This window comes from Amia ocellicauda, chromosome 12, assembly GCF_036373705.1.
Source record: "Amia ocellicauda isolate fAmiCal2 chromosome 12, fAmiCal2.hap1, whole genome shotgun sequence".
Taxonomy (NCBI): Eukaryota; Metazoa; Chordata; class Actinopteri; order Amiiformes; family Amiidae; genus Amia; species Amia ocellicauda.
The window spans coordinates 35,050,536-35,122,624 of record NC_089861.1 but is presented as its reverse complement, the minus strand read 5'-3'; the positions used below and the strand labels follow the sequence as shown (position 1 = coordinate 35,122,624).

General features: G+C 41.6%; 1 protein-coding gene across 1 annotated transcript; it reads left to right on the top strand.

Annotated features, from left to right (window-relative positions):
• Positions 1–61,903: 61,903 nt before the first annotated feature.
• On the top strand, positions 61,904–66,736 carry LOC136764987 (chymotrypsin-like protease CTRL-1). The gene is made up of 8 exons (XM_066719400.1): positions 61,904–61,956; positions 63,322–63,434; positions 63,746–63,852; positions 64,105–64,184; positions 64,738–64,819; positions 65,345–65,525; positions 65,668–65,795; positions 66,038–66,736. The coding sequence occupies exons 2-8, from the start codon at positions 63,389–63,391 to the stop codon at positions 66,197–66,199; spliced, it is 786 nt and encodes a 261-aa protein (XP_066575497.1). The 5' UTR covers positions 61,904–61,956; positions 63,322–63,388; the 3' UTR covers positions 66,200–66,736.
• Positions 66,737–72,089: the final 5,353 nt, after the last annotated feature.

Genomic DNA, 72,089 nt, shown 5'->3' with positions numbered 1-72,089 from the left:
AGGAGGTAGAGAGGTGGTGTGCTGCCTGTCCGGAGTGCCAGAAGACCAATGCCAGTGCAGTACTGCGGGCTCCGCTGGTACCACTGCCTCTCATGGAGATACCATTTGAGCGCATTGGGATGGGTCCGTTAGAGAGCTCCGCCGGGTATCGATTTGTGCTGGTCATAGTGGATTATGCCAGGCGATTCTTCAATGGACAATGTCAGCGACTAGGATCGCCAAGGAGCTGTTTAGGGTCTTCACACGGGTGGGGATCCCAAACGACATCCTGACAGATCAGGGCACTCCCTTCATGTCACGCGAGATGCGAGACCTGTATAGGCTGCTGGGGATAAAGTCCATTAGAACCCCAATCTATCATCCCCAGACAGACGGCCTAGTGGAGCGCTTTAATAAAACACTTAAAAACATGATCTGTAAGTTTGTGAGCACAGACACTCAGGACTGAGACAAGTTGTTGCCGCCCCTGCTGTTAGCTGTACACGAGGTGCCCCAGGCGTCCACCGGCTTCTCTCCCTTCGAGCTGCTGTATGGGAGGCGGCCGAGGGGCATCCTCGACTTAATAAAGGAGGACTGGGAGGCGACCGCCCCCTCCCGGACCTCTATGGTACAGCACGTCCTGGACCTGAGAGATCAGCTATCGGCACTGGGGAAACTTGCACAGTTGAATCTCTTACAGGCCCAGGAGTGACAACAGCGCTTGTACAACAGAGGAGCCCGGTTACGATCGTTCACATCGGGGGACAAGGTACTGGTGTTACTCCCAACTTCAACATCTAAACTGCTGGCTAAGTGGCAGGGACCATTTGTGGTCACACGCCGCTTAGGGGATGTTGATTATGAGGTGTGTCATCCGGGCCGTCGGAGGGAAAAGCAGATATACCATCTGAACATGCTGAAGAAGTGGCGAGAGGAGGAAGCATTGTGTGCTCCTAGTTCCTCCCAAAATGAAGAATCTGAAGCCGCTGTTTCTGAGGTTCGCATTGAACCCAATTTAACAAACACCCAGAAACAGCAGGTTCACTCTTTATTACGCTGCTTCCAGCATGTCTTTTCTCACCGACCCGGGCTCACACCTCTCATTGAACACCATATTCACACAGCACCGGACACCTGCATGTCAAACCCTATTGCACCCCCTATTACAAAAAGCAGGCTGTCAATGAGGAAGTGCAGAAGATGTTGGAGCTGGGAGTCATTGAGAAGTCACAGTCGTAGTGGTGTAGCCCTATAATTTTGGTCCCTAAGCCTGACGGCAGCACTAGATTCTGCGTTGATTATAGGGAGCTCAATGTGGTGTCTAGGTTTGATGCCTATCCGATGCCCCGTGTGGACGAGTTGCTGGACCGGCTGGGCGCTGCTCACTTTTTCACGACACTGGACTTAACCAAGGGATACTGGCAGATCCCCCTCAGTCCAGTGTCCCGAGAGGAAAACGCTTTCTCCACTCCTCTGGGTTTGTACCAATTCCGCACTATGCCTTTCGGGCTGCACGGAGCCCCGGCCACTTTCCAACGGCTGATGGACTGTGTGCTCCGGCCCCACCAACAATATGCCTCTGCATACTTGGATGATGTGGTGATTTTCAGTGAGGATTGGAATAGCCACCTCGTCCATGTAGCAGCTGTGCTCTGGTCCCTTCAGCAGGCGGGGCTCACGGCAAAACCGGGCAAGTGCACAGTTGGGAGGAGGGAGACTAAGTATCTGGGGTACCTCTTAGGAGGGGGGCGGGTATGGCCAGTTGTTGACAAGGTGACCGTTATTGCCTCCTGTCCGCCTCCTAAGTCGAAAAAGGAAGTTCGGCAGTTTCTGGGGTTTGTCGGGTATTATCGCCAGTTTCGACCGGACTTTGCCACCCTGGCTTACCCCCTGACCGAACTGACACGAAAAGGTGCTCCAGATACGGTCCTGTGGACGGAGCAGTGCCAGGTGGCTTTCCTGGCGATTAAAGACCGCCTCTGCCAAAATCCTGTCTTGAAATGCCCTGATTTTTCTCTTCCGTTTATCTTGCAGACTGATGCCTCGGAAGTTGGAGTGGGCGCGGTCCTGTCCCAGAGTGTTGGGGGTCAGGAACACCCGATCATCTATTTGAGTAAAAAACTGTCGCCCCAGGAGCGTAAGTATAGCACCATCGAAAAGGAGTGTCTCGCCACCAAGTGGGCTGTGGAGACACTCCGCTACTCCCTCCTGGGGCGCCCCTTCACCCTGGAGACGGACCACGCCCCCCTGCAGTAGCTGCACCGCATGAAGGACTCCAATCATCGCATCACGCGGTGGTATCTTGCCCTGCAGGACTTCAACTTCCGAGTCCGTCACCGCCCCGGGCCCCAGCACCTCAACACTGACTTCCTCTCCCGTCCTTTTTCCTCCCCTTCCCTTGTCCCATCTTCTTCTTCCTCCCTTTTCTCTAGGCCCGCCTATCGGGCGGTCCTTTTCTAGAGGGGGTGGTGTGTGACAGCCGTGTTGTCGGCTGGAGGCAATGAGCACTGAAGCGATTGTGATGTCAGCAGCAGCTGAGCTTCGTCTATTTATTCTCTCTCTCGTCTCCCTAGTAGGAGGAGGTTGTCCGGAGAATGAAGGACAGAAGTCCAGTCAGTACGGCTGCCCTGAGCTCCCATTTGTTTGTTTTCTTTGTTTATTTACATCCTGTAATTTTCGTTGAGTTGTTTTTGTTGTGGCAAGAAGCCGATTTGTGTTATCCGAACCCTCATTAAAGCCCTGACAACGACGGCAACCCAAAGACTCCCTCTATTTTTTCGCCGGCATTCACAATAATTTATTCGAGTTCCAGAGCACCACATAATTCTGGAACTCGAATAAATTATTGTGAACGCCGGCGAATGCAGATATGGAGTAACAAACACAAAATCATTAGTGTGCAGAACAGCACTGTTTCAAATCCAAATTGTTGACAGTGTGGAGTGTGTGAGATGATCAATGCATTGGACTGGATTCTCAGTGCAGGACAATAACTAATGGAAGGATCCCCGACTCCTGTGCTGCTGTGCTGACATGTCACATTCTGTACTGATAATTATGTTTCTCTCTCTTTTCTGGGGTAGGGAGGTGTCCAGAAGTTTCACCTGGTTTTATTTTTTGGTTTGAACATCGGTTTGGTATGAAGATTATCTCTCTTTAGTCAATGATTGCAAGGAAAAATGTAAGAAAAATAATACAAAAAAACTACCTTTTGGATTAGTGAATTAGTGAATTTAATTCCATATCACAGTGGTTTAACTGGTTCTACACCTCTGTATACTAGACTTCAGAAGCCTTGCTTTAATTAATACAGTAGCATTTCAATATAATAATTGATCTATCAGGAAAATGTAACAATACAAAACAGAGCATATACATAGAGGTTGACATGGCCGATTCTATAAAATGTTTGGAAAAATTTGCTTTGGAAAATACTACTATGAAAACAGGACAGCTGCAGAGTAACAATATCGGCTAAGATACAGACAAGTTGTTGTTCTTGATATGGACTAAGCTGCTGTGCCTGCAGTGTCAATTAATCAATGTAATAGTTGCAGAAATTCCACAGTTCCTACTACACATGAGCCACAAGGTCATAAAGCAACAGCAGCTCCAAAGAAGTATTGAAGGAAATGGAAGAAGTGCTGAGGAAATGCTGAGAAAGTGCTGAGGAAAGCCTCCCCCCTCCTCCTCCTGCTCTCCTGCTGTTTCAGATTAACAGTTCTTTACCTTCATAATACTACCGAACAGACTCTCCACCTAGGTCTCAATTAAAGTAAAACCCTCCTACTTGCTACTCTTTTATAGCTGTGGATATGCCCAACTTCCCCCCAGCTAAACCATTAATCAGATCTAGTTAGACCGTTGCATAATTATTCATTCAAATATAAAAACGTTCAGTTGTATTATTGCACTTGAACCCATAAATAAATAACTCAATAAACAAATACATATATATGGAAACAAAGTATCAAATAACCTTATCAAAAGCAGCATATACACAAATAATCAGTCTGTTTTAACACCTCCCGCCACCAGAATGGGCTCTTTCAGCCCATATATGCGTGGGTGAGAGCCGCCCCCGTGCCCATCACAACAGAGTGCTAGAGACACAAAGTTGCGTACATCGACAGTTGCCTGTTGAGGTAAGTTTTTACATAGTAATTAAATGAGATACTTTATATTAAATGAACAAACAATGCAATGCAGTCAATAAACCCTTTTCTGTAATTATATGAAACTTGCATAAATGCAGGTGTGCACCTCATACATCCCACTGGTATTCACATCAAAACAATAACAAGACAATTACAATGCGTTCATCACCACCCTCGATCACTTCCTCTTATGTAAACATTAACTCTATTGCAAATGGAAATTAGGTAAATTCATGTAAATATTGTTAATACATGTGACATCTCCCTTTGCCCGGTTTGTATAGTTTTATACACAGACATGTATGTAATCATACAGTACAGAAAGCATCTATTAATATTAAACTCTGTGACGATACAGTGAGGGAGCGCAGACTAAAGCTGCTGCGTAACACTACTACACAACACACTTCAGCTCAGAAGGGAAGTGATTTGGCTAAATTGCTGCTGGTGTGTCTGAGAGAGATCCCGAGGAAACAAGTTATTTATTTAACTGCTGGTGAAATGTAATTGCTTTAGTTAAATGCAGCAGTAAAATAAATAACTTTTCACACAATGGAGTAAATAGTAATTTTGAAAAAAGCTCAGGAGGTTCATTTTACTTGCATTATTATCTACTTATAAGTAATTAGCAGGGTGTAGTATTACCAAATAGCTCCAATACATCCATAAAGCTGACTGGTAAATACAAATCAAGACTGCAGAAACAGAGGAACTAGTGTTGAAAACATCTAAAAAAAAAATCAAATACAGCAAGGATTTTTTGTTTTAAGATCATTTCTGAATTATTATTAATATTTTTTAAATGGAGTGTAAATGGAGGTTCACATATCCAAACACACAAAGGGTGCCTTTACAACTAACAAATATGCATTAAGCCCAAAATAAGGGACAAATTCCGTAACAAAATAATGAATGCCCACCCAACCTGTGACAAAACTGATAAAAAAGAAAAACAGTCAGTCCTCCTAGGGAAGGGACACACAGTCCCCCTGGCTGCCCAATAAGTCAGCGCCTAGCATAGCCTGAGGGGCACAGTGACACACGAGCACCGGCTCTAAATAAAATGTAAATACTCGTTTGTAATGCATGTCATTGTATTTCAAAAAAGGAATCTGGAAATAGTAAACCTATTTTCTTTATTTGTATGTATTAAAGATCACATTTTATTACATTTTCTTTTTCTGTACTTCATTACATCTTATTGTGATTCATAATTCTATTTTTTTTTTCGTATGTATGTATGCATGTATGTATGTATGTATGTATGTGTGGAAGGAAAGTTAGAAATTATTTTCTCACACCTGTTTTTCTCTCTTGTATACTTAAGAAAGATAAGGTCAAGTTAGAAGGTCAGGAGGCCATAAGGTAGTTTGATTTCTCTTTGTTATTTACGATGAGAACCTTGGAGACAATGTCAAACGGTATGACCTACGTGCCTGTTCCCTAAAACCATGTGTAGACCTATGAACTCTGTTCTATAATGATATATGATCTGCTTAGTTAGCCTTTAAGATAACATAGTAATGACTTTCTAGCATGTATGTATGTATGTATGTATATGTATATAAATATATGTAGCGTAAGGTACACTTATACATTTCAATTTAAGAAGTGAATTTATAGTATCACCTTATCACGAATCCTGGAATCTCGTAGAACTCAATTTCTGTAATAATTGGATGCAGACACCAATTCCAAAGATATAAATTGACAAGTTTATTCAAAAACAAAGACTAAATGTAGAACTACACTAATTATACAAAAGGGAAAAATTAATTAAAATTCAACTCTAGATCAACAAATGAAAGACAAATCACTTCCGTGACCAAATCAAAGACCATGGAATCGCATATGATAACACACAAATCGTTAAACAAAAAAGGTTATAAACACATTGACTACAATACCGGTTAGTAAGACGAAGGTGAGTCTCTCGTTAGTATTGTTAGTCAGACATTAAATAACTACGCAGGTTAGTATTTATGTCAGGTAACTTCTCGTTATATATATATCAGTCTCATTTACGTTTAGGTGCCGAGAAAGATCCTATCATTACTTGTTACCACAATTTCCCTTAACTGATTATTATTCAATGATTAAGGATAGGCAGGGCCACCAATAATCTAATGTCTATTAACTTGTGTCAATTTCAGACTAAACAGTTAAACAGGAATGAGAAGATATTTCTCGGCGTTGACAGATTTTATTTCTAAAATTATCAACAAAACAGTTTAATGCAACACACATTCATATTTAAGAAAACTAAATGATATTACACATTCTAGAGTTATGAATCACAGATTAACATTTCTAATTGATTTCTCAAATGTCATGAATCATGAACTCCAAACTGTTAAACTTCCAGATGATCATCCCTTGAAACATGCTACCTTACTACAGCATATTTGGTCTTCTATTCAGTCGAGACCAGGCAAAATTGCTGTTTTGAAAGTTAAGGCCCATGTGAGAAAGGATCGTAGAGGTGAACATCATATCAGAAATGATAAAGCTGATCGGTGTGCTAAATTTGCTGCTAGACACTGTGGTCCGTGGCATTTGCCAGACCCATTGCCTACCAATGAAAATGTCTCAACCTTGGCTAACTCAGTCTCTTTTTGAGATTCAAAAATTAGATTCAGACATCCAGACTAATATTCACTGGCATTTGCAGGAGAAACCGCTTCCACAACCTACGTTTTGGTCTCACAAAACTACTCTGGTGGGTGCGGGTGATTCTGACAAGGTCCTCATGGTAAACATTCCACAATCTGAATACCCTGTAGTCTGTGTTCCCTCACAATTAGCTCCAGATATTTTTGACCTAATTCACAACTCACCAGTAGGAGGTAATTTTTCTGTAGAAAAGACACTAGAGAAGATTACACAGTACTACTGGTGGCCGACTATGAAAGCTGACATGACCACTGCATGTAACCACTGTCTTGTCTGCTTACAGGTGAATCCTGCACCTTTCACACACAAATCCAATCTCAGACTATCAACTCCGCCGGAAGGTCCCTGGATTCATACTCAAATTGATTTAATTGGTCCTTCAGCCAAAACATCACAGGGAAACCAGTATGTTTTGGTTATCCTTAACAAATTCACAAAGTGGATTGAAGCTTTTCCTTGCAGGCGTGCCACTGCTGCCACTGTAGCGAAAACTCTCATACAAAATGTGTTCACTAGGTGGGGACTACCGAAGGTGATTGATAGTGATCGAGGAACACATTTCACAAGCAGTGTAGTGAAAGTTATGTGTCAAGCATTAGGCATCACCCAGAAATTACATATTCCATTCCACCCTCAATCGTCAGGAGTAGTCGAGCGTGGAAACCGCACTCTAAAAACACTTTTGAAAAAAATGTGTCAAGACAATCCAAAAAGGTGGGCTGAGGAATTACCTCTGTGCCTAATGGCAATGCGGTCAACACCACACTCCACTACCAGAATTACACCACATCAAGCGATGACTGGACGTCTTATGCATGTCCCAGGACATTGTTTGCTTCCTTTAGAAGAACAACCTGTTCTTTTGCAAGCTGCTAATGTGACTTGGTTACAAAATTGCCTAGCGTCTGTAGATCAAATGCAACGCTTTGTAGCTAAACAATTAGGCCACAAACAGAGACAAATTAAGAAATATTTTGACACCAAAGATCATGAAGAAGAACTGCAGATTGGTGACAGATGTATGGTTCGAAATTACAAACACAAACGCCATACCTTAGAAGCCGATTGGTATGGACCATTCCTCATTGTGGACAAATTAAGTCCAGCATTGTACAAAGTCAAAATTCAGGAAAAAGGCAAAGATACTCTTAAATGGTTTCACATCAATCAGATAAAAACTGTTAAGTGATCACTGCTACCCTTGATCTTTCAGGTGATCCTGAGAGAAAATGGAGACCATGATGCTATTCCTCGTTGGTTTCCTGGGGGTTGTCATTGATGCTGCAATAGTTTACAAACAACCATGAGACTCCATAACCATTATGGGAATTGCAAGCCTAAAATTTGTTCTGAATATTGATAATCTGACTTAGATGTAGAAATTGCTTTAATAGTATCCATGTGTGTTATCCTCATTTAAACTATAATATGTGTTACTGGATCTGTAGTTAGTAGACACTTGGTTTGTGATGTATATGATGCACAAACTTGTCAATCCCTGTCACTTGAATTTCCATAACTGATGAAAACTGTTAGTGTTACCAATTGAAACCACATATAGACACTAAGACTATAGGTTTTGTTTTTATTTTGTATACAGCTGAAAATGTGATGAAGTTCCTGCATAATATGTATGATTTAGGTATTATTGCACATGGATAAGTATTAACTCTACGACAATTACCTCCATTTGTAGATCAAATGAGAACCTCATGGAATGTTGTTGATCATACTGAATGTTGAATCACCTATCGCTCTACTATGTTGTGTACATGTTACGTTACTGGAGACTCATTACAGTTTAGGGTTAATGACATAACCAAGTTATCAACCTTACCTGCTGTACCTGTGGATAAAATAGGATATTTGCAAGCACGACTAGTAGGCAATCACAAGTAGTGCATTACAACAAACTATTATTTGTACAATAATTTGGAATGTCAAATAACTAACTCCGCTTTCTGTGTTCAAACCAGAAGTGCAATTAAGATTGGTGATTTGACCTTGCCTTATATTCTGCAAGACTTAAATTTTGCACCCACGTTGCCAGCTATGTTTGCAGAGATCCTGAAACCTGTTGATGCAAAGGTTTTATAGAATATGGAGCCTTTGTTGTAACTTTCTAGTATAAAAATCAATCACAAAACAGTTCAACAGGGGGCACAACATTTGATTTCTGATGGAAATATGGAGATCACTTACAAGCATTCTTGGTGGGATTTTGCTTTTAAAGGTGCTACTTTCTTATCTGTGTTAATTGTTACTATGTGTATGTTTTATTACCTATGTCCTCTAATATGTACTTATTATAGTGATGTTATCACCATTCGGCGTGAGACATTAGTTTCACGTAATAAGCTTGGTAAATCCAATCTACCTCACAACTACATATAACAGGCTCATTGACTAAATGTTTATTTGTATTTTGTAATTCCTGTTTTAATTTGTTTTGTTTTGTTTTGTTCTGCATTCTTTTTATATTATTGTATTATTTACTGAAAGGTCAAACATCTGTTGAATGTTTTTCCCTCCCAAGGTGGCGACTGTAAGATATTATTTGTTAGAATATATTTTTCTATGGGAAATTCTATACCATCTGGTTTGGTAGAGGAAACAGACCTCCTCCCTTTTATCTAAGTTCCCTGGTAGCCCTGGTAGCCCTATCTTTATGACCAGAGACCAAAAAGGGACCTGTCCTCTGATTGGCTCCTTGCCAAATTCAAAATGACCCCCACTTCTAAATTACTTTAGCATATGGCACCCAAGACATGGTGGTGGCAAAATGCTATTGGTTGGAAGGAAACCTTATAAAAGGGAAAACAAAGAGAATTTGAGTTTCTCTTAACTTCTTCATCCTGCAACGAGACACAAGACAGAGCTGGAGAGGAGAGACAGAGAGAGACACACCGCTTCCTGCCTGACCAGACTGGCCTATAAGCTGTACTGTGAGGAGAAAGACGAAAATGGGTATTATCTGTTTCTTACTGTAATCCATCAGAAGCTTAATATTACTTATTTTCAGTAATATAATTGAATGATATTAGTTTACTATTTTTGTCAAAATAAATTATTATTGCACATCTGTGACTTGACCGCATCTTCCCTCTAAAAAGAATCTTAAAAAAGAAACCAATTGACCTATGAGTTTTCAGTTCAACTATTTATTTAGATTGACTGGAAAACCAAGCATTTCCAAATTATCTTACATAGCTGTACATCTACATCACTAGATCCCAATGCTTTACCATCACTGTCAGTTTCTGAATCCTCTGCATGAGTACTACTCTCTGGATCAGGTATAGGCTCTTCATCATCAGATACTGGAGCCTGAGCATCACCAACACCTAGATTAGGTATGTCAGCCATTTCAACATCATCTGCTTCTACTGACACATTTGGTGTCAAGCTGATTGAAGGAATAGGGACTTCTACTACAATCAAATTAGGCTCAAAAGACTCAGGAATGTCTTCTGCAGTAGACTCTGACTGACTACTAGTAGCTAACTCAGCTCTCCGAGTTATTGGTGTAGGAATGGGTGGATCACAAGGACGCAACTCTGACCTGTGGTCTCTCTTCAAGGGCCCTCCTTCTAAAGGCTCAACAGTGTGAGTTGTACCCTGGATATCCACTACCTTGTAGACTGTAGGGCTCCAAGCATCCTGAATCTTATTCCTCCCCAAAGGTCTATGACAGAGATACACCAGTTGACCGATGTCTACAGATGGACAGAAAACCTTCTCATTCTGAAAAGCAACCCTTTCTGCTGCTTTCTGTTCTGAATAATCCCTAGCCTTTTCATGTGCATGCCTTAGTCTCTCCTGATGCACAGCTAGCCATGTTCCCCATCTGTGACATTCTCCTTCCCTAGTAATGCATCTACCGGCAAATGAGGCTGTACTCCAAAAAGCAAGTAATACGGTGAATACCCTGTGGTGGAATGTGGAGTTACATTATAGGCATAAACTAACTCTGGTAAGTACTCAGGCCACCGCCTTTTCATTTCCTGGGGAAGAGTGCGTAGCAAGTGATGAAGTCCTATTGTACCTCTCACATTGGGCATTTCCCTGAGGCCTATAGGGAGTTGTACGTGTCTTTTTGACACCATAAAGCTTGCACAATTCAAAAATTATTTCACTTTCAAAATTTCTACCCTGATCAGAGTGCAACCTTTCTGGGACCCCATACTTCATGAACCACTCTCTCAGTAAAACTTTTGCTGTTGTGTCAGCTTTCTGATCTTTGGTGGGGTATGCCTGTGTGAATTTAGTGAACACATCTGTGACCACCAAGACATTTTCACGACCATCTGACGCTGGCTCTAGCACTGTGAAGTCTACCGCTACAACCTCCAGAGGCCTGGAGGATAAGAATGCTTTAACTGGAGCATGGATCTTAGGCTGAGGCATTTTGGTAAGTATGCATCTCTGGCACTTCTTAACCCAGTTTTCTACATCTTCATACATGCCTACCCAAAAACACCTTTGTCTGAGCAGGCTGACAGTACGTTCAATTCCTTGATGCCCCATACTATCGTGTACGCTCTCCAACACTTGCTCTCTCAAGCATGCAGGTAAAAGTAACTGCCAGCTCTGCCCAAGACGTGGATTGTCTACAACACTGTAAAGTAACCCTTCTCTCTGTTGTATGTAGCCCCACTGTTTCAGAAGGCGCTTGACTGGTTTAGACAAAGCTAGTCTCTCTCTGTGACTTGGCTTCTTGTTTCTATTCCAACATGTTCTAAAATCTCTTAAGGTAGGATCATTGCTCTGGAACTCTACCAACTGCTCTTTGGTATAGCCGGGAAGAGTATGAGTATTCCCCTGTGACTGATCAGTTTCACTGGCACCTGACTCTAGGGCACGGATTTGTCTCACTCTACCGCATTGAAGACCAGTAGTGACAAGCTCAGGATCTAATGTCATTCCCCTACTCAAAAGGTTACAAATTGCCACACAGTCATTAAAGTCTGTATCTAAGTCTGGCTCAGGCTCCCCTGCAAACTCCTGCCTAGAGAGGGCGTCAGCAGCAGCATTACTACGGCCTGGTCTGTACTTTACATCAAAGTCAAAAACAGACAGCTGGGCAACCCATCTCTGTTCTATTGCACCTAGTTTAGCTGTCTTTAAGTGACAGAGGGGATTGTTGTCAGTTAGGACAACAAACTTTGAACCAAGTAAGTAACCTCTGAATTTTTCCACTACAGCCCATTTGAGAGCGAGTAACTCTAGCTTCATGCTACTGTAGTTGCGATCGTTTTTCTCAGCATTACGTAGTCTCCTACTAGCGTAAGCTATTACTCTCTTAGTGTCACCTTGCTGTTGATACAAATCTGCACATAACCCAGTCTGGCTGGCATCAGTCTCAACTATAAGTGGGCGAGTGAAGTCTGCAAAACCTAATATAGGAGCAGAGGTGAGTTTTCTCTTAAGATGCTCAAAAGCGTCTTGACACTCACTAGTCCACAACGAACTAACCATCTGACTCATTTTGGCAGGCTTCCTCTTACCTAAACAATGGTTCACCAAGTCATGTAGTGGTCCAGCTATTTTAGAAAAACCCTCAATGAATTTTCTGTAATAGCTACAGAAACCTAGGAATGACCTAAGTTCTATGACACTGCCTGGAACCTTCCACTCTCGGACAGCAGAAACCTTGCTAGGGTCTGTACCAATACCTTCATCCGAAATCTGATGACCTAGGAACTTTACTTTCTGCTGTAGAAAATCACACTTCTGCAGCTTTATCTTCAGTCCTGTCTCAGCTAGACGCCTGAATACTGTTTCTAGTCTCTCTAGGTGTTCCTCGAAAGTACATGAGAAAACCAAAATATCATCCAGATAGACTAGGATAATTTGGAAGATCAGGTCACTCATAGTAGACTGCATTAGTCTCTGAAATGTGGATGGTCCATTACAGACCCCCATCGGCATCCGTAAGTATTCGTATAGACCAAAAGGCGTAGTAAATGCTGTCTTTGGTCTGTCTCTCTCATGCATAGCAACTTGGTGATAACCGCTAGCTAAATCAACTGTTGAAAAGAGCTTGGCTCCTCTCAGAGCATCAAAGCTCTCATCAATTCTTGGTAAAGGAAATGCATCACATTTTGTCTTGGAATTGAGCTTCCTGTAATCAACACATAGTCGTAAAGTACCATCAGACTTGCGTACCAACACTACAGGTCAGGCATAGGCACTCAAGCTCTCTTGAATTACACCTTTTTTCAACAGCTTGGTAATATGCTCCCTGACTTCTTTATATTGAGTGGGAGGGATTCTTCTGTAAGGTTGTGCTACTGGAACATCATCTGTCAAATGTATTTCATGCTGTACTTTATCAGTATAGCCTAAATCCTCATCTTCAGCTGCAAATACACTTGAGTACTTCTCCAGTAACACACCTAGCTGAGCCTTTTGTTCAGGTGTACCACCCACATTGACTTTGTCAAGAATTGACTGGGTATTAGCTGGCTGACTTACACTTGCGCCAACTGTGATCTGATCAACATCTGCTGAAATTCTCAGAAATTTCACTTCACAAGGCTCATTTGTCTTTACATGGTCTACATGAGAAAGTACACCTAGCCTAGTCTTAGGCTGAAGCCACACATCTTCCTGAGACAGGTTAATCACTTGCACTGTAAATACATGACTGTCAGAAGTCACTAGAGTAGGCACCACTACAAGACCACCTGGTAGAGGAGTGCTCAAAGGCTCTAGAAGCCGAGACAAACCATTAGCTTTTACAGTCTGGAGACCTCTCGCCATGACAGTAGCTAAAGACGAGGCTGGTACATGGACAAGATCTTTCCCTGCAACACGAGCAAAGGTAGCCTGATCAACAACATTCACTGATTGCATCTGCTGGAAAGCTCCTCTCCAGTCTGAATCCAGCTGACCACCAAAAGTAGTCTCAAACTCAGCATGAACTATTTGTCTGCATCTACTGATGATATTCATCCCTATAAGACCAGGTACAGAAGATGAGTTGGGCGTCTCTGACTACAAGGAACCCAAACTGAGGTAAAGTCATCCCCATAGTCTCTACATCTAATTCCAGATGGCTGCCAGTGTCAAGTAAGCATGATGCTGTTACACCCCTGATTCTCAATTCAACAACTGGACAATTGCCAACTGCCCGCTCAAGAAGTCTAACTCTAATAGCTCTGCCTGTAGAACAGCCAACTACTTCCCCTCGCATTGCCTGGCTAATAGCAACCGAGGGCACTCGTTTCCAAGCTGGAGAAGACTTGGGGCTAGCTTTGTTTTGACCACTACTGTTCGGAGTACACTTCTTGGCAATATGACCCACTCCATGGCATCTAAAGCATATAGGCTGGCCATCATCTGTGTACTTGGGCTGCATTCTAGGTCGACGATCAGGCTTTTGTGCTTTATGAGTACTCAGGTCTTTAACTGCTTTGATGAGCTCAGAGATAGTTTGATCTTGTTCAGTTAATCGCTTATCCTGTCTGGCTATCACTCTGAGGATATCATCTAGAGCAGCAGGCTGATCAGTTAGAGCAGTTGCGGCTGAACACTGTGTGTGAACACTTGCCTATTTTTCACTATTCTAGAACCGGAGGATTTAGTGTCCTCCATTCACTACAGGACTGCTTCATTACGGACCTCAAGCAGACTAGATTCAGGCCGGTCTCTGACAAATTTGCGGAGCTCTCGTCTAAGAGCAGAATCTCTCAATCCCTCAATAAACTGGTCTCTAAGTACGATCTTTTCATTAGGCAGTGTGCGTCTGGATTGCTTCACAATAGTGCCTAAAATCTGTGATACGGTATGGGAGTAATCACGGAGCTTTTCACCTTCTGCCTGGTTGCGGTTATAAAAGGCCTGTAGAAGTTGTGTGGCACTACGTTTCTCACCAAACGCGTCTCTCAAGAAGCTGAAAACATCACTAGGCTGGCTAGTGTCATCACCCATACACAACTTTACTTCTTCTAAGGCAGAACCTCTAAGGAGAGAGATCACAAAGTCAAGCTGTTCATCTTGAGATTGCTCTCTAGACCTCAGGACTCTTTCAACCTCCTCAATGAATTCCTCTACTGACTTCCCATCCTTACTGAACTCTCCACTAAAGGCTTGAATATGACGCTCACATGGTACATGGATGTATGAACAGTTAGCCCCATTACTGGCTGTAGCCCTATTTGCTACAGTTTCATCTCTAAACCTGTTAAGCTCTCGAATTTGATTCTGTAGCTCTACCATAACGTCCTGATCAACACCTGGACACTCAACTGCCACCAGATGCTCAGAATCATTAACCACTTCTTCATCACCAGACATTTTTAATGTACTGATTAACTCTAATATACAAAAATTTAAATTACTAAAGTGAAATGTGTCAACTCAGTCCAACGGTTTTTGATTAACCAAGGATACAGAGTGCTGGAAACAGTCTCTTAAGATGAATTCTGCAGGCCGTCTTGAAGCAGAAACCGCCGGAGCAGGAACCACTCGCAGGAGACAGTCAATTCTCCCTCACAGGTGCAGCTGTTGTTACTCTGGGACACCGCCAAACATCTGGACCCTGCGCCGGTAACTGGAACCGTCTCACTCCGACAAACAGCTGCTCACTGGACTCGCCTCTCACCAACAGGATGACCACAGGACTGGATTCACTGCTCTCAATTCTTCACCACTGCCGTATTATCTAATCACCTATACAGCCAATTTGAATATTTTTAACCCCACATCTGGAACCAAAAATGTGTAGCCCGTGAAATTGATACACTACACAGGACACATTAACTTCTTTGGGGGTTCTTTATTTTCGTTATATGTTGCTGAGAGAGTGTGCAACTGGCCTTTCTAAATTGGCATGAAATGAATTTACTATAAGACATACAAGGTACAGGATAAAAATAAAAACAATACAAGATAATACACAACAATACTAAACAATACTAAACAGTACTAAACAATACGGCAGTGGGCTTACAGCTTCGCTAACCACGGGGAGACATCAGGTTACTTAATTAACTCAAGGCATCCGTCACGATAAACACCTAAAACACGTAATATGTTCACATATCAAAGACTATAAATATATAAACCTGTATACATTTACATTTCAACAAGGTGTCATAACTAAATTGGAGATTTACCCGCGATTAGCTCCGATACACCACAGCATCCATCTTGCATCACTCTTCCCATTCAACTCTACACGGAAACGCCATGAAAAAGGAAGTGCTTAACTTAACCTAATTAACTTCTACGGAACAGCGGCCCCTAGTGGTGGGAGGTGAGAAGGACCTTAGAGATGTCACCATTTAGATTAATCTCTGTATTCGTTTCTCTGCGGTCCACAAATTAGTTTTAACACTTTCCTTTTCTACCCTTTTAAATGACCAATCAGTGGGTTTGCAACCTTCAAACTCTATAGAGCTTAATAAGTTTGTACATAAATTAATTAAGTCTAAATACAACACAAGGAAACTAAACTACAAGGAAATAAAATCTATATCCAAATTTACCACCTGGCTACATGTACTTCATTACATCTTATTGTGATTCATAATTCTATTTTTTTTTCCGTATGTATGTATGTATGTATGTATGTATGTATGTATGTATGTATGTATGTATGTGTGGAAGGAAAGTTAGAAATTATTTTCTCACACCTGTTTTTCTCTCTTGTATACTTAAGAAAGATAAGGTCAAGCTAGAAGGTCAGGAGGCCATAAGGTAGTTTGATTTCTCTTTGTTATTTACGATGAGAACCTTGGAGACAATGTCAAACGGTATGACCTATGTGTCTGTTCCCTAAAACCATGTGTAGACATATGAACTCTGTTCTATAATGATATCTGTTCTACTTAGTTAGCCTTTAAGATAACATAGTAATGACTTTCTAGCATGTATGTATGTATGTATGTATATGTATATATATATATATATATATATATATATATATATATATGTATGTATGTATGTCCAATTGCTTTGACAAATGAAATGAATTGAATTGAGAGGGAAAGAGAGAGAGAGAGAGAGAGAGAGAGAGAGAGAGACAGACAGACAGACAGACAGACTGACAAACAGACACACACACAAACACACAGAGCCAGCCAGCCAGCTCAGCGATGACATCACGAGCCTCTCTCAGCTGACTGCTATGACATCACAGAGCACGTACATTCCATTGCTTGCCATCTGTCAACCACTCAGTCACTGCCAGCCAGACTGGCTGGCTGACTGGATGGGGCGGCTGCTTGCTGCTGCTGCGTACCTTAGCAAGCTTATTTGCTTGACCGGCCTTCCTACTCCTCTGCCCACATGCCCACCTATGCCCGATCTGCTGTTCACCTGGATCACAGCCTTTAAGATATCATAGTAATGACTTTCTAGCATGTATGTATGTATGTATGTATGTATGTATGTATATGTATATGTATATATATATATATATATATATATATATATATATATATATATATATATATATGTGCAGTGTTATGTTGGGTGTATTTTGATACGAGCATTTTAGCTCTGAGCTGATGCACTGATCTAAAGAAGACCTCTCTCCCTCAAAGTTATCAGAGTTCCTTAACTCATCAGCTTGGAACTGGTTTACATCAAAGTGACAGTTTTGGGGAGGATGGCACCGAGAATAGGCCAAATAGTTTGGAATCCAGCTATGAGATGTCTGGAGAAAGGGGCTTGTAGGTAATAAAAAACTCTTTGAAGTGGACGAGAGCCAAAATCCAGACACAGAGCTACGAACCTGAGCCAACCGGCATTTCCAAAAGATGGCATGGATTGACATCAGTCATAAATCAAGCCCACCTCCAATACGACACTGGGGGCTGAAACCGAAATCCAATCTCAAAAACTCAAGAACCGTACGAAGAATTATTTTAAAGGACTTTATTAAATAAAGAACTTTACAGACTGCGCTGCCCACCTGTGCCCACCTGATCAGTGGAGTTTTACAGCTGGACAATTGACTAAGTCGACTGTATACGAAAGTGTTCAGTCATTTAAATAGCTATTTGAATCTTAAGAAACATGACCCTTGGAACGAACAGGGCCCTGCTTTCCTCAAAGACTTTGTCTTCAAGTAACTACGGTGGAAACCCTGCTTACAAAGAAGATTTTGTGCACAACCTTGGAGCCTTCAAACCAGTGGAAAATCTGCTTGGAAAAGACTCTACATTCGCGAAACCCCAAATTCCAGGTGCATCGACTGAGTGGAAGTTCTTGGACAAAGCCGAACCGGACTGCCTTTGTTCCAAACCACACGGACCTCGTGCCGTGTGCTATTATCTGAGCCCGAAGCCAGAGAGGCCTCTCTGCGACGAAGTTCAGATAAGTTGAACAGTTTGGAGTTTGTGATTCATGACATTTGAGAAATCAATTAGAAATGTTAATCTGTGATTCATAACTCTAGAATGTGTAATATCATTTAGTTTTCTTAAAAATAAATGTGTGTTGCATTAAACTGTTTTGTTGATAATTTTAGAAATAAAATCTGTCAACGCCGAGAAATATCTTCTCATTCCTGTTTAACCGCTTAGTGTGAAATTGACACAAGTTAATAGACACCAGATTATAGGTGGCCCTGCCTATCCTTAATCATTGAATAATAATCAGTTAAGGGAAATTGTGGTAACAAGTAATGATAGGATCTTTCTCGGCACCTAAACGTAAATGAGACTGATATATATATAACGAGAAGTTACCTGACATAAATACTAACCTGCGTAGTTATTTAATGTCTGACTAACAATACTAATGAGACACCTTCATCTTATTAACTGGTATTGTAGTCAATGTATTTATAACCTTTTTTGTTTAAAGATTTGTGTGTTATCATATGTGATCCCATGATCTTTGATTTGGTCACGGAAGTGATTTGTCTTTGATTTGTTGATCTAGAGTTTAATTTTAATTAGTTTTTCCCTTTTGTATAATTAGTGTAGTGCTATATTTAGTATTTGTTTTTGAATAAATTTATATCTTTGGAATTGGTGTCTGCGTCCAATTATTACAGAAATTGAGTTCTACAATATTCCAGGATTCGTGATAAGGTGAAACTATAAATTCACTTCTTTAATTGAAATTTATAAGTGTACCTTACGCTACATATGTATGTATGTATGTATGTATGTATGTGTGGAAGGAAAGTTAGAAATTCTTTGCTCACACCTGTTTTTCTCTCTTGTGTACTTAAGAAAGATCAAGCTAGAAGGTCAGGAGGCCATAAGGTAGTTTGATTTCTCTTTGTTACGATGAGAACCTTGGAGACAATGTCAAACGGTATGACCTACGTGCCTGTTCCCTAAAACCATGTGTAGACCTATGAACTCTGTTCTATAATGATATATGTTCTGCTTAGTTAGCCTTTAAGATAACATAGTAATGACTTTCTAGCATGTATGTATGTATGTATGTATGTATGTATGTATGTATGTCCAATTGCTTTGACAATACAAATGAATTGAATTGAGAGGGAGAGGGAGAGAGAGAGAGAGTCACTGAAAGTATGAGCTCCTAAAATTATTAAAATATATATTGTTTCTTGATGGAATAAAATACTAAAAATCAACAATACAGATAAATGAAGTAATAATTAATACCAAATACAAATAAAACCTTGGTGAAATATTACAAAAACATTTAAAAAAGAAGAAAGAAATCCCGAAGATAAGGATCAGAAGCATAAAACAAAGAAAGGAAAGATTGAAGAAACTAAATAAGAAGGAAGAAAGAAAACAACTGAAGAAGAGGTAAATCATCAATTACTCTATATAATATAAAATAATAGTATAATATCAAAGTAAAGTTATAGTTTAGGAGTTTGTGTATATTCAAAAAGTGGCAGTTGGAAACTCAGTTGGAAACGGCAACATTGTATTTAAATCGCCTGGTTGCCATGGAGACTGCTCATCATGCAGAGAGCAGGGAGATGCAGTACCCTCCCGAGGCCAGCAATGCGAAGACCAGGAAAGAGCACAGACTGGAGGTGCTGAAGAGCAACCCTGAGTGTCTGTACACAGACTTTGCTGGAGCAGGAGACAAGAGGATGAGATGCAACCTCATTTTCTTCACGGAGTACACCCAGGCCTGGCACACTACTGTGTGCAGGACATACAGCAACATTAAGAAAAGGGGAATCAGCTACGGCAGGCAGGTTCTCATTGGGGAGGACTTGGACCCGGACGGCACAGTGCTCAGTGTCAACATCTACCACAGCGGGACTGTGCTAATCCAGGGCAGCGAGGCAAGCCTGACCGCCTTTGAAAACTCTTTCAACAAACTGAAAGAAGAGGCAGAGAAGGAGAAATCATTCCCAATGCCTGCCCCCCCCAAGAGCACAGTCGATGAGGATCCAACTCCAAGTCAAGAGAGCATGACACTGGACCCCATCCAGCCCCTCCCTACCACCACCACCACACCCAGCAGCATCGAGCACGTGCGGGAGTGCCTGGCAATGCTGGAGTTGGAGTTTGTGGAGTTCAGGGAACTCACATTGTCCCGTCCCACAGAGAGCAGACTCACCCAGCAGCTCCGAGACGAGGTGACTCAGCTCAAGAAAGAGAGCTGGATGGCCATCAAGGAGCTGAAGAGTGAGATGAGCACCCTGCAGCAGGAAAACGACAACCTGAGGACCCAGCTGGGCTGCGTCAGGGAGGAGATGCAGCACAGAGAGAGAACCATCAGGACAGAGCTACAGGGACTGAGGGAACAGCTCCACCGACATGCTGCCACAACCACCGCCGCTGCCCAGGCTGCCCCTACCACCGCCACTGCCATAACTACTGTCACTGCCACGACCACCACAGCTGTCGCAGATGCCCCGACCACCACATCTGCCATGACCACCACCGCTGCTGCAGATGCCCCGACCACCACCGCTGCCACGACCACCACCGCAGCCGCAGATGCCACGACCACCGCAGATGCTGCGACCACCCCGACAATCCCCACCACCACTCAGGCTCCATTAACCCCCCTGGCACCCACTCCTTCCACCCCTGCTACCACATCCACCCCCAACATGTCAACCAACAGGCAGTCGGATGCTGAGGTGGTGCTGCTCATCGACAGCAACGGGAAATACCTCGACCTGCAGAGGCTGTTTCCCAAGCGGCGCGTCAGCAGTCTCCGCTGCAGGGACACGGAGCGGGCCCTGCAGCTGCTGCGCCGCCACACACTGGGGAACCCAGCCTGCATCATCATCCACACCGGCACCAACGACCCGGGCTCCCTGCAGCAGGGCACCGCCGGGGCTGTGAGGAGGGTGGCAGAGAGAGCCACACAGGAGTTTCCCGACTCCAAAATAATAATCTCCACACTGCTGCCTCGAGCCGACACCCCTCCACACATCATCAGTGCTCTCAACACTGAGATCACCCGAGGCTGCGCCGCCCTGCCCAATGTACACCTGGCACACCACCCCTCTTTGCGCCCCTGGCACCTCCATGACAGGGTGCATCTAAATCAGGAGGGGGTCAGAGTCTTAGCGAAGACTCTGAAAGATGCAGCCCTGGGCCGCAGCCCAGCCAGCCCACCCCCACACAGCAATACCAACAGAGGCCAGCCAAACATACAACCCCCCCACACTGGAGCACACATACCACGACGCCGCAGCACCGGCCAGCCCCCCATCACCCAGCCTCCCACCCGCCCCACGAGCGCCAGGCACAGCGCCCATCAGAAACCGCTCAGCTACGCCGCAGCCCTGACCCAGGCCACCCCTCCGGCCCCCACCGAGCTGGGGGAGATCAAGCAGCTGCTCAGCCTCCTCTGCTCCAGACTGCTGAGCTGAGCCAGAGCACTCGGGTAGGGACGGACAACCCCACTTGTAAATAATTAAAAATAAATACCTGTGTACATACAATGTAACCATACTTTACATAAAACTAATAATTATTATATTTGAAATTCTAGTTTAAACAAAACCTTAGATTAAAAAGTTGTATTGTTGATAGGCATTTTTTTCCACTAAGTACAATGTTAGATAAAATGAGCTCATTTACAGTAAGCTGCTGGAACATTCAGGGCCTGAACTCCTCGGCTTTCGGGCTAAAGAGCACAGACCCTGAATTCATTAAAAGCATTAAGAAATTAGATATCATAGTTCTGTTGGAGACATGGTGCAGTGCAGAGGTGCCCACACACTGCCCCCTGGGCTACAGGGAGGTTATTGTGCCCTCAATTAAACTGAACACAGTGCGGCGTGGCAGGGACTCTGGGGGGATCATAGTGTGGTACAAAGAGGAGCTGGCCAACGCATACATGGCTTCAAATTAAGAAGGGAATAGCCCAGTGTGAGAACTATATATACCTGTGTGCAGCGTATACCCCCCCCTCTGAATCCCCCTATTACAATGAGGAATTTTTTAACACCCTCCACACAGAGATCAGCCATTTCCAGGCCCAGGGGAATGTGCTGCTCTGTAGGGACTTCAATGCCCGGACAGGCACCGAGCCCGACTGCATCGGCACACAGGGAAACAGCCACGTGTTTGGCCAGGCTCCTCTGTACCTCACCCCCACCACAACCCAGAGGAACAACCCCGACGGGGCGGTGAACAAGAATGGGAGAGAGTTAGTGCATCTCTGCCAAGCCTTGGGCCTGTACATCCTTAATGGCAGGATCAGAGGGGACTCTTTAGGGAGGTTCACGTATTGCTCAGCTCTTGGGACTAGTGTAGTCGACTACGCCCTCACTGACATGGACCCCTCCTTCATCAGTGCATTCACTGTCAGGCAGCAAACCCCCCTGTCAGACCACAACCAAATCACAGTGTTCCTGAAAAGAAGAAGTCAGGCCAGCAACACACAGACACAGCCCAGTAAGCTGTACAACCTTAATCAAACATACAGATGGGCTCCAAACAGCACAGAGGAATTTAACAAAGCAATCAGTTCTACAGAAATAACAGACATCATCAACACTTTCCTCAGCTCACAGTACCAGCCTGACGTCACAGGACTAAATCTGGCCATAAATGATATCAATCAAATATATCAAATTGCAGCCACAATGGCAAATCTTAAAAAGGCAAAGAAAAAGACCAACCAGAATCACACACACACAGAGACATGGTTTGATGATGAGTGTAAATCAATACGAACAAATTTAAGGCACCTATCCAATCAAAAACATCATCAACCACAAGACACAGAACTACGCCAGCAGTACTGTGAGACCCTAAAACACTACAAACACACCCTTAAAAATAAAAAACAGAAACACACAAACAAAACACTCACAGACATAGAGAAATCTGTAGACCAAAACCAGTTCTGGGAAATGTGGAACAATTTAAATTCAACAAAACAACAAGAATTGGCAATACAAAACGGAACCATTTGGAAAAAATACTTTGATAACCTTTATAAAGATATCCAACAAAATGATCTGACACACAAACAAATTGAAACCAGGGAAAAACTGAAATCACTCGAACAATCAATTAAAAATAATCAAAACCCAATTGACTCTCCAATCACCCTACAGGAACTATCTAAAAAGCTACAGGCACTTCCACCCAGAAAAGCCTGCGGCCCGGACAGCATCAGCACTGAGATGCTCAAACACAGCAGCACACAACTGCAGGAGGCTGTGCTTAAATTGTTCAACATGGTCCTCAGTACTGGTTACTTCCCTGACATCTGGAACCAGGGGCTGATCACCCCAATCTATAAGAGTGGAGACAAATTCGACCCTAACAACTACCGGGGCATCTGTGTGAGCAGTAACCTGGGGAAGGTGTTCTGCAGTATCATCAAAGCCCGGATACTGGCCTTCCTTACCAAGCACAGTGTCCTGAGTAAGAGTCAGATTGGCTTCCTCCCAAATCACCGCACTACAGATCATATTTACACCCTACACACCCTCATAGACAAACACGTCCACCAAAAAAGAAAAGGCAAAATCTTTGCCTGTTTCATTGATTTCAAAAAGGCATTCGACTCCATTTGGCACGAGGGACTTTATTACAGAATTCTTCAAAGCGGTGTAGGGGGTAAAGTCTATGATATTATAAAATCAATGTACACCGAAAACAAATGTGCAGTAAAAATTGGCAACAAAAGAACAGAATTCTTCACTCAGGGGCGGGGAGTGAGGCAGGGCTGCAGTCTGAGCCCAACACTGTTCAACATCTACATCAATGAGTTGGCAACGGTGTTGGAGCAGTCTGATGCCCCTGGCCTCACCCTAAATGACACAGAAGTCAAATTCCTGCTCTATGCAGATGACCTAGTCTTGCTGTCGCCCACAGAGCAAGGGCTTCAGCAAAACCTGGCACTACTAGAGCAGTACTGTCAGTCCTGGGCCCTGGCAGTAAACATGAAGAAGACAAAGATCATGATTTTCCAAAAAAAGGCCAGACCTCAGGGAAACAAATACCACTTCACGCTAGATAACACTACCCTAGAACACACCTCACACTACACCTACCTGGGCCTGACTATTAGTGTGTCAGGGGGCTTTGACCTGGCAGTGAAGACACTCAAAGACAAAGCAAGAAGAGCATTCTATGTAATCAGAAGAAGATTCTATAAAATTAATATTCCAGTCAAAATCTGGCTCAAACTAATTGACAGTGTGATCCAGCACACTGCGCTGTACGGTTGTGAAGTATGGGGTCCACTCAGTCAACAGGACTACACTAGGTGGGACAAACATCCAATAGAGACCCTGCATGCTGAACTCTATAAAAACATACTGCAGGTGCACAGGAACACACCAAACCACGCATGCAGGGCAGAATTAGGCCGCTTCCCAACCCTCATTAATATAAAGAAAAGAGCACTGAAATTCTGGATGCACCTGAAGAAAAGTGAGTCAGATTCACTCCAGTACAAGGCCCTCCAAACCCAAGAGCTCAGCCCTGAAAAGAGTACCCTGAGACAGCTGGCCCTGAAACTCACGGCACTGACCCCCGCTAATACTGCGAACAGAGACCAGCTTCAGGTCAGCACTGCTTACCAGCCCCCAATTAGAGTCAACCAAATCATAAAGATAACCAAAACCTCCTATCTGGAACATTGGAACAATGAAACCAAATCCCAAAGTAAACTGGATTGCTATCGGGCCCTAAACAGAGAATACACCCTGGCAGAGTATGTCTTCACTGTCAGAGATACGAAGCAGAGACGGATCCTGACCAAGTACAGGCTCAGTGACCACAGCCTGGCCATAGAGACGGGCCGACACAGGCAGAGCTGGCTGCCCAGAGAGGAGCGGCGCTGTGGTCACTGCGAGACAGGAGAGGTCGAGACAGAGATGCACTTCCTCCTCCACTGCAATAAATATGCCAAATTAAGGGACACATTCTTTAATAAATTCATAAATATTACAAAATCATTCTCTGAATTGATAAATGAAAAAAAAAAGCTATCCTCCTGGGGGAGGGACATACAGCCCCCCTGGCCGCCCAATATGTAGCCGCCTGCCACAGCCTGAGGGGCTCACTGTGAAAACATACATGAGCACCAGCTGTAACCTGATATCTATAAATAAAGTAAATGTACATGTCTATTAAGATTTTATTTATAAATTATAATGTTACTGTTTCTTTTTTTTTTTTTCTTACCTTTTATTATTTTTCAATGTATGTATATAATATCAACTGCTTTGGCAACACTATGAAACTGTTTGTCATGCCAATAAAGCACCCTTGAATTGAATTGAATTGAATTGAGAGAGAGAGAGAGAGAGAGAGAGAGAGAGAGAGAGACAGACAGACAGCCAGTTGTCTTGTCTTCGCCTTTAACACAAAGAGTTCTGTAATCATCTGCTTCAATGTTTAAAGTGGTTGAATAAAGCGATGCCACTGTGGTTGTGAAGTCGACCTCAAATGGTTGGTTGCAAATATATGCATTGCATAGGGCCCTATGATTTCCGCAACGTGGAAAACGCGGACGGAATCGCGGAATTTGGTAATAAAAATTGAATCAACTGTAAAACATGGAATATTGCAGAATTTTCCATAATTTGGCTGAAATTGATACAAAATTTGATACAAAATGATTTAGACGGATCCGCCCAAAAGTGGGGCATCAATTACAAAGTATTAATTATCTGAGAAACTATTTGTTTTTAGCTGCATATCTTAGATTCTGCTGAAAAGAACCATGTGTGGTTTGTTTACATTGCATACTTCCTGGTTTTAGAAATTCAATGCGCAATGCAGCACATGGGTCCTTTCGCAAAGCCCCGTCCCCAAAACGGTCCTTGTCCAATCCTACTTTAGCAACCGGTCACTACTTGAAGAAGGTCCTTCAAGCTTTCGTCGTTAAGGCTCACAATGGTGAAACGCTGTGCCTACAGTACCTGCAAATCTGACAGCAGGGACCCCAAAGGTTTAGAGGGGGGATATTTTAGTTTTTGTCAATTTATACATAATTATTCCTTGGACAACAATGTTATCTACCGCTGACGATATAGTTATTTGTGCTAATGTGACCATTAATACGACTAACTTGCTACTATGGATGTTAGCTATAGCGAGCTACCTCTAATATTAGCTTGTTACGTAGGCACTCGTAGGCTTAACTTTAACAGGTAACTTTCTGCTGAAGTTGATAGGATGATGTTTACTGATAAAAGATTTCAATAATTGCTGTATAAAACAGAACTGATGCGGCAGTACAAGAGCATGACGGCTCCACAAGGCTGTGCTCCCCGCAAGCCCAGGTTTGACATAGGTATAAAACCGGGGTTGACGAAAAAAAAAAAACAAAAAAAAAAAACAGATTGTGTCACCTACGCCACCCCCGGTTAATTTATAGTGAGGAGGGGGACCTCACACCTTCCTTTTCCCCACACAGGCTTGGCTCATATCTCGGGCACACAAACCAATAGCAGCAAGTGGTTCACAAATAAGCAATGTATTACAAAAACATTGCACATGTATTTCAAAAGGGCCCAAAGTTCAAAAAGAGCTAAGCTAAAAAAAACAAATGTATAAACTATTAAAAAATGCCTTTAATCTAGGGGCAAATAATGAAACAAAATATTAAGGAAACGGGCAATTAATTATTCTAATAAAAAGTATTTCTAAAATCAGCCCAACTAAATATAACAATAAAACAACCACCCTAGCCCAAGCTCTGATACCCAATACCAAAGTCGATTGTTCACTCCAAATTCTCCTCAGTCTTTCCTTGGCCAAGAGACAGTCACGCACCACTCCGTGTTCTGCATTTCCTCCCTCCTGATACCGTCACGGTCAGTGTCCTCCGGAGGCCACTGGTGAGGGAAACTCAAACCAGGGCTAACTATACGGCGCCCCGTGTTGTCTTCGCCGCTCCAGCCGCTGCCGCCAGACGGGGATGGGGAGAGAGAAAGAAAGCAAGAATCGAAAGCACAGAAAACACGGGAAGTTATTTTAAATCACTTTGGCACGCAGGATGAGAACTACTTTCTCCTTTAGTCTACTTCCCTTCCTATTTTTCTTTGATCACGTTGTCTCTCCATACAGGCCGACAGTTGTCTATCTTCCGAGGGATCCCAAGTTCGCTGGCCCTACACAAGATCGAGACGATCATGCAGGTCACTGTTGAGGAGCACATTATTTTCAGACCCAGGCATGAAAAGAGTGGGGGAGGCGTCGGGCAACGAGGGCAGGTCCACAACAGCAACAGCTTCCAACTAAATCAACACATATATTCTTAATGAGAGTATAAATTCCCACACTTCGCTTCTCCCGGTCGGAAATCCTCACGACCACCGCAGCTTTTCACTTTTCCAACCATCCACCGCCAGTGGGCCCTGGTGTGCTGTTTCTGTGCTGCTTCAGCCCGGCTCAGAGGCGATTCTAGGGTATGGCCCCAGGCTAAACGGTGATGCCGCAGGGGGGGGGATTGCTGCGGAGTTTTCTCCCATGAGAGTGGGGGGGGGGATTCCCATTTGGGGGCCCCCCCTCAGCCCGGGGCCCCAGGCAATTGCCTAGGATGCCTACCCCCTTGCAGCTCCCCAGCTCCCTGGCTCCCCAGCTCCCCAGTGCCAGACCGCATTTTAACGTGGTGGGGGGGAATTTGCCGCGGACCCCCTAGCACCCCCTCAATTGCTTTCTCTATGGCATTGCTGTGCTGCTCATATTTGCATCTGTTTTCAATTACAATTTCATACACCCGCTGAAGTGTCTTTGTTCCTGGCAGTTTAACAAAGGCCAAGGCATAGAAAACTTCATGTGTGTCGTAGCGTTTCCATTTTACCTGTGACTCAGAGCGGTATGTGAGGTAGAGTTTCAGTAATGTACGGTAGAATTTATCTGGTTGCTTGACTTGTGAGAACCGTGCATACCTTATCACAGCAGGTTTTCCTCTGGTTCTTTTCTGAATATATCCAATGTTGTTTTGGAGAGGAATTTAATTTGTATTGCTTCCATACACCATCCTGTATGTAGAGTCTAGGGATGGAAAATTGAAATAATTTTCTATTCGAATACTCGTAATCCAAACTTTTTGTGTATTCGATTAACCTAATTAGATTAATTAGTGAAAATAAAATTCACATACAGGCCTACTATAAATTTACACAACATGATAGTTTAACATTACTAGCATACTATATACATTAAGTACTGGCATCAGATTAATTTAAGATTAATTAAAAATAAAATAATACCAGCATGTACAAAACAAAAAAACAATGCCAATTTTCACTTGACATTAATTGTACATATCCAAATAAAACTTTGTTTGCATGAAATAAAAAATGTAGCACATTAACCCTTAACCTTTAGTTTAAGTTTTAAGTAATTTTCTTTTCTTAAAAAAATCCCAATACATAGCAAATGTATTTATTATTTAGCGTTAAACCAGAAAAAAAAAAAATGCTGCTCATTAATGCTGCTCAAAAAATACCAAAAGTTAAAAACACAGCATGGCAGGTTGAACCAAAACTACCCCTGTGTTTCCTATATTTGTATTTGATTTATATATTTTTGTTTAAGAATATTAACATATTTACAGGTTCAGACGAGAGACGATGGCGTAGCCTGTCTGGCAGTTGAAAAGATTCTCTTTGCTGTGACCATAGTTGTAGGAATGCATACATTTCTTCTCCAAGCCTTATGAATCGAAATGTGTTTATCCACCACCTTGAAAGTGCACCCTCATCCAGTAAAATGCAAGACTCACTGTCAAAATGCGGATTCATTTCATCCTTCGCTGAGGTTTCTTCTTGCAGGTAATAATCCTCTCCAAGAAACGTCGCCATGGCCATATTTTTTTGCGATCAGCAGAGGGCTGCTCACCTGACCTGGTGCTTCTGAAATGTCTCTGTTTGTTGATCGGCTGGAAACAAGTTCACCTAACTTGGCTTCTTAAAGCCATCTGTATATTGGAATTAACACATTTTTTGTATTTATGTCTTGGGTCCAAGGCTAGTGTCTTGTATGTCTTGGGTCCAATTAGTGCTACTTTTTTGCTGTTTTTAAGCTTGACACTGCCATTTGTATTTGACTGTGTAACTGTTGTTTTGAACTGCATCACCCTGTGGGATTCACCGGCCACACTGTGCTTGGACAGCATTGTGGTATTAATAGGGTACACCATTGAGTTTAAACATCTGATTCCCTTTGCACATGTATTTGTTTTAGCCAACAGCTGTACCCGTTTTTTGTTTGTTTTTTTTAGCTCAGGAATAACAGCTCTCTCCTCAATTTCTACCGATACTGTTAATAATCGTCAATCGTATTTGAATAGTTAACTCGTTTTCGTGTAGTCCAGTAATCGACTCTGCCATACACATGTTATCGAATTCAGGTGTGGTAGGTCTGGATTTGTATTTTTCAGGTAGTCCACACATCCAGACATCCTCTGAATCTGGCAGTTTGTTTTGCAGAGACAGTATTGGTAAACTCATTCTAATGCTATTGTCATCTGTTGGAATGAATCAGGGCCGGCGGTACCTATAGGCAGAGTAGGCAATTGCCTAGGGCCTCGGGCTTGGAGGCGGGGCCTCCATAACCGTAACATCCCTATACGCTAGTCCACCAATCAAGACGGGCAGCAGAAGACTAGGCTCTTTGTCCATTGGATATAGATGAATTGTCACTCACCTGTAGTGAAACCAATGAATGTCACCGTTTCAAAGTGGGTCCCACCCTCTGAATGTATGAAGAGATAGGGTACAAAGAACAAAATGCAAAAATGCAACTTTTCTGCAGCTGACTGACTTTAAGTCAGTGACTTATGATGGCACCGAAGTGAACACATCCTTCGTTGGCTGCTGAGCGAAAGGCTAAACAGACAAGCTAAGAAAGTGCAGATCGTGATGCAGGTATGTGAGTCATCTATTTTAGAGTGATTATAATGTATTCTAAAAATAAACTGGGCCTTGTTCTGTCGATCGGCGTCATTTCAGGAGAGATTATTTGCCGGTTTATTCTGAGTTCAAAAGAGCGCGAGCGCCGTCGACAATCGAGACTGTCAGACACTTTGAATTCCCGACATTGCGTCGGGAGCTGACTAGCAAAATACTAAGGTAAAAGTAAAGAAGTTCGCATTCAAAGTCAAAGAGCAAACACACTAGAGCATTTTTTAATGTTTCAAAAAAGTACCTCAACTGTCTGTATATCTTCTAAATTCCGCTGATGTCATGTACTGCTCTAACATAATACTTCATTTTAGTTTTCAAATCATAAATACTGTTGTTTAGGTATGGGCCGGTTACCGGTTTCAAGGTATACCGCGGTTTGAAAAAGTCACGGTTTCAAAACCACTACAATTTTCCGTTATACCGTTTCTGTGGTATGAGCTGTTTTTTTATGTCTCGTCAAAGATGGAAACTGCAGGAATCCCTCAGGTTGTGTCGTGTGCAGTGTAGAGAGTAACACGACCCCTCCCCTCCGGTTGGTGCGAGCAGTCAGTCACCTGTGTGTAGGATGGCCGAAGGAGCTGAACCCCTGGAACTTTTTCCCCGTCGAAAAAGACGGAATCTGCTGTATGGGAAGTTTTCGTGTACTGATAACATTTAGTCGGCCACGGCTTGGAGGAGGGAGGACATCCAACTTGTATGACGCGTTTAAGAAGAGCGGCTGCTAGAGGAGGCAATACGATATGATATCCCATCTACGGGAGCACCACCCGTCACTCTTCGCTAAATTCAAGTTAACACTGTCTTGAAATGAACATTTGCAACAAGTTAAGAGAGTTAGTGTGTTCAGCACTGCTGAAATAAAAACTATTGGCTTGCTACCGAGGCAGATAACATGGCTAATTAACTATCTAACATCAGCTGGTTTTCCCCTCACATTACTTCACAGCGGGGAAGAGCAGAGTACTGCGTTTCTGCGATTTAGTACAATAATTACATTTAGCTGGTATCACGTCTATACTTTAGTTTAAGTCTTCCACCATTGTGTACATCTGTTTAAAATCACGACATTAAAAAAACAACAACAAAAAAAAAAAAACTGCTGTCTCTCTGGAGTCTTTGCCGCTGTTTGTGTGTTGTACAGAGAGAGAGACCACATGTGTGTGTGTGTGGCAACGTAGCAAGAAAATGTCTCTGCATCCCAGACACCAGTGTGCTTTCAGAGAGTTCTAGTGGACACAGCCTCGTACCTCACAACTCCAAACTTAATCCAGGAAAGGTGAACATGCTCACATTCCTGCATCATAACTTGCACTGAAAGAGAAATGTGTAGAAAGTGAGCATGTCTCCGAAAAACTTGTTGAGCTGCAGGCTTAGGCTCACTTAAATGACTTTTTTTTTTTTTTTTTAGAAGTTTTTTTTTTTTTTTTACAGAAAATAATTCAATTATTTATGTTCTAATTATTGTTGAGCTGCAGGTTTAGGCTCACTTAAGTGACTGCATTTATTTTAATTGAATTTAAGAATTCAATTATGTATTTTATTTATTTAATTATTTAACCTGACATACATGTTTACTACTGTTCCAAATATTCTATATGTTGCTTAAAAATAAAATATATTGTGTTCAATGAAAAAAAAGTTGTTTTTTACCCAGACACTTAAAAATAACACATTTTAGAGCTGTAATCACAATACCGTGATACTGTGAAACCGTGATATTTTTGCTTAAGGTTATCATACCGTCAAAATGTCATACTGGCCCATGCCTACTGAAAAATAAGCATACAATTTTATGAAGAAATTAACTATTCTTTCTGCTTAGTAGTTTGTCTCTTTCACTTCCACTAGCAGTTGATTTGTGTTGACTGTACTTATGTAAGTAGATGGATTATTAACTGGTTGATGTATAGGAAACAGAGGGTGTCGATTAGAGGAGTTGCTTCTAACTGGAGTGAGGTTGTTAGTGGAGTTCCACAGGGATCAGTACTAGGGCCTTTGATTTTTATAATCTGTGTTAATGATCTGGACTCTGGGATAGTTAGCAAACTTGTCAAATTTGCAGATGATACAAAAATAGGTGGCTCAGCAGATACACTCTTGGCAGCACAGGCTATTCAGAGGGACTTAGATAATATTCAGTTTTGGGCCGACACCTGGCAATTGAAATTCAATGTGGACAAGTGCAAGGCAATACATGCAGGTAACAAAAATGTCCACTATAATTACACTATGGGAGGTACAGATCTAGATGATGTAACGCATGAGGAAGACCAGGAGTCTATGTGGACTCCTCACTTTCTCCATCCAAACAATGTGGGGAAGCAATAAAAAAGGCAAACAGGATGCTAGGGTATATTGTCAAAGTTGTAGAATTTAAAACAAGGGAAGTAATGTTCAGACTGTACAATGCACTAGTTAGAGCTCATCTGGATACTGTGGACAGTTCTGGGCTCCACACTTCAAGAAGGATATTGCTGCTCTAGAGGCAGTTCAGAGGAGAGCAACCAGACTTATTCCAGGTCTGAAGGGAAAGTCCTACTGAGAGACTGAGGGAACTGAACCTTTTCACCCTGGATCAGAGGAGACTACGTGGGGACTTGATCCAAGTCTTCAAAATCATGAAAGGCATCGACCACATTAAACCAGAGGAGCTTTTCCAGATCAGCAGAGACACACGCACCCGGGTACACAAATGGAAATTGGGCTTCAAGGCATTCAAAACGGAAAACAGGAGACACTTCTTCACACAGAGAGTAGTCACAATCTGGAACAAACTCCCCAGCGATGTGGTAGAAGCTGAAATTTTGGGAACATTTAAAATAGACTGGATAGGATCCTGAGATATTAATGGACACCAAACGAGCACGATGGGTCGAATGGCCTCCTCTCGTTTGTAAACTTTCTTATGTTCTTATGTTCTTATATTGCACTGCAATACATAATATTACTATATCTATAGTCTATATTGGTTCAACAGGAGGGGGACATCCTGTCCATACTCAGCTAGGAACGGTGAAGCACTGATGTTCATTTACTGAAGTGGTGTCCAAGAAGTGTTCATCTGTAATTATTTTTTGGCAGTGTTATGTTGTCTTGTATTTTTAATTTTTTTTTATTTATTGTATAGAGTAGACAAAACTGTTCGTTACTGGATGGGTGTGTTACTGTAAATAAAGTAGTGAACAAATTACTGCAAAATAACAAAAAAACAATCCAGGCTGCCGTAAATGTTTATTCAGTGGCTTTATGAGTAATTTCTAATTAAATTATAATAAACTGACTTAAAAAGTTTAATCAAGTTAAGTTAACATTTTAAAGTAATGGGGAAAAAACATCGTCATAACTTACTGAACACATTATTTTTTACAGTGTAGAATCTAATGACATGACTTGTTTTAAACACTACCTGTTGTAGGATCAATTATGAGGTTTTTAAAGACCAGTGGTGAGTCAGAAGAACTACAGGGCAAAAAGAGAGAGGAGCAAGAGAGCGGCCTTGAGGCAGAACATCAACTCAGCAAAGAGACTGAAGGGCCAGAGAGTAGCCATGAGGTCGAAGGCAACAGTAGTGAGAGACTGGAAGTCATTGAGTCTGGAGGAGACAATGCCACACCTGGACCATCAACAAAAAGTGAAATATGAAGCACAGTACCCGAAGCTCAAGCTATTGCCTTGTGGCCTGACACAATTTCGCTTCAAAATTGAAGCTTGTGAAAAATTACCTGTGCTCCACAATGAATCAGGAACGGCTTAGTGGACTTGTTCTAATCAGCATTAACAGAGAACTCGCCCAGCAGATTTCTTATGAAGCAGTTATTGATGACTTTGCTTAAAAAAAAAGCAGAAGAGTGCCTCTGTAGGTGGCCATGGCCATGATAGCATCCTTAACAAAGGAATAAGATGGTCTAGATGACCTTTCATTTTTTCATATTTTTTTAGTGTTTACCTTAGTTAAAGTTGAATTAATATGGACATATAAGAAAAAATATACAAATATTAGCAGATGCCCATAACCAGGGCGACTTACAAAACATAAGATATGTATGACAGGATGTAGATGACGCAGCAGTAGGGATTCAGTATGTACTGAATGTCCATATTGGCATTCCAGGCCTTTAACAGGTGTTTGTTGTATCCGTCAACCCAACAATCCTTTGGCTCATGTCATTTGTGGGTGCATGTGTGCTGGAGAAGCCTCAGCGTCACTGTAATGTTCACCTTCCATGGGATTTTCTTCCTCATTTTCAAAGTCAGACTTCTTGATGGTTGTGATGTATGTCTCTTTGATGGGTGGCTTAGGAAAGCCAAATCTGCAGTGTTTGTTGCCCTTCTTGCATGATTTGGAGTGATTCCTGCTGTGAGTCTGGACCTCAGTCACAATCTGGTGAAGTTTTGGATCTGTACTTGGGTCAGGTAATTGACATGTTATGTACTGATCAACAAACACATATATTTTTTCATTTGAGTCATTTTCAAACTCTGGGGCATCTTTGACCCAAAACAGACAGTCGCTGCTGGAACTCCACGTGGTAAAATAAGCCAATCACTTCACCAATCGGTTTAGTGGGCGACATAATCAGGGGAGTCATTAATGAGTTTGTCAAACATTTGCATCACTGTAACAGGATTACTTCTCAATATTTAAGTTTTAGCTGTCCAGTCAAGTGTGGAAAAGTCTATGATTTCACCCGGTTGTGCTTTTATGGCAGTTATAGCTTCGGGCCATCTCATTTGTGCAGCGCTGAATGTACAGAAAAACATAGGCGTTCCTAGCTGTTGGTGCATTGCAAAGAGGTCACGCAATGTTTTCTCCCAATATGCTGGAGTTCCTCTGAGAGGCTGCATGAACCTGGTCCCTTCATTTCTCTGCACCAGTTTGTCTATTTCATGTCTGTGTTGAAGCATGGAAGTGTTGATTCTACGGCCATCCTTGGTAGTTGGCTTGCCTTTACGGAGCTGGATTCTGTTTTCTGCATATTGTCTCTGCTTTTGTTTTTTGTGGTGATATTTAATTTTATTGACTGAAAGGCTTGCCATTGAACTATGAATTTTGACATTTTGGATACATTGCAACATGTACTCAGTATCAAATTGGTACTTGCAACGCCAACACTAATTTTTCTTCATTCTGTGTAACACTTCTCTGGCTGTTGTGTTATTGTAATGTTTCATCCTTTTTTGATGAATGTATTCCCTGCTTTTCTGTTGTTTATTTAGTTTTTGGATTGTTTTTGTAACTCGCTCATTGGTGCCGGGCACTGATGTCATGCATGCGACATTCACATTGGTAGACTGACTGAAAGTCATATTGGTGATTATCTGGTAATGTCTGAAAAAGCATGTGCAGCCTCTCAACCAAATCAATCAAATGTGTGAATGTAATCATTACTGCACAGCCATTCCTTGTAGGATCCATTAGTCCATCAGGGTTTCTGGAGTGTGGATCAAAAAAGCCGTATCTCCCTGCTGTGTTCCTAAAGACTGAAATGCAAAATACACCTACGATCAGCAATGCCTGTTGCACATCTGATGACAAACACTGAAGTACAGTTTCAAGGTTTGCATACTCTGGATCCATCTCTGATCCCCCTGCTTTCAGTAAACCATGTCGTGGTGGAGATTTCAACACTGTGTAACTAATCCCGCACAGATGCTTTCTGGAAGCTCGTCAAAATTAAGAAAATTACTCACAAAGTTATTTATTTTCTGTTATTAGTTACTCCACTGTACAGTGTATTGCCACAGTTTAATATTTTGTCAAGGTCAGTAGATTGCAGATTGTTGTTTTCATTGTGAAAGGCAGGAAACATGAGCGCATTACAGGTACACTGGGTGCCTCTGGAGAAGGCATGGTATTTTGTGTTACCTTTGTGGTAGGATGTGGAGATGGATGTCACACCTGGAAATGTTTGCATTACCTGAGAACTGGACGCGTCCTCTCTTTTGATGGAGTTTTGTTAGCTGGTAACCTCTTTTCTCTGTTCTCTGCATTTTGCTGCTTGTACTTTTCCCCCTTTTTTGGCATACTGATACCAACAGTACTTTTTAATGTTTTTAAAATGGTTCTTGTGAAAACTGTTGCCCAGGGTAACATGGTGTCTGCTAAGACATTACTAATATTCATAATAATAGTCATAATAACTGATATTTATAACATCTCAATAATTTCAATAATGACAGGGTACAAATCAATTGTCTGTTCAATGCAAGGGAAAAAGCTTTCATGTAGTGTGTTTCTTAATCACAATATATGCATTGGTAATCCTTACAATTATTGTATTTGGTCAGGTATCAACAGCTCAATGTAAAATATCCTTAAGTTTATCAGAGGTTTATGAATTATGGCTTTATGAAAGATGCAAGATGTGCAATTAATTCATACATTTGCATTAAATGGTTCAATGGATTTCTCACAGGGTTATGGTTGTGCAGCCGCTTGCTTGCATGGTTAGCTTGTTATGGTGTGCTTATTAGTCACAGAGAGCAGGTAGAGAGCAGGTTGAGGATGTGCTTATTAGGAACAAAAAGCAGGTAGAAAGCAGGTAGAGGATGTGTTTATTAGGCACAGAGAGCAGGTAGAGAGCAGGTAGAGGACATGCTTATTAGGCACAGAGAGCAGGTAGAGGTAGGGCTGGGCAATATATCTTTTTTGCAATATATTCAAATATATTATTTTGGGGGAAATATAAAACACTTGTATCGCAAGTATCGAGTGTTTGGAATGTGGGAGGAGTAACTGTCAATGTTTTTATGTAGCCAATTACCGCAGAAGAGGATGGAGCAAATGTGTCTCGTTGTGTTGCTATCGAATAATTTGTGTTGATTTTAGTAAATGAGTAGTTTTGAGGTCTTTAATCAGGAAATGCAACTGCTTGTTTGTTTTACAATCATGGATTCGTGGGATTACGATCTTGATTGTTACACTCGCTATAGTAACATTTTTTTTTAAAGCATTGGAAGCGAATGAACAAAGTAATGAAGTTACCTGGTGTTAATTAAATGTTTGAATTACACACTAAAAACAGAAGCAAATACTTTTTTATATATACAGCAAAAAGAAACCGCTCTCATTCACTTGGCTACACCCGAAGCACCCCGAAAATCACAGTATTGTTTACTGTCACATAACACATAATGCCTGTACATCTCAGCATTGAAGAGACCATTCATTCTGATCAAGTTCTCAACTCCATAAGCAGAGCCCCAAGCTTGCAAGGAACCTCCACCATGCTTCACTGTGGCCTGCAGACACTCATTCGTGTACCGCTCTTCAGCCCTTAGGCGAACAAACTGCCTTCTGCTACAACCAAATAATTCAAATTTTGACTCATCAGTCCAGAGCACCTGCTGCCATTTTTCTGCACCCCAGTCCCAGTGTTTTCGTGCATAGTTGAGTCGCTTGGCCTTGTTGCCATGTCAGAAGTATGGCTTTTTGGCCGCAAGTCTTCCATGAAGGCCACTTATGACCAGACTTGTCCAGACAGTAGATGGGTGTACCAGGGTCCCACTGTTTTCTGCATATTCTGAGCTGATGGCACTGCTGGACATCTTCCGATTGCGAAGGGAAGTAAGCATGATGTGTCTTTCATCTGCTGCAGTAAGTTTCCTTGGCCGACCACTGCGTTTACGGTCCTCAACGTTGCCCGTTTCTTTGTTTTCTTCAAAAGAGCTTGGACAGCACATCTGGAAACCCTGTCTGCCTTGAAATTCCTGCCTGGGAGAGACCTTGCTGATGCAATAGAACTATCTTGTGTCTTGTTACTGTGCTCAGTCATGCCATGATGTATGACTTTTGACAGTAAACTGTCTTCAGCAAGCACACCTTGTTAGCCGAGTTCTTCCGTATGCGTTGCGGTAAATGCTATGGATTTAATATTGTTGCCCCTTGAGGGCCCCTTCAGTCTTCTGCCTGGCTTGCCTTGCTGTAAGCTGCGCCTCTGGCGGCCAACGATAAAGTCGTCTATACTCCCAAATGCATCCCACACAGTCCTGCCTTGGAAACGATCAAAGTGCTTCAGCCATTACGTTTTTCCCTTGATCCATTCTTTATTTGAGAAATGATGATGGACTTTTACAAGTGTGTTGATGTCTGAATCTTTAGCATTCACATCATCAAGCTCTTTAAAAATCCAATCATGCTGCTGCATTGTTAAATGAGTGACACACAGCATATTGTCAACAGTACAGAGGTTACACAATGTGATATTCCTTCTTCCAAGTTTGCCTCTACCAGACCATGGTGGGCAAGTGGATGCAGTGCTCTGTCTTCCAGATTGTGATTTTGAAGGTTGGCAGTATTTCCCCTGTTTTATTTTACTTTTGGGCCTTCTCTTCTGCCACGTCTCTTCTTGACTGAGAGGTTCATTCAGAGCTGTGCTAGCCTGCAAGGTCACCATCAGGTGTCATTGTGAAACTTGTGCATTTTATTTTGGTGCCTCGTAAAGCATTTAAAACAATTCTTCTCATTCTTCCTTGCACAAACTCATGCATTACTTGCAAAAAATCCCCTGGTCTTTGGTGCAGTTTGTCATTTAGTGTAACCTTCTTGGTTGTCCTGAACCAGTTTTCAACTGTAGCATTTGTGTCACATGCTTTCTTTAGGTTTAGGTCCTTCAGCATTACTCCAGTCCACAGGGGTATTGTTGCAGAAAAGGACTCCCAACAAATCAACAAACTGTGGGAAGCAGAGAAGATTTGGTGTTGCAGAAATTAGGTCATCATTGTCAAGTTCAACTTTTCTCTTTGTTTCCGCAAAAAGTTTGGCCAAATATTTTGAGAATGGTGAAAAAAAAAATTATGCTTCGTTCTTGTATATTGAAATCTTCTAACAAGACATTGACCGTCTCCTCTTCGAAATGGTCAATCGGGATTTCTATTTTCTGAACTGAAATCGACTTTTTCACTGCCATCAAATGATCTTTGTAAGTATTGTTTTCAGTTTTGAGAGAAAAGCTTTACTATTGTGTTTTCTGGCGATTTTTTTTTCAGAAAAAAATGCCCAAGACATTTACAGAAATTTGGCAAAAACGTTAAAAACTATAAAAACACATAGATAACATTGTCGGATTATATTTTACACACTTTTGACACTTTCAAAAAATCTTAAAGTTTATCTTAATATAAGACAAACTGAAAACAAAAATTGTATAGGCTTCTGAGAAATTATTAATTAAAAATAATGGTATATACAAACGTTAGGATTTTTCTTTGTAACAAATCATCTGTGGTTGATCAATTTTGCAGGATTTAGTGGGACACACTGATGGAAACAGAGAGACGGCATTATAAAAACTGCTCTGAAGTGCATTGTATGAGGGCCCGTTTAGGAATTAATACCTTTGGTTCACACACACATGAAAAGCTGAAACACACACAAATGAAACGCTTACACACACATATGAAATGTGAGAAATTATCATACGGATGAGCGAGAGATTTTTCATACGTATGTGTGCAAGAGCTTTCATATGTAAAAGCGTGAGGCAATTTCAGTATATTCAGAAGTCATTAGAATATATAAATAATTCCAGGATGGCCCCTCATAATATGGACTTCATGGATGAGTAGACAAAAACAAGAGGTGATGTATTAAATGTTCATTTTTGTGACCAGATGTTTTTATTGAGGGAAATCAGCACAAATAACAGAATTAAAAGCAACAATTCAAGCGTTTCCCCCTTAAGTATCCCAACGCCAAGACAAACATGAACCCCCCCTCCCCACACCCCTAGAAAGACCACAAAGAAGTAAAAAGTACAAATGGCATTACAAAATAAAATAAAATCAAAATCAAATCAAAGACAAAACAGAAGCAACATTAAGTTATCATGAATACAGCAACCTAAAATAAAGGGAAAGGCATTTGTGTCATGTTTCCCTGCCATTTTCCCTTCATCAGGGAAACAAAGAAATAAGTGGCCTTAAGTGATTTAACCCCTTAATTTCATTGCTAAATATTCTACTTGTATAAATACATTTGCAATTAGACTGAATTGGAAGTTGCACAAATAAGAAGCTGTGAATAACGAGCCAACTTCAGCCTCGTTCCAGAAGCTACGTTTGCAGCATTTTAAATTCAAATTAGCAGTTTAATACCTGATGATTCCATAAAGAAATAAAAGGTGGTGTTTAATGTCATTTTGCTGACTTGGGTGCTTTTTCAATGCAGTGTATAGACAGGGTTTCCTTTCTAATAATTTTCTCCTCCACACACCTGTGGTATACTTCACTTTTTGCTTAAAACTTTATGATTCAGTACATTATGAGTGCTGCCATTTTCAGCTGATTGCAGTGGTTCAAATGGGGCTTTGAAAAGCGCATCTAGCACTAAATCAAGGCACCACGCAGGGAATGAAAGGGTTCGAAGAGGCCGCAGCCTGCGCACTATTTTCAGAAATGCGACCCGGGTGGCTCGCCATTAATCTAGGCACAACATTCAGCGATACACCTTGCCTTGGTCCAACAGCACCTGCAAAAATTGCAAAATGAACCCAATTGCGGCAGGGGACTGGGTCATGATTGCTGTCCTGACACCAGGTCTGGACAGTCCGCCGGCAGTAGGAGTAGTGCTACCTCGTGGAGGGAGCTCTCGCTGAGCGAGTAGTGGCCATTACCGCATCTGACAGACCACAGACCATCAGCGGTCCCACTCGGGGCCAGGCCCACAGAGACAGAGACAGGTCCCTCAGGTACAAAGGCAGCAGGGGCCCCTTGGGGGACATCTGGGTCACCCAGGATCGAGGACATCAGTCACGCTCTATTGGGAACAGTTAATGCAGAGAGGGGAGAGCCAGTAGTGCCTCTATCCTCACCTACAGCAGTAGTGAATGAACTATATACAGAGCGGGGCAACAAGAGACCAACTCTTGTGTCTTCTGCCAGCAGGAGCACTCGCCTCCTGCTCACCTGGCACAGCTGGAAGCGGGGCAATAGCCAGCGCTAATGTGCTGTACCAACATACGAAGCGAGGCAGAAAGAGCTCGGCTCTTGTGCCCTCGCTACACTGGAGCCGTCACTTCCTTCTGGGAGCGGGGCTATGGCAGGCTCTAGTGTGTTAACGAGGCTCTTTTCACAGGGACCTCATTAAGAAGCAGCACGACAGGGTCCTATGCCCTTGCTTGTCACAGGATCAGCCCCTCCAGCTTGACCAGCATTAGCAAGTCCTACCAGCTCCTTATCCTCAGTGACCTATGTACAGTGGGGTAGCAGATTATCACACAAGCACTCCCGTAACCAGAGCCAGGCACAGCCTGCAGGGGGGCGGGGGCACAAACAGAAAAGGCACGAACAGTGCAGCCACTTGGGGCAGTGGGGGGGTTTGCTGATGAAGTATGGTCCGGGGGGGGCGATCGCCTGTGGCTGTGCCGGGACCCCGTCGGCCAACTGGGACCCCAACCAGACTGCAGGTAAGAAACAGGTATTGATATCAAGTCTCAGATTGCACAAGCCCAAGTGTGATTGTTCACCATCTTTCTTCTTTCTATTCCCAGGCACGAATCCGCACCGCAAGGACTATGGATAGAGGAAGCCAGTAACAGTTTCTACACCCCAGCACAGGGTCTCTTCATCCAGGTAAACAGCAAGAGGGGATAAATGTCCAAAAAGTCTCAATAAGAAGATTTAATATCTACTTTGTGTATACTTATTTTCTTTTAACTATTCCCTTTATCAAGAAACCAGGCAGAATACTTAATGTGCCATAGACAATGAATGATGAAAATAAATCATAACTAATCAAGAGTGATCGATTGACTGCTTGTCACGCACGCCCCTGACATGAGCGCGCCTAAAAACGTGAACTTGTGCAGGAGGGGCAGGTGAGGCGCGGGTTACAGCGGTGCTGCTGATGCGAGAGCATGAAGGTGGACAGAGATGGCATATTTTAAAAGAGTGCAGAAAAAAGGACGAGGTCAGGAAGGCGGAAGGTAGAGGCATGTATCAGATGTGTCATAATTTCACCTCACTTGTGTCAAGGGATGTTTTTGTGTGTGACCTCATGCAACAAGCTGATTATCGGAGTTTCAATCACAATCAGTAGTTATATATCTTTGAAATCAACATAACATAACTAAGCAGATAACTAGCCAACCAAATGTTAAAGAGCAATTACAAAATGTATAACCTGCTGACTAGTACTAAATGTTACTGCAATGTGATAATTGATGCATTACATTTTTGAACAAGTTAAAATAAAATGTGACGATCCACCACAAAGAAGTCGGAAACACACCCATTTCCACAGCAAGCAGTTTATGTGAAAACACTACTGTCTGAAATAATATATGCTGAAATGGTCACAATTCAAAAATGCAACATGACTGGTCTGCTTATTGTTGGTTTCAAGGTAAAGTATGTTGCTAATGGACGTTTCATGGTTAATTGCAATCCGTAACGCTTTTGTGTCCTATTATCATGATACCCTTTATATTGTTGTTGGTCTGTTGTGCACTGTTCAGTGTTGTAATCAAAACCTTATAAAACACTTCTTCACGGCTGTAGCGCTGTCAGTGATGTGTATTAGACAACAAGGCGTAATGCATAAGACACTCCTTTGCCCTCTGCATGGCTGCGGGTAAACTATGGATCATTAAGGGTCAAAATTAAATCTTCAATTCGTAAATTAATTCATAAATGAATTCGTCAATTCGTAAATTAATCCATCAATTCATAAATCAATTAATTAATGTATTGCGCTGTTAGCCAAGTGATCTTTCATTTCAATTGCCAATTGAGTCCGTTTTGACCCGTGATAAGTGCTTTAAAGTCTCCTAAGTTAATGTCCAAAAAGCATATGTAATATAGTGCTGTAACACACATTTTTTTCTCAGTTTATACATTTATTTTAAATTAATTCCAATAATTCAGTCATATAGACTACACCTAATTAGGACAGTTGTCTGTGTTAGGAGGGTCTTTACTGTGTATGTGCTGGTGTAGTGGGTAACAAACACAGCTGACTGTCAGGTTGTGGGTTCGATTCCACATAGAGGTGGTATTATTACTTATGTAATTATTTTTTTAAATTATAATATTTTTAAAAAGCAATACCTACATATTAAGTAATTTAATAAGGCTTGAACACAGCATAATAATAATGATAATAATGTATTGTTTTTGATTTCAAACATTTAATTTGATCCACTCTAACTCGTGATATAAACCAAGTTATTACATTGTGGCGCAGGCAGGACATGGCAGGGGTCTCCCCAGTAACATTGTGAAAATTAAATACATGAAATTAGATTCAAATATATCTATATATAACCACATATCACTATGGGACAAATCTGGCGAATCAACCAACATTATGCAGCGAACTAGACGCGGTTTCTGGTGCTTGTCAGTCTACTTCGGTGGAGCTGTGATTGAAGCGGGTGAGGAGCTGCTGGGCATGCGCGTCTGCATCAGCTGTTTGCGCCGCAGATGTAGGAGTTTCTGGCCGCGTTCACGACTCTTCTCTGGCGCTAGATTGCAGACGGGAGTCTGCGTGTGACGTCACGGTCTGCGCAGACGGAGCGTGGACAGCTCTGGCACTGGAGCTGCAGACTCCGCAGAGCAAACATGGAGTCGGTGTTGAGAGAATTCAGTCCTAATCACAGAAGTTAATGCAATCTAAGTTCCCTTCGTGCTTCACCAGCTTAATACTTTACAGTGTAATCACAAAATGGGCCATTTAATCAGTTCATGTCAGATTAAGTAGCTTTACGATCCGTTAATAATCTTTAATTAATAGAAATCTTTATTCCTACTCATTGTTGGGACACTTAAGCGTTAAATACTCACATTCTGATCAAATTAATTACAACAGATTTTGTTTGTGTGTGTACAATATTATATATGCACTGATTTCGAATCTACATTTAACCTGTGCATTCAGAGAAATACACATGCACAATATTTTGTATGTATTATTATGGATTTCCTTGCCAGATGTGCAACTTACAAATTCACATAATACGTGGAAATTAAGTTATAATGTATACGTACACCACTACACATGCATATTATTTTATTGTTGAACCGTCAATCTTTAAAATATATTATTTTTGTTGTACTTAGCCATATCTAGCATGAAATTAATAAAATCCTTCATTACATGACTCAAGGGTGATTCACACGCACGTCTTTGTCACTCAGCGCTCCTTTGTTGTTTTGAAGCCGCGGCTGCACCAGCGCAGTCCCTCTTGAGCAGCTGCGCGGCTGTGCAGACTTTGCAGCCGGCGGATGCGTCGCACTGTGACGTGATTTCCGTCTGAGTTCATGCAGACGGGTAACCTGGACAGTTTCATCGCAGAGTCGGCAAAGTATGTGTGTCGTGAACGCAGCCACTGTGTGAATGCAAGTCTCCTGTTCTGACGCCCGAATTGATCAATAACATCAACAGACATGAATTTGAGGTGCATATTTATGCACAGGTGAACGAGTCCATAAAGTCTTTCTGTCATAGTGGAGCGAACATGTGTGTAGTTTTAATGATTGCTGTTGCGGTCCTGGCTGGTATATGAGCTCGTTACACGTTATATAACTCGGGACAGAATCGGTAGCGCTGAACTCTGCAGCTGCGCTTACACTCCCGGCGCAGCTCCGACCTACAGAAACATGATTTTTTTTTTTCAAATTGTCATGGGCCCGAGGGGTGGCATGGCATCGTGTCACCCCCTAAATGCGCCACTGTTTGCTATTCACGTTGCCTGTCAAACTCCAGGCCCACGGGCTGAATACGCCCCCCCAATGGTTTTTATCCGGCCCCTGTAAAGGTGGTGTATCATTAAGTAATTAGAACCGTGACAGCTTGTGAAAGAGGAAATTGTGTGTGAAAACTACAACTCCCTTCAGCCATTGCGAATGCCATTGGCGTGAGGTTGGGTTTTAACAGCCAATCATAGGCTGACTTACTGTCCATGTTCCTGTTCTTTCAGTAATCTGCAATAAACTCAATTTAAAATGTTCAAAACCCCAAAAATCAACAAGTAAGGTAGAGTGTTTCAGGTGGCAGTGGGAATATCGGTTTGTGGAGCAGAGCTTAAAACCTGTATGCCTCATTTGTAAGGAGTTTAGCCGCGATTAAATAATTCAATATACGACGGCAATAAGAGACTAAACACAAAGAGAAGTATGGGTGTTTGGAGAAAGTGCAAAAGAGCACAAAGTGGCTGAATTTAAATAAAGTCTTAAACTACAGCAAACCATGGCTTTGGAATTTAATTATAAACAAAGCATGTTTTTAATGAAAGTTATAGACAATCATTTTTTACATATTACATGTGTTTATTTTATGCAGCATTTGTTCTCATCTTTATCAATGGCGCCAGTCATTTTGTAGGTGACTGTGCATATGTATATATACACCGATCAGCCAAAACATTGTGACCACCTGCCTAATATTGTGTAGGTCCCCCCTTTGCTACCAAAACAGCCCTGACCCGTCGAGGCATGGACTAATAATATTATTATTATTATTATTATTATTATTATTATTATTATTATTATTAATATTTGATATTTGTTACGTTTGTTATTGTTGTAATATAATCCTAATTTAAGATAAGGCATAAAAGCCTTAATAATTGCCTTAATTAATTACATATAATTGTTTGTTCTATTCAGATACTGTTCAATTCCAAAAAACAAACAAAACAAAAAAACACATTTTAAGTTATAACGTTTAATATTTGAGTGAAATACATTTAAATATTTAGGGTTCATATATAATTATATATTAAAAAAAAAAAAAAACACTACCTGAAAACCTAACATAAAAAAATATCAGTCACTCACCTGGATTTGAACTTGCAACATTTGGCTTTTAGTGCATTACTTTAACCATTACACCACAAGCCATCTTAGTTTAACTGGGAAACAAGTAGTATACTACTTTAGCCAACTGTCCAGATTGGTTATTTATAATTTGAGCTATTGGTGTTAGTATCAAATAAATTGTATGTATGTGTGTGTGTGTGTGTGTATGTATGTATATATATATATATATATATATATATAATATACACTCACCTAAAGGATTATTAGGAACACCTGTTCAATTTCTCATTAATGCAATTATCTAACCAACCAATCACATGGCAGTTGCTTCAATGCATTTAGGGGTGTGGTCCTGGTCAAGACAATCTCCTGAACTCCAAACTGAATGTCTGAATGGGAAAGAAAGGTGATTTAAGCAATTTTGAGCGTGGCATGGTTGTTAGTGCCAGACGGGCCGGTCTGAGTATTTCACAATCTGCTCAGTTACTGGGATTTTCACGCACAACCATTTCTAGGGTTAACAAAGAATGGTGTGAAAAGGGAAAAACATCCAGTATGTGGCAGTCCTGTGGGCGAAAATGCCTTGTTGATGCTAGAGGTCAGAGGAGAATGGGCCGACTGATTCAAGCTGATAGAAGAGCAACTTTAACTGAAATAACCACTCAATACAACCGAGGTATGCAGCAAAGCATTTGCGAAGCCACAACACGTACAACCTTGAGGCGGATGGGCTACAACAGCAGAAGACCCCACCGGGTACCACTCATCTCCACTACAAATTGGAAAAAGAGGCTACAATTTACACAAGCTCACCAAAATTGGACAGCTGAAGACTGGAAAAATGTTGCCTGGTCTGATGAGTCTCGATTTCTGTTGAGACATTCAGATGGTACAGTCAGAATTTGGCGTAAACAGAATGAGAACATGGATCCATCATGCCTTGTTACCACTGTGCAGGCTGGTGGTGGTGGTGTAATGGTGTGGGGGATGTTTTCTTGGCACACTTTAGGCCCCTTAGTGCCAATTGGGCATCGTTTAAATGCCACGGCCTACCTGAGCATTGTTTCTGACCATGTCCATCCCTTTATGACCACCATGTACCCATCCTCTGATGGCTACTTCCAGCAGGATAATGCACCATGTCACAAAGGTCGAATCATTTCAAATTGGTTTCTTGAACATGACAATGAGTTCACTGTACTAAACTGGCCCCCACAGTCACCAGATCTCAACCCAATAGAGCATCTTTGGGATGTGGTGGAACGGGAGCTTCGTGCCCTGGATGTGCATCCCAATAATCTCCATCAACTGCAAGATGCTATCCTATCAATATGGGCCAACATTTCTAAAGAATGCTTTCAGCACCTTGTTGAATCAATGCCACGTAGAATTAAGGCAGTTCTGAAGGCGAAAGGGGGTCAAACACAGTATTAGTATGGTGTTCCTAATAATCCTTTAGGTGAGTGTATATAATATACACACGTGTGTGTGTGTGTGTGTGTGTGTGTGTGTGTGTGTGTGTGTGTGTTTGTATGTATGTGTGTGTATATAGGTTATATCTGATCTAGATTGACCGCTTTCCACATTAAAATCGACCTGTTGTCCATTACATTGGACATGCTGTGAAATAAAAAATAAAAATAATTTTGAAAAAATCTAAATTGTAAGATGTTTTTATAACTCTAAACATGTAGAAAATCACACAAAAAACTAAATTGCAAGACACTTTTTTTTCTCCGTTCTCAGGAGGATATATATATATATATATAAAAATGTAATGTTTGTATGTTCGATGGCTCTACAATAAGTGAATGCATTCATGGTTACAAATGCTCATGCAGAGAACGTATGATGGGGACAAATTGCTGTGGGGACCGATTATCAGCGCGACCAATTATCAGCGGGACCAATTATCACCGAGGCGAATGGTCGGGGACGAATTGAGGTGCTCCCCATCTGAATCATATTACAAATAAAAGAAGAGTCTAGGGACTCTAGGGCCAGATGTCTCCATTGCCACTCGTAGGAGTGATGTCCTCACGCCCTCACTGTTGAACAGACAGTGCTTTGCAGTATTATGCCAGCGGACACTTCATGTATTCCATCAGTGATGCTGAACATCTGAGCTAGAATACTGTCTGCCGTGCAGCTCGCAAGGTGACACTTGCTCTCACTAAACTGCTGGATGCATGTGTTGTGTTCCCTGGAAGTAAGAGGCTTTTTATACCATTGCAGGTAATTCACAATATAAAAATACTTGGTCTAAGACAAAATAGAGAACATATGACAAGAACAATGTTATTACGAATTACAATGTTCTTCAGTAATGCGCTGCCAACAAGCCTCCCTGGCTTTGTTGGCTGTCAGGGTGTTAGATTTAGCCGTTAACCTTTCTTTAGACTCCTAATATCCTGACATTATCAGCGTGCATTCTTCTGGGGAAAATACGTCGCACAGCCACCAATTTAGGCAATCAGAGTTTGTCAACCCTGACTTTCCTTGATAACCCTGAGTTAAATCTGAGTAGGTTAAACTCCCTTCGTAGTACACCCCTAAGTGTATATATATTTTTTTGCTTTTGATAATTATTTTTGTTTATGATTCTATATATTTTGCTTTCGATCTCAACATCAATTTTTTCTCAACTTTTTTTGTTTACAATATTTTTTATTTTGAATTCGTTACTTATGGCACTAATTTGAGTTCATGGTTTATAATGTACATTGCTTGTTGCACATTGTAGATGAAATATGGTTGTCTTGATCAATGCAGTGTCTTTCCCTTCGAAAACGATCTGCACCAGCTAAAGAGACTTGTCAGGAATGTGAAAAAATCCTTTAATTCAATTGGTAAAAAGACTTGTTGAAAAATGTGCTAACCAACCAGGAAGAGAATTGTAAACTAAGTGTAAGAAGACCATACAATGCTTACATCCTGACAGATCAATCATGCTGTGAAGCAATTAGATGAGTCTGGCACCAAAACAATTGTAAGCAGAGTTTTTGAAAGAACAGTTCCTTATTTCATCCAGCCATGTGACTCCAGAATTATAGGATACAACGCTACAAGAAGAAATGCATAAATGCAAATATTAGCCAGAAGCAGTTTTGCGAGGAAAGCAATTTTGTTAGAGGATGATGTGGAGGGACTGAGAACAGTCACATTTTTGGCCATACTTCACACTTTTTAACCAGTAAGTTGTTCCTTTAAAAAGTAAGGCATACACGTATATGAAATGAGAGCTATGTTATAATAGTTCAAATCAAGTCAAACATAACATAATCTACACAACATTACATTCAATGCCACATGTCAGTCCATTGCAGATAAACAAATTATATGTTTTTTTAAATTAAACAAGGTAGACCCTTATGAAGATCTTAACAAATTATCCAAATCAAGCTAATGTATCTTGTTTGTTATCCATGGCATTATTTTTTGATAGGTTAATAGGGTATGCTTGACATCTAATATTGATTGCGATACAGAACAGGGGTGTGGACGTAGGAGAGTGGTGAAACCAGCTGGTTTTGACTCTGATAAGGACACATATGGTGATGGTAAGAATTAATGATAGATTTATTTCTGCATAAGACTGTCAAAATGTGTCATCATTTAGATATGGTATGTTATGTTATGTTATGTTATTATACATTATAAATATTTAAGAAATAACGATCTGAAAAATAGAATGACCAGGACTGAGGATCACTGTATTAATGACTATTGTTGTTTAGTGATGATAATTCAGTTATTGCCAATGTTATGTTATAGATGAGGAACTGGAAGAAAGTATGAAGAAATACACCGGCAAAGGAAGGGCCAGAAAAAAGAAAGAAGGACAACAAAAGCATATGAGAGAAAATGTTTTACAAGGAAGTCAAGTGAAGAACAAAGTGGTAGTAGAGAGGGAAAGAGGCAGAAAGGAAGGACATAGTTGGAAGGAAAAACAATCCCTGCCTAAGCCACCAGAATGTGGATGCACCTATTAAATATTGCACATTGTGCAAGGAAACAATTGTGAAATTAGGAACATAAACTAAATGTTTAACTGCTTCATATGTATATTAAAAATGGCCACTTTGGCAGCAGAAATCCAATATAATGAGAATTACTCAAGTACTTTATATTCACAATAATCAACTTTTCATTAATTGTCAAGCTTAACTTAGAAGACTATTAATTAAACTGTGTGCCATTTATTTCAGATGGGGCATCACTACGTCAGATGTATCAGTCTGGTTTGAAGACCCCTACAGCCTTACCCTACTTTTCAGCCAAGCCAGACTTATCTGAAAGATCAGACAGGGTTAAAGTCATTTTGCAGATCAGATGAGAAGTCAAGAACACCTAGCATTTCAAATGAAAGGTCAAGTGGATCAGATAGGCCAAGATCACTTTGCAGATATAAAAGGGCACGATCACCTTGCAGAAGGGATGAAAGGGCAAGATCATTTCACAAAGGGGATTAGAGGACCCCTACAATGTCAAGTACAAGTTACAGGGGATGACTTGTCACTTTCTCATCAGAGTACATTGCTTTTAGTATATTTAATATGTTATTTTATTCACCATTTTGTTTAAGATGCAGGTTATTGTGTATTTTGGTGTTTTTTATTGCATTCCTCGAGTTGTATATACCTGCGTTGATCTGTTTCGGTAATGTACACTTAAAAATGTATCTATATGTACAAACAATACCATTCTGATTTTCACAACTATTCATATGCTTATTTGATGTTTGTTGACTAATTTTGTCTGTTTAAATATACCCTATAGCAGCAAAGCCCTCCTCACCTGCAGAAAATTCCACCAGAAGACCCGACTGATAATAGTGAGTTCATCTTGCTAGCCTAATCTCCAAAGTCTCTAAATTGAAGTTTTTCTTTCCAGCAGTAATTACGTGATATTTTGTGTGGAACTAAAGATTTAAATGTTGTTTAAATTGTTGATGTGTTTGTTGTTCTATTGCAACCCCTTATTATTCTAATTGTTCATATGACTGTTGCTCAATCTTTCAGTATATTAAATGGTCCTTTTGTTATCTGGAGCATGGCAGATAGTAACAAGAGACTATTAGCATATACAAGGAAATGGAAAACCACTAAGAGATCACATGACAGTAACAGAAAAGTGTCAGAAAGCAGTGATACTAGTGGAAATGTTGGGTAGATTTTGCATCATACATACCATGACATTGAAAATACGGATATTGAGCCTTGCAATGTAGAACATGATAGTAGCCATGACAGTGATTCTACTAGTAATACAGAAGATGTAATTGATGAGTGCAATGCCATAATAACATACTCTGGCTCTGAAGAGGATGAAGAAAATGAAGGTGCCAATTCTGACCTTACATCTTGGCAAAATCGAAACTTGATAACACACAATGCTGTGGATTATCTTCTCAACACACTGAAAAACCATGGCCATTCAGATCTCCCTAAAACAGCAAGGACTTTACTAAAAAACCCACAAAACATAGAAACAGAAATTAAATGTGGTATGCAGTATATACACTTTCCTGTAAAGAAAGGAATTCTGAAATACATTGAGAAATATCCCAAAGATTTGATTAATAATACTGATATTATAGAAATATCTTTGAACATTGATGCACTACCAATTTTTAAAAGCACTCATGGTTCAGTTATGCCCAATTGTATGTGCTATTCACCTATCACTAGAATATGTATTTCCAGTTACACTGACATATGGTAGCAGTAGGCCCAACAATTTGGATTTTCTACAAGATACAGTGAGATATTTAGGTGAACTCATGCAAAATGGTTTGGTATACAATAGTAGACATGTCCAAGTGCAGCTTTGATGCATTGTTTGTGATGCCCCTGCTAGAGCAATGTTGAAATCTGTCAAACAATACTCTGGCTACTATGGATGTGAAAGATGCACCCAGAAAGGAGTGTGGTTAAACAAGGTAACCTACCAGGAGACTCTGAATTTGGACCTAAGAATTGATTAATCATTCAGAGCACAAATGCAAGAAGAACATCATGATGGCGTTTCACCCGTCGAGTCAGTTTCCATTGGAGTACAATGCACCTGTGTTGCTTAGGTGTTATGAAAAGATTGTTGCTGATATGGTTGTGAGGAAAAAAGAAACTAAAATGTCAGCAGGTCAAGTACAGGAGGTCAGCAGAAGGCTTAAATATCTGTGTGAAACTTTACCTGACAGCTTTGCAAGAAAGCCAAGAGACTAGGAAGAAATAAATAGATGGAAGGCAACATAACTTTGCCAATTCTTGTTATACACAGGAAAAGTTGTCTTGAAGGGCATTCTACATCAAGAGATGTATGAACGCATTTTGACACCGAGTGTTGCATTATGTTTGCTCGTTAGCACTCGACTGCTACAGGAACATTATTATTATTATTATGTATTTCTGAGCAGACTCCCTTGTCAAGGGGTGACTTACAAAATATAAGAGCAACCATTATATTCCAAGATATTCCTCGCAACCAGCAACAATCTTTTCATAACATGCAGACTTTGCAGCAGAATTGCTGTCATATTTTGTTTCAGAAGGACATAACGTTTATGGCCCTGTGTTCATGGTTTATAATGTACATTGCTTGTTGCACATTGTAGATGAAATATTTTTGTCTTGATCAATGCAGTGTCTTTCCCTTCGAAAACGATCTGCACCAGCTAAAGAGACTTGTCAGGAATGTGAAAAAATCCTTTAATTCAATTGGTAAAATGACTTGTTGAAAAATGTGCTAACCAACCAGGAAGAGAATTGTAAACTAAGTGTAAGAAGACCATACAATGCTTACATCCTGACAGATCAATCATGCTGTGAAGCAATTGAAATAAATCAACTAGATGAGTCTGGCACCAAAACAATTGTAAGCAGAGTTTTTGAAAGAACAGTTCCTTATTTCATCTAGCCATGTGACTCCAGAATTATAGGATACAAAGCTACAAAATGCAATAATTACCCAGAAGCAGTTTTGCGAGGAAAGCAATTTTGTTAGAGAATGATGCGGAGGGACTGAGAACAGTCACATTTTTGGCCATACTTCACACTTTTTAACCAGTAAGTTGTTCCTTTAAAACAGGGGTGGGGAACGTCCGGCCTGCGGCCTGTATACAGCCCCTGAGGCTGTTTGCTCCGGCCCTAGAGTCCATTTGAAAAAAATTATTTCTGTGACATACACTTAATACTAGAAGTGCCGAGCTTATGTAATAAACATCTCTACTGCGTTTTAACTGCATAAACAAGAAAATAAATAAGTTATAACCACATTAGATAGCCAAAATCTGGTTATTTTCACCGGTCATTAAAACACATAATGACTCAAATATAACCCATAATCCTGCCTGCCCTTTACAGTCAGTCTGGCGCTCAAGTGGTGATCTCTACCTGTCTGCAGTCTCTCATGTGCTTGAAAAATACACGCATTGTACAGCATTACAGGTGTTTTCTTACAACTGAATTCAGATCGAGTGGATACAGTGATTACCCGCATATAAACATGGATTGGAATCTGAAGAGAGCACGTTTTGGAAATGCCATGTATATGAACATGACTGATTCAGGGGCATCAGTGATACTGGGAATGACAGATAATTAGTGGGTTTGTGCCAGTGCAGTGAAAACACTGCAAGTGAAACGCCAGGTCCAAATGGCACCGAGTGCTTTTACTCCACTGATCAATATACGATTGCTACTGCACATAGTACAGAGTGCAATAACACAGGCACATCGCATGCAAAATAATGATTCATGGACATTATCAGCAATGGAGCATTTATTGCGATGCTATATATTCGTGGAGTAAAAGTGTTCACCTGGAGAGGGCTGTCAAAATGCAGTGTGAGGTACGAGCTCATGCAGGGAAACGTGTCCTGTGTGGACTGTCCCGAGCTGTCAGGTATGCAGGCTTAATATATAGTAAATAGTTTACTGAAATATACTGATTTTATTCACTGTAGCTTTGTATGTTGAAAACAAAGTTCACAGTTGAAAATGTTTACTGTAGTGTACAATTATGTTTTGATAAATGCAATATAAATGCAATAAAATATTGCTTTTGAGCATTATTCCAAAATTTACATTTACACTTGTTTCATTATTGTATGCCGTTTTTGAGCTTTTTGCTTATTGTAGGCTAGTTATTTGTTTTGACTGCAGTGTGTGCGTTTAGAAAAAAGTGATTTGTTTTTGCATTAGAATGCAAGTTTAATCTGTATTAATGTTTTGATGTAGGTGTATTAATTAATGTTGCAGCCCATGAATACATTTGTGAACACTCGAATGGCCCTTGATAGGAAAAAGGTTCACCACCCCTGCTTTAAAAAGTAAGGCATACACGTGTATGAAATGAAAGCTATGTTTTTGAAGAACTGCATTTCTTTCCCTGTGTGTCTGTGTAAACAAGGTCATTGTTTCACTGTGCTATGGTACTTTGCTGTAGTTCAACCCTGATACCCAGAAGAACAGAGTCTGATAAGAACCAATTTTCACCAGCAATTTGGGCTTGATACATCGTACAAACCCCCTTATATTAAACATTATGTATGCTTTAATTCTCCCCGGTTTGACTATATATGGGTCTTCCTGAGCAGTTGTCCGGCAAGAAACCAAACTTAAGGTTATCACAGGACAGACATGTGGGTCCTGTTATCTTTCTCTCTTGTCTGGTCTGCATAAAAGTTCCTGTAGTTTGTAACTTCGCTAAGACTGTTCTTGAGATTGCCTCTTGAACCCTTTCCTTGCAGCTGCTTGTCATACAAATCTTTTGATTGGATGTGCATCTCTCTCTGGATTTCTGTGACCACCAGGATGGTGGCTTCAGTGTCTCAGGCTTTGGTGCCAGTACAGAAGAAGACGATGGGTGAGTTTAGGATTTTCAATACCACCCTGTTAATTAGTGTTCTGTACAGGTATCAATAGTCACCGGGTCACCGTCCCACTATCAAGAATAAAGAGTGGAGTAAGTCTAGCGAGATTTCCTATGTTTCCAGGTATAAAGGTCATTGCTTTTTGGGCTTTGCTCTGCACCAGCTCCCCAGAGAGGAGTGGTGAGGTTGTGTGTGGCCAGGTTATCTGTAGTTGAGACAGAGACTGCATTGTGGTTGCTGGTGCCCAAGAGTGCAATCCAGAGAGTCTGGTGGGCGCTACTGAAAAGTGAGGATTTCCGCAGTGCGACTGCAGTGTTACAGCGCATTGGTGTGACATATGTGTTACGATCAACAAAGGTTACTTGGGTATGCGGATCGATTGCAGGAGGCAATTTGGGTGTTAGAATAGTGCCAGCTGACATTGTAATTTCGGCCAGAGTATTACATGAGAGACTGGGAATATGGGAAAGACTGGGACGGGATGTCAAAACTGAAGGACGAATTGGTGGTGGATTATCTGTTAAGGAAGCATGAGTGGGATTGGAGTGCCACATCCGATCAGAGGAGTTGACTGGGAGGGAAAAAAGGGTTGTAACTAGGTAGATTATAACAGGTGTTGGGAAAATGTATTAGAGCAAAATATATTTTTTTTATAAAATAATACATACATTTATATATATATATATATATATATATATATACATTTTTATATATATATATATATATATATATATATATATATATATATATATAGACAGAGGGACAGCGACAGAGAGAGAGAGAGATGGGAATCTGAGGAAACAGCACTTACTCAGTGAAGGTTTCTTAGATATGGGATAAAGCAATAACCAAGTGCTTTGGGAAATTATAATGCTGTAATTTAACTTTGCAGGTCATTTCCATGACAAAGAGTTTGATGTCCCCAGTCATAACACAGAATCCCTAAATACAATGAGTAGGTAAGAGATAAACTATTGATCAGTTCAATCTGGCTTCGGGATCGCATACCAGTGTAGATTGGACTTCAATAGGAGGAAGCTGAAACAATGAAGACCTACGAGCCGGACAGGCTGGCAACTGTCTTAGTGCTCACACAAGCTCTTTGTTAGCGAAATTGTGACAGGCCGCTGTCTGTCACAGCACGGCTGCTGCTGACGCTCGCTGATTAGGTACTCATGTGCCGCAGCTGTGTTGTAAACAGGCTGCAGACACACGGCTGCGGGCAATGAGCACCAAGGCGACTGTGCGGCAGCGGCATCTGTGTTCCGTCTATTTAATCCCTCTCCTTTCACAAGAGTAGGAGCTAACCAATGAGAAGGAGGACTGCCACTACAACCCCTGACTGCCCGGAGCACCCTGTTTGTATGGACGTTTGTCTGCTTGTTTTGCTTTTGTTTTCCCCCTGTTTGTGTGTTCACACTGGACGAGCCTGAAGCTCAATAAAGCCCAGACACTACCGGAACTCGAGATACTTTCTCCCTGCTTATTGTGTCCGGCTTGTATAGAGGTGATTGGCTGTACACACTTCATGAAACTTACTTTCCTGAAGTACTTGTGGGAATCATTAGATATAATAGAATAATTATATAATATAATGGTATTATATATGTATTACATATATCAATACATAACTTAGACAACTCTTTAGCAAAGAATAGGGAAGGTTTGAGGAAGTTGCACAAAGCTGAGGAGGCTTGGGAACCTGAAGAGGGAATTTGTTTTGTCGGAAGGGAAAGTGCTGTTGCTTTCAGAACACAGGTTTCTGGGGGTAATATTGATCGGGACATGAGAGAGGATGAAGAATTAAATCAGAGGTGTGTAAAATACATACAGAAAAAGAATGAGGTAAAATAAATAGATAACTAAAGTTAATTAAAGTCATGAAACTCTAGAAAATTCAGGCTGGGAGAGAAGATGTGAGACAGGGCCACACATATCAGGATTCCCCCCCTAAGAGGTGTCAGTGTCAGTGGCTGCAGCCTTGGCCTCCCAGCTGTTTGCCTGCCAGACAGCATGGTATCGCCATGTGTTAAGATGGAGAGAGAGAGAGAGAGAGGGCAATTTATGACTTTGACTTTGAAAATGAACGTGTTATAATACATGAAGAGATGGGCTCCATCCCAGCTGGAGAGGAGCCCTAATGTTATCTGATAATATAGCTAGTTGTTTAAAAACGTGACTCTTCAGAGCACCGATCAGGCTGCAGCCTCGCAGTCCTACACTGCAGTCTGCCTGTAACTCCCAGCATAGCCTGATCCCGATCCTAGATCCCTGCCTGAGGGCATCCAATAAAGTACATAGTCCTGAAATTAAATCTTATACTAACAAAATGAATAGTTATCCTATTAAAACAGTAATTTTTCATAGGCTTGGATCTATTCCTTCCTCTCGGGGCCCTCGCTTTAACAATCTAATAAAAGTTTAAACTACACAACAGAAATTCCCTGCTCACATCACTTCTGCCCTGTATAAGCTTGCAGTCTTAAACATCCGCTCACTACTTAGAAAAGCAGCCTTAATAAATGACACCATAATTGACACACACATAGATGTGCTCACCTTGACTGAGACCTGGTTAAGACCAGACGACACTATTCCATTAGTAGTGGATTGACTTCTCTTATTGCCAGAAGGCCTGTACAACAGTCCGTGGGGGGGGCCTAGCCACCATATACCGCACAGACCTGCGCCTGTCTACTAAGCCATTAGACCGCTTCACATCTTTTGAAATTCACCAGGTAGAATTTAGGCTTAATTCACCTTTTCAGCTTAAAGCTGTTTAAAGGCCACCAGGCCCCTATTCCTTTTTTATGACTGAATTTAACGATCTCTTATCTGACTTAGCCATACACTATGATAAACTCATTATTTTGGCGGACTTTCACATACATATTGACATTAAAGATGACCCCCTCACTGTTAGTCACTTCTTGTCACTATTGGAGTCTGTAGGCTTCACTCAGCATGTGTCAGGACCTACACATCGTCACAATCACACACTATATCTAATTATTACCCATAGGGTACAGATTCACAACCTAATAATATCACCACAAAACCAGCCGATTTCTGACCACTGCCTTATTACATCTGAGCTGCCTGGAGTAGAATCAGATGCACAGGAGAGGAACATAGAAACTCGTTGCCTAAATCCTACTGCTATTCATAAATGTACTACTCTGTTGCCAAATGCTAGCTTTATCAAAACAGGATCTGTAGATGAATTATTAAATAATTTAAACAATATACTAAGCACTGCTTTAAATACAGTAGCCCCATTAAGGACACAACAAATTAAACCAATGAAACCATGGTTTAACGAGCACACTCACTCACTTAAAACAGAATGCCGTAGATAAATAAATGGAGAGCAACAAAACTAGAGGTCTTCCATATGGCATGGAATGACAATATAATAAGATACAAGCAGGCCCTGTCCTCTGCTAGGACTGCCTACTACTCTAATTTAATAGAGACGCATAAGAATAACCCACGTTTTCTTTTTAACACAATAGCGACACTTACTAATCAGCAGGTAAAGCCTTCAGAGGTCATCCCCCCAATATCACCTGCAATGACTTCATGGACCATTTCAATAGCAAACTCAACGGCATTAGAAAACAGATAGAACTGGAAACATACACAAATACTATAGCCAATGCCTGCAGTCCTTCTCAGCCCCTGCCTACCTTGGACTCGTTTAACACAGTAAATCACAAGGAATTGGTCTCCGTAATTACTAAAATGAAAACTATAACCTGCGCACTAGACCCTATACCCACTAAACTGCTAAAACAATCACTGCCATTAATTATTCACATAATACACAACATTATTAATGTCTCTTTATCCTCAGAATCTGTTCCCGAATCGTTTAAAATAGCTGTAATTAAATCACTTTTAAGAAATCTACTAAAACACTATCGACCTAAGGGCTTAAGGGCTCAGTCCTCGGACCTATACTTTTTTCATTGTACATGCTCCCTTTAGGTGATATCATTAGACGACATAATACTAACTTTCACAGTTACGCAGACAAAACACAATTATATCTGTCAGTAAATCCTAACAATACCATAGACCTAGAAAAACTAATCTGCTGTCTGTCTGAGATTAAAACATGGATGACAAAAAAAATTCTTATGCTTAATTCTGACAAAACAGAAGTCCTAATTTTAGGGGACAAAAATCTAACTGTTCATCATGCACTGACAAAACTGAGTAATAACTTTATTTTCTCCCTTAAGGAGATGGCACGAAACCTGGGTGTCATCTGTGATCATAATCTATCCTTTGAACCACATAACCAGAATGTGTCGGGTTCTTCATTCCTCCAGCTTAGAAACATTGCTAGACTGAGACAATTCCTCTCATTACAGGACACTGAGAAATTGATACACGCATTTGTTACATCTAGATTGGATTACGGTAATGCCATTCTGTCAGGCAGCACAAACAGAGCTATTTCTGCACTTCAGTTAGTCCAAAATCCTGCTGCAAGAATTCTTATAAATACAAAAAAACATGAACACATCACTCCAGTATTGGCTTCTCTTCACTGGCTGCCCGTGCACTACAGGATGGGCTTTAAAGTGCTCTTACTAACATTTAAAGCATTCAGTTATAGGGCCCCAAAACTGTGGAACGATCTTCCAGCCAACGTAAGAGATGCCCCCTCTGTCTTAGCCTTTAAATCACAGCTGAAGACTCATCTGTTTAGTTATTTAATTTAGATAGTGGACCGCCCGCTCGAGAGTCTTTGAGAGGAAGGGGATTAAGGAGACAGGGCGGTAGATCTGAGGAGAGGTGGCGTCAAGGGTTGGTTTCTTGAGCAGTGGGATGGCAGCAGCTTGTTTAAATGCAGAGGGGAAACAGCCAGAGAGGAGGGAGGAGTTGAGGAGGGAGGAGATGAAGGGGAGAAGGGAGAGGGTCCATGGTGAAAAGTACAGAGCCCAAAAAGTTTGGCTTAGGTCTGTATAAAAATTGAAAGTAGAGGGGTACAGCTACCTCTCAGTGGCAACACAGGCGTTTCATGTTCAGACTAGTAGCACTAGTGTTAAACTAAACAAACCTATTTTTTCTGGCTTCCTGACTTCAGGTACAAAACTCCTGTTAACCTGCTATTGGTTGGGATGTAACCTATCAAATGAGAACTTCATTAGAGGCGTTCCTGAAACCACCATTTGGGCTTAGCTTTTAAAGAAGGCGATCTCGGTGCAGCTGCACCCTGAGAGGCACTGCTCCCTGTCACTCAATAGGAAAAGATGGCTTTTCACACTGGTGTGCACAGAAAAAGCCTGTAGCTTTATTTTTACTGTATGTGATGTGTTTTGTATTACTAGTCTATGTAGTATTTGGATCAGATGTTTCTTTACATTTTTCTTAATAGTTATTTGAAAACGGCACACATAAATGCTTGTAACCTCTTGATGGAGAGCTTCTACACTCTGTGATAAATGCTGTTAGGGAACATTCAACCTCCCTACAGCCTTCACTCTTCTGGGAAGGCTTTCCACTAGATGTTGAAACATTGCTGCAGGGATTTGCTGCCATTCAGCCACAAGAGCATTAGTGAGGTCGGGCACTGATGTTGGGCGGTCAGGCCTGGCTCACAGTCAGCATTACAATTCATCCCAAAGGTGTTCGATATGGTTGAGGTCAGGGCTTTGTGCAGGCCAGTCAAGTTCTTCCACACCAATCTTGACAAATCATTTCTGTATGGACCTCACTTTGTGCACAGGGATATTGTCATGCTGAAACAGGAAAGAGCCGTTCCTAAGCTGTTGCCACAAAGATGAAAGCGCAAAATCATCTAGAATGTCACTGTATGCTGTACATTTCCCTTTCGTGGAACTAAGGGGTCTATCCCGAACCATGAAAAACATCCCCAGACCATTATTCCTCCACCACCAAACTTAACAGTTGGCACTATGCATTTGGATTCGTCTGTAGGACTGCCAGATGGTACAGCGTGATTCATCACTCCAGACTAGAACACATTTGCACTGCTCCAGAGTCCAATGGCGGCGAGCTTTGTGATTGGCGCTCCCATTCTGTGAGCTTGTGTGGTCTTTCACTTTGTGGCTGAGCTGTTGTTGCTCCTAGACATTTCCACTTCACAATAACAGCACTTACAGTTGACCTGGGCAGCTCTAACAGGTCTTTGAATAATTACTTTTCTACCTCTGGTATTACTAGTTGTTTAGTTGTTGCTTTAATAAAACCTGTTATTTTGTATCTATTTGAAACTGCATCTGTGTAAATGTATTCTGATAAATTTGGGCTCTACAGACCAAGGAACTCCAATTTTCCAATATTGTTAGTTTTTGCCACTTTGTGGTCACTGGCACTGCACTGTCCACACTTGTGTTCCTCTCCCAGGCAGACATGGCTTCTCTCCAGCGTGGGGACCAAGTCTCCACTGTTTCATTCCCTGCAGGCCCTGAGGGGTCTCCTGAACTAGACACTGAGACTGGCTCCATCAGAGGGGTGAAGAGAGGACATCCAGAAGCTGCAGTCACTGGGGTCACTGAAACCACCATGGAGCTCACAATGTACCCCTACCCTGATCAACGCAGCGATCCTTCAGAATTGCGGCTGTGTGCTTCCCATCCAGTCATGCCAGGGTGGCCCAAGAGACACAGAGCAGGGGGACGTGCTTTGAGCTGGTCCACTCCAGGCATGACAATGGCAATAAACAGCTCAAAGCTGTCAAGGGCAATTAACTTATAACTAATAAACCACCCCAACTGGTTTGTTTGTGTGTCCAGCTCTAGGAATTCAGGAACTCTTGCTACATTTTACAGTTATGTACCTGACTATAGACAATAATAAACAGGATATTTAATGCCTACTCTGTGTTGAAATAATTCAGTTAAGGGTGAGCATAATCACCGTTTGTAAGCAGAGTCCGGAAAACAATAAAAAATAAAAACAAGGAATAAGGAAGAACAAACATTACACCTACATTCCAATTAATACAGAGATATTATGTTGCATAAATATGTATCGTCCTTTCTGCAGGAAATAAATAGTCAAGTTTAACCATCTCAAGTAGTTAACCACATTTCCTTTACGTCAGCAACTGGGATCAGGTTACACCTCCACTGAGGATATTTAACGGTTTGACAGAGTCCTGATTTCAGTCTCTTCTGACCACAATTGCCTCAACTGCTGTTTGTGAAGTGATAACTGGGAAATCATCTTTGGTAAGTTTCTAGTATCTTTTCAAGCTTCTAAATACTTTAATCCACTTAATAACATTATTTAGGACTCGAATTGTAAAACGTTATGAGGAGTAACACTGCATGTTGCTCAGCAATGCAAGTCCTCCATACAGGGGATATATCAGCACTTTCAGGTCAATATCATGTCATGCTGTCTACAAAGATGTCTTTTTTGTTTTTGCTTTTGAGTCAAAACTGTTTTTATCTTTACATCCCAATGCAGGAATGAACTATCTGATTCCTCTTTCCAGGCTGCTGTTGACACCACATCTGTATTGATTAATTTTGGAAGAGGTTTCAGTTGATCAACATGAGCACAGTTTTTTTAACTGAGATATGCGCTGCTAAATGTCCTGTCATCATAATAATGCATGAACTAATGACACTTATGGGGGAATTCAATCGGAACAAATAGCAAGAGGACAGAACTGCAGTTTTACATATACAGTCATCCTGCCTAAGGGTGTCTTCTAAGAAATATAATAATATCTATCTATCTATATATATATATATATATATATATATATATATATATATATATATATATATATAAATCATTTTAATTATACCCATCTATACTCTACATTGATTTAAAACTTTATTATGGCTAACAATCAGTATGGAAATCACCATATATGTCTGTATTTCTTGCACATACCTCAGACAGGCACACAGATCTATCAAAACAAGAGGCTTTATGCAGTGCATTTTCTTACCTCAATATCTGACACAAAATTCGAGTGACACTTGATATAAAATCCGAATGGCATCTGATACAATATCTGAGTGGAATGTGGTAGCTGATAAAATCTACAGGTGGTAACTGAAGATCAGAAACTGAAAAAGGTTCGAATTAAGGAAAATAAAAAGCAAGAGAAAACCAAACCTCCCAAACTGAGGTTCCTAATGCTGACCCTTCATTTCACACTGATGGCTCAAATTCTGAATGGAATCAAAGCAAGACTTCCATTGTCATGTATTTAATTTCTGAATGATATCGGTCACGTGATTGGCCGCAGAGATGCTCTTTGTGTGTCTGAATCAGTACATTTAGTCGGCATATCATAGATTGGTTGTCTGATCAGAGGTTGTTGGATGGGAAACACACATTGAAAAGTTTTGTTCATTCATAAAGGGGGGTGTCTCTTAAGTTACGTCAGCCTCCACCCCACCTCAGACTGATCATTGAAACCTGGTTAACGTAAAGACAGGGAAAACATTAAATTTCCTGCCTTTCCAAACCCAGTACAGGGTATAAAGTACATGGGGTAGACTGGAGCTAATTCTGTGAGACAGAGGTAGAAGGAGAGAGAGAGGGAGAGAGATAATGAGATCTCTTGTCCACAGTCCTCAGGTCAGCATTGCTTTAAAGACCCACGTAGCCTCTGAGACGGACAGACAGACAGACAGAAGAATGCTGTGGATTGCATGCTGTTTGGCCCTAATGGGGTCTGCGCTGGGTGAGTGTGGGGTCAGATCAGCCATTGTTACTAATTGTACAGTGACTGTGAGACTATTTAAAGTGCAGGAGTGAGCACAGAATCATTACCAACCAGGAGCAATAGAGGGGAGCTGATTAGACAGAGCTGAGTGTGATGTAATAATGCAGTATTGTAGAGGAGGGGTGCAGGGGGGGTATTAATGAGATATTACAGGTACAGTGTGAGCAGGAGTGTTTTTAGCAGGGTCTGCTCTCAATGATCCCTATGTCCTGATGTCTCTCTCCCCCCCACTCACTCTCTTTGCCCTTCTCCCTCCCCCTCTCTCTCAGCTGGTTGTGGAGTGCCCAGTATCAAGCCGGTGATCAGCGGCTACAATAGGATCTTGAACGGACACAATGCGGTGTCAGGGTCCTGGCCCTGGCAGGTGTCTCTGCAGGTGAGTCTGAGAGCTCAGGACAGAGCCAGGGCTGCCCTGGGATAATAAACTGTCTCTCCTGTTAGGGCAACACTACATCTCTGTCCTGTCTGCACTGCTCACCTTTGACATTTTTTCCTTACTCCATTAAGGCACTTTATTCCCCCCACACTAAATATTATTTTTCTCCTATTCGACACTTTTGTCTCATATGAGGTTATGTGTCTGTCAGGTTGTTGTGTTGTGTGTCAGTCAGGGTATTGTGTGTTGCAGGACTCCACTGGTTTCCATTTCTGCAGCGGATCCTTAATCAACGAGTACTGGGTGATGACTTCAGCCCTCTGTGGAGTCACGTAAGCCCCCTCCTCTGGACCGTTACAGTACAGTGCTGACCATTCCAGTCCTTTACAGCAGAGTGCAGTACAGTACAATATAGTAGAGCACAGCACACTTAAGTACAATCCAGTATATCACAGTACACTACAGTACAGTCTAGTCCAGTTTAGACCAGTACATTAGTGCTGACCAGTGCAGTCCAGGCATTATTCTACAGTCCAGTCTAGTATAATGTAGTCCAGTCCAGTGTAATATAGTCCACACCAGTCCAGGATTGCACAGTCCAGTCAAATATATTGTAATCCTGTCCAGTCAATTCGGTATAGTTTAGTCCTGTCCAGTATTATACAGTACAGGCCACTCCAGTCCAGTCAAGTATAATCTATTCCAGCATGATACAGTCCAGTCCAGTGTAAAACAGTCCAGTCTAGTATAGTAGTAATATCTACATTAATCTAGTCCATCTAGTCCATGCAGTCCAGTCTAGTCCAGTGTAATAGTGTCCAGTCCAGTATAGTGCAGTGCAGTCCTGTCCTCACCTGACGCTCCCCTATCTGCTCACCTCCCCAGCCCTGGCCAGCACAGAGCCATCCTGGGGGAGTACGACCGCTCCTCCAACACTGAGCCGATTCAGAACAAGAGCATCGCCAGGGTAACACCGCCCCCCGTTATTTAATGATGATTTCATAATAATTACAACTATGTGAACAAATCTTAACCTGTACAGGTAAATGACAAGTTGAATAGAAGTTACATAATTCTGTGTTTGCGTGTGTATGTGCAGGGGCGTAGGTTTCATTTCAAAATTGGGAGGGGGGGGGTGCGTCCCCTACACCTATGGAGCCGGGCATACAATATTGAAGGGGACAATTTAATGTTCTCTCCACATGGTGGGGAAGCCCCACTAAAAAGTGTGTCTCTGTGTCTCTGAATGTGAATGTTTATGTGTATCTCTATGTATGCTTGTCTCCATCTCTGTATGTGTGTCTCTCTGTGTGCTTGTGCGCGTCTCTGTGTGTTTACGTGTCTGTGTGTGTCTCTGTAGATGTTTACCTGTCTGTGTGTGTTTATGGGTGTGTTTCTCTGTGTGTGTTTACCTTTCTGTGTGTTTGTGAGTGTGTCTCTGTGTGTTCACCTATTTGTGTGTTTGTTTACCTGTCTGTGTGTGTGTTTTCAGGTCATCACAAACCCCCAACACAACAGCAACACCTTTGACAGCGACATCGCCCTGGTAAAGCTGTCCTCCCCTGCCCTGCTCACTGACCGCGTTCAGCCGGTCTGCCTGGCCACCTCCACCACCAACTTCGCTGCCGGCACTCAGTGTGTGACCACAGGCTGGGGCCATACTGGAATCGTTGGTGAGTGTCTGTGTGTGAGTGTGTCTGGCTGTCTGTGTGCAGGTAATGTGTGTGTGGTTGTGTGAGTGTGTCTCTCTGTCTGCCTGGCTGTGTCTTAATCATTCCCTTGTCTCTCCCTCTCTCTCTCTCTGTCTCTCTGCAGCCTCTCCCCCTCGCCTCCAGCAGGTGTCGATGCCCCTGATGTCTCAAGCAATCTGCCAGCTGTACTGGGGCACCCAGATCACTAACAACATGATGTGTGCAGGGGCTGCTGGGGCCTCCACCTGCTTGGTAACACACTGACACACTTCATATACACAAACTTACACTCACACACACTGGCAATGACATACATGCACACTGACTCACAATCATATATACACACAAATGTAAACGTACACACAGAAACGCACATATACTCAAACACACAAACTCAGTCATACACACACACAGGCACACTCTTGCCTCTAACTCTCCCTCTCCTCCTTTCCCTCCCTCACTCTCTACCTCCCTTCCTGTCTCTCTCTGTGCAGGGAGACTCAGGTGGCCCTCTGGTGTGCGAGAGTGGGGGTGTCTGGCAACAGGTGGGCATCGTGTCCTGGGGGTTTTACAACTGCTACGTCTACTTTCCCGGTGTGTTCACACGCATCTCGGCCCTGCGCTCCTGGATTGATGTCACGGTGGCCACCAACTAAAGACCAACACAGAAATACAGAACAAGAGGGAGAGAGAGAGAGAGAGAGAGAGAGAGAGGGAGGGAGAGAGACAGACTCAGTACTTGACAGATGCATAGTCACCTAGACACTCGCTTTTACACAAGGACTTGACAGTCTCCTAGAGCACTGTTCCCTGTTACTCGGTCTGCCTGCTTATTGACTGACACTGTTTCCATGTCTGTTTGCACTTGATGAAAGAGGTCACCCTGCATGTAAGCTAATATCCTGCCTGCAGAGAAAGAGATCAATCTCAATATCTGCCTCACCCACTCTCTCTCTGTTCTGTAATTAAAAATACTGTAAAATTATAATTTGCATATGTACTCTGTATGATATTCTGTATACATACATATTCCTGTACAGGGTTACACAATACCATGTATACTGTACTTTATGTGCGATTTAATAAGGGATTTTCAAGGGTAATTTTTACTTTACACGTTTTTCCAGGCTTGACTTGAACCGAATCCCCTTCCACTGCTAATCAAATCTGCATCTCAATAAATAACTACTCTACTCCAAATCCATCTCTGTCTGTTTGCGTGTGAGCGGGTGAAGAGTGGCAGAAAATAGCCTGAGACTCTGTGTGTGGTAGAAGGTTGATTCTTTATTCCGGCAGCTGCAGGGCCTGACAGGAGAAGTTTCCTCAGACAGTCTCAACAATTCTAAGTTACATTTGGTATTCATGGCTTGTGCACAAGATTGCGAAGACAGTTCTTTCCTTCCTGATTGGTGCAAACAAGCTTACTAAGCAAATTGTAACTCATTAACAAGAGACATTTAAATTACTTACTACATAGACTTTATGAATGAGTAACCTCTTCGTCAATGATGCAAACACAGCAGGTTTTGTTAAACAACAAGATGCAGGGCAACAACAGAATGCAGAGCCTTATAGATATGATAACTTTATTTGAAATGATTGAATGAATCTATACTGTTGAGAAGGCTGTGTCAGCCCTCGCCAGGTCCAAAGAGAAACAGAGTCAGCCTTAAAACTCTAGAAATATGAAATGTAGTTCTTTAGTGAGACAGCAGTTTATTATTATTTATACTCTCCCTTACGAAAATGAAATATATTGCAATATATTTTAAAATATGTGTTTTGACAAATATATTTCAAAATATATTGCCATACTTACCATATATGTAGCCTTCAAAGCAAAATATATTGTAGAGTATGCCACAAATATATTTCCTGGTATATTATATAATATATTATAATACATCTCAGCTCAGGGTGCCTGTCTGTGTGGAGTTTGCATGTTCTCCCTGTGTCCGTGTGGGTTTCCTCCAGGCACTCCAGTTTCCTCCCATATATATATATATATATATATATATATATATATATATACACACTCACCTAAAGGATTATTAGGAACACCATACTAATACTCTGTTTGACCCCCTTTCGCCTTCAGAACTGCCTTAATTCTACGTGGCATTGATTCAACAAGGTGCTGAAAGCATTCTTTAGAAATGTTGGCCCATATTGATAGGATAGCATCTTGCAGTTGATGGAGATTTGTGGGATGCACATCCAGGGCACGAAGCTCCCGTTCCACCACATCCCAAAGATGCTCTATTGGGTTGAGATCTGGTGACTGTGGGGGCCAGTTTAGTACAGTGAACTCATTGTCATGTTCAAGAAACCAATTTGAAATGATTCGACCTTTGTGACATGGTGCATTGTCCTGCTGGAAGTAGCCATCAGAGGATGGGTACATGGTGGTCATAAAGGGATGGACATGGTCAGAAACAATGCTCAGGTAGGCCATGGCATTTAAACAATGCCCAATTGGCACTAAGGGGCCTAAAGTGTGCCAAGAAAACATCCCCCACACCATTACACCACCACCACCAGCCTGCACAGTGGTAACAAGGCATGATGGATCCATGTTCTCATTCTGTTTACGCCAAATTCTGACTGTACCATCTGAATGTCTCAACAGAAATCGAGACTCTTCAGACCAGGCAACATTTTTCCAGTCTTCAACTGTCCAATTTTGGTGAGCTTGTGCAAATTGTAGCCTCTTTTTCCTATTTGTAGTGGAGATGAGTGGTACCCGGTGGGGTCTTCTGCTGTTGTAGCCCATCCGCCTCAAGGTTGTACGTGTTGTGGCTTCACAAATGCTTTGCTGCATACCTCGGTTGTAACGAGTGGTTATTTCAGTCAAAGTTGCTCTTCTATCAGCTTGAATCAGTCGGCCCATTCTCCTCTGACCTCTAGCATCAACAAGGCATTTTCGCCCACAGGACTGCCGCATACTGGATGTTTTTCCCTTTTCACACCATTCTTTGTAAACCCTAGAAATGGTTGTGCGTGAAAATCCCAGTAACTGAGCAGATTGTGAAATACTCAGACCGGCCCGTCTGGCACCAACAACCATGCCACGCTCAAAATTGCTTAAATCACCTTTCTGTCCCATTCAGACATTCAGTTTGGAGTTCAGGAGATTGTCTTGACCAGGACCACACCCCTAAATGCATTGAAGCAACTGCCATGTGATTGGTCGGTTAGATAATTGCATTAATGAGAAATTGAACAGGTGTTCCTAATAATCCTTTAGGTGAGTGTATATTATATATATATATATATATATATATATATATATATATATATATATATATATATATATATCATGTCTCATTTACATTTAGGTGCCGAGAAAGATCCTATCATTACTTGTTACCATAATTTCCCTTAACTGATTATTATTATTCAATGATTAAGGATAGGCAGGGCCACCTATAATCTGGTGTCTATTAACTTGTGTCAATTTCAGACTAAACAATTAGTCAGGAATGAGAAGATATTTCTCGGCATTGACAGATTTTATTTCTAAAAAACAGTTGAATGCAACACACATTTATATTTAAGAAAACTAAATGATATTACACATTCTAGAGTTATGAATCACAGATTAACATTTCTAATTGATTTCTCAAATGTCATGAATCACAAACTCCAAACTGTTAAACTTATCTGAACTTCGTCGCAGAGAGGCCTCTCTGGCTTCGGGCTCAGATAACAGCACACGGCACGAGGTCCGTGTGTTTTGGAACAAAGGCAGTCCGGTTCGGCTTTGTCCAAGAACTTCCACTCAGTCGATGCACCTGGAAGTTGGGGTTTCGCGAAAGTAGAGCACAAAATCTTCTTGGCAAGCAGGGTTTCCACCGTAGTTACTTGAAGACAAAGTCTTTGAGGAAAGCAGGGCCCTGTTAGTTTCCAAGGGTCAAGTTTCTTAAGACTCAATAGCTATTTAAATGACTGACACTTTCGTATACAGTCGACTTGTCAATTGTCCAGCTGTAAAACTCCACTGATCAGGTGGGCACAGGCGGGCAGCGCAATCTGTAAAGTTCTTTAAAAGAATTCTTCGTACGGCTCAATCTCCTTCTCCCAGTTTAACTCTTCTGTTGCCGGCAAAGACTTGGTTGGTTTCTGGTTCCAGTTCGGGCAACAGAGCTACAGGTTGAGCTATGGCAGCGAGTTACTGGTTCAGGTGAGAGAGAGAGAGAGAGAGATGCCGTGCGCTACCCTTTATACGCCTGTCAGATCAATAGGTGATTGGTTCTTGAGTTTGTGAGATTGGATTTCGGTTTCAGCCCCCAGTGTCCTATTGGAGGGGGGCTTGATTTATTACTGCTGTCAATTCATGCCATCTTTTGGAAATGCCTGTTGGCCCGGGTTCGTAGCTCTGTGTCGGGATTTTGGCTCTCGTCCATTTCAAAGAGTTTTTATTACCTACAGGCCCCCTTCCCCAGACATTTCATAGCAGGATTCCAAACTATTTGGCACATTCTTGGTGCCATCCTCCCAGACTGTCACTTTGATGCAAACCAGTCCCACGCTTTAAGGAAATCTGATAACTTTGGGGGGAGAGGTCTTCTTTAGATCAGTGCTTCAGCTCAGAGCTAAAATGCTCTTATCAAAATACACCCAACATAATGCTACATACCCCCTTTCTTGAATGGGACTGAGGTCGACAAGGATGTTATCCCCTTCAAGACAAAATAAGACGTTAAGCATTTATCTCCTAGTTATGTAACAGAATTCAACAGTGGACTTCACCATTCATGACCTTGAGAAAAGAAAACAAACTAATAGTTCATTATCTAAGCAGAATTGTATTCCAATCAATTTGAAAATCCTATACTAGCACATATACATGTTACATATTATTACACAAGTACATAAAAAAAAAAAAAAAAAAACACTTGGTTTTAGTATTAGTCAGGATTGAATATGATTACTGATGGTAACCAATAGGGGGAAGTTGATTAACAGAGGGAGGTGGCTGGGGATTCAAGTGTTATTCAGGCACCTGACCTTCACTATGTCTATAGTGGGTAGGGACCTGGGTTCGAATGGTTGGCTTACATGGTAAGCCGGTGCCCCCTTTAGGGACATGCACAAAAATGGTCTCATTGGGAAGTTGTACCTTGGTGGCTGTATCATATCGGTCATTCAATTCCACCTGCTTTGGTGATTGAACTTCAGCCCACAACTTGTTCCGTTTGCAATCGATAAGTGGATCTAACCTGTTCAATAGATCCTGACCAATGATCAACTTCTCTGTTTCATATTTGGAAATATAAACTGGATGAACCAACTTAATCTTCCCAAAGGTGAACTCTAACAACGCCTTTCGACTGAGCTGTGCCTTAGTCTCTGTGTAACTTGTAACGTTCACACTACAAGCTTCCACTTTCAGTCGTTGGTCTGAGGTTTCCATAATTTGTTTCAGGTTGCCAAATGTGTTGGCAGACATTAAACAAATTTCAGCCCCAGTGTCCAACAAGGCTTCACACTTCCACACCCTCTCAATGGTCACTTCTATGTAAACTTGCTTGGCTCTGCCTCTCTGTGTCAGATCACCCAGTAACATCACCAAAGGTTCAGCTTGCCTGCAGGCAACTTCCCCCACTGGGAGGTCCCAGTGGGCTGATGTGTCAGAGAAACCCCCCTGCTGTTCCTCACATCCAATCAAAAACACGGAGGCGGGACAGGGGGTGGTTCCAGAGCAAGTCATGCCTCAGGTGGCGAGTCCGGCCCTTTACCCTGGCTACTAACTTCCAGTTTGGGAAGAGGGGGCAAAGGGAGCAGAGCTAAACGTAGCAGCAGCTCAGAAACTGCAGCATTGCTCAGAGAATGAGTTAACCCAACTGGGCTAGGAGCAGATTTCTTTCCTTTATACTTTTTCTTGTACCTTGTTTTACTCTTACTCCACTTAGGATTTTCTTTCTTTTTTTATTGTAAGCCTGAGTGTCTTGGGTTCCATCCTTGGGAGGTTCTTTCCTTCATTGAATCTCTGTCCCCTCTAACTCCAGTGGAGAACTAGTGCTCTCAGAGCACCTTGCCAGTACTTGGGTGCTTGAATCTTTACGATCAGAAGCGCTATTGTACTTGCTTTCCGAAGCTTTCTGTGCCATTTTACGAATTTCGGCTATGTTCATATACGTTGCGTCTGCATGTAATATGATCATTTCCTTAATTGTTAGGAACAAATTAGCAACAAACAACCCTTTAAAGCTCACCTCTTCCTCGGCCCCGGGTCGATCTTGACCCACAAAATAGGTTTTCCTAAGCTTTTTATAGTAATCACGGGGGGACTCATGCTTACCCTGTTTGATCTGGTGTGCGGAAGTCACTGCTGCCACTGGATCAATGAACCTGGAATAGTCCCTAATTAATGCTCTGCACAAGCGTTGAAAACTATCGCAGACCACGGACCCTTGCCTCTCCATCCAAGAATGGACTTGGCGAGAGGTAGTTTTGCGGATTAGGAGAACCTTTTACTTCTCCGTAGCCTCAGGACAGAAACGCAAAGCATACTTAATGTCCTTAATATACGCTTCCACATTT

Excerpts from the sequence above, each read along its gene's own strand:
- LOC136764987 (XM_066719400.1), top strand. The coding sequence starts at position 63,389 with ATGCTGTGGATTGCATGCTGTTTGGCCCTAATGGGGTCTGCGCTGG. Across the intron at positions 64,820-65,344 it reads AGAACAAGAGCATCGCCAGG|GTCATCACAAACCCCCAACA; the intron begins GTAACACCGCCC and ends GTGTGTTTTCAG. Across the intron at positions 65,526-65,667 it reads GGGCCATACTGGAATCGTTG|CCTCTCCCCCTCGCCTCCAG; the intron begins GTGAGTGTCTGT and ends GTCTCTCTGCAG.